General features: G+C 47.7%; 2 protein-coding genes and 1 long non-coding RNA gene across 3 annotated transcripts; 2 read left to right on the top strand and 1 right to left on the bottom strand.

Moving 5' to 3' along the window:
- The first annotated feature begins 13,787 nt into the window (after positions 1-13,787).
- RBP3 (retinol binding protein 3) lies at positions 13,788-22,763 on the top strand. Its single transcript, XM_507774.7, has 4 exons — positions 13,788-16,841; positions 18,647-18,837; positions 20,698-20,840; positions 22,408-22,763. The coding sequence occupies exons 1-4, from the start codon at positions 13,788-13,790 to the stop codon at positions 22,761-22,763; spliced, it is 3,744 nt and encodes a 1,247-aa protein (XP_507774.4).
- Positions 22,764-30,793: 8,030 nt separating this feature from the next.
- On the bottom strand, positions 30,794-49,656 carry ZNF488 (zinc finger protein 488). The gene is given in 3 exon segments (XM_016918195.4): positions 30,794-34,108; positions 34,110-34,244; positions 49,568-49,656. Coding segments are annotated over 2 exon segments (1,023 nt in total). The 5' UTR covers positions 34,137-34,244; positions 49,568-49,656; the 3' UTR covers positions 30,794-33,112.
- A 437-nt stretch (positions 49,657-50,093) lies between these two features.
- On the top strand, positions 50,094-65,570 carry LOC129136187 (uncharacterized). Its single transcript, XR_008537531.1, has 2 exons — positions 50,094-50,499; positions 64,528-65,570. It is a non-coding gene; the product is annotated as an uncharacterized LOC129136187 (long non-coding RNA).
- Positions 65,571-71,645: the final 6,075 nt, after the last annotated feature.

Here is a 71,645-nt window from a genome sequence, read left to right as displayed (position 1 = left end):
ATCCGAGAATGGCATAGGGGGCATGAAGGCTTGGCTCTGGCTTCAATTTGGGGTGACTTTGAAGAGACAACCCCACTCCCCTTGGAATTGGCTGAGGTCCATGGCAGCTGCATCACTCTCAACCTTTCCTTCTCTCTGTGCAGTCCAAGGCCCTCCCCTCCTGACAAGTGCAGCTCCCTAGGGTGCCACCTGCATGCTTCCTGCAGCCAGTCCCATCTCTGTCTGTTTCACTGGAAACCCGAACTGTGACAGACCAAATATCCATCAGTCAGTGAAGAACTGACTAAAGAGTGATACATGGCTATGGTGACATAATGTAGAGCCATTAAAAATCACCCTAGTTGATGCACACCCACATGGCTACATGTCAAAAATATAGTGCTGAGCAAAACGAGCATGTTGCGGAGTGGCATGTGATATCTGGCACATACATAAAAACCCACAGAGCATCTGTGTTCCAAGGATATGCTTATATATAAGGAAGTAGTTCATAAAAGGACCAGAAAGACACACAGCAAATGGCAGGAAGGAGAAGAATGTCAAAAAGACATGTCACTTAATTGATAATGGTCTTTTTTTCTTCTGTGATTTTGTAAAATCCATACATGGAAAAAAGAAAGGAAGTGAATGAGTTGGTGTTGAGAGTAGGTGGTTCTGGGTGACTTTGTCCCCCCATTGCACTGACGTCTTCATGCCTGATGTCTCTTACTGACCTGTTAGCTCTTAGGAGAGTGTGTAGGCAGAAAGCTAGGGAAGAGAGGTCTCAAAGTCCATCTGCATTCCCAGTCTCCTGGTGTTCTGAACTTGAGCATTGACATTTCTCCTCGGTTGGTGGGGGGTGACATCCCTAGTACTAAGGGCATTTGGAGGTCTCAGCATCAGTAAAATGAAGCTGACCCTGGAAATGACTCTTGGAAGCAACAGACTGTCCCCAGGCCAAACTGGACCGGGCACTCTGAGGCTCAGCAGTGGACACAAAATGAAGGGAGACCCAGCCCAAAAGGCATGAAGCTGCAAACATTTTTCAAATCCCCGACAATGCCCGAGGTGTGACCACCTCATGTGAGCCAGGTGGGGAGTGTGTGAGCACTCAGTACCCCCACATCACACTCAAATCCTGGAGGCCATGCTGCAGCCCAACCTCTGGCACCTTTTGTGGTCATCTATGTTAGTGCTGGACCATTCTTCTTCCCTTCTCTGGACAATGCTCCCACTAGGCAGTATTTGGGCCACCTCTTCCTCTGGCTCAGTGACCATCATCCTAGTTTGCCTGGCATGGTTCTGGTTAACGCCTGCTGTTCCTGTGTAACTAGTACTAGGGTACTGGATGATGTTATGCAGTATCCCCAGTCAGGGGCAGCTCAGGAGCCAATAGCAGAGGCCAACTGGAAACAGCAGGGTGGCTGTCAGGGCGCGGAGGGAGGGTTGGCCCCGCCTGTGTTCAAATCCTGACCAGGTCACGTACTGGCTGCATGGTCACAGCCAGGGGACATGGATCACTGGGTCCTTGCTCATCATCCACAAAGTGCCACATACACAAATGTTTCCCAGGTTCTCGGGAAGCCTGCACTTCTGTCCTTGCCTGCTTCTCTTTGTGTGTAATGCTCAGGAAAACATTTGAGCCACGGCGTTCTCTGTCACCTGAAACCTTCATTTGTTCCTCATTCTTTTTTTCCTTCCTCTCTTCATTGTCTTTCCCATGCTCTCCTAGTGCCATTGGCCTTTCTAGTCATACCTGAGTTGGAAGTTGCCGCGCGCACACCCCCAGGCCCTCCATCTGCCAGGCAGCCACAGCCTCCCAAAGACAAGCCAAGTGCCCGCGGCTCTCAGGGAAAAGATCCTAATGCCTGTTTATTGCTGGGGTTCAGACACACGCATACGTCTGATGGGCTTAGGGGAAACAGCAGGAAGAAACACAAAGAGAGAGGCCACGTCATGGAAGAACTTTCCTAAACGAGGATGGCACCCCACATTGCTGTGACTAAGAGTTCAGGCACAGTGAGAGGAGGAATGTATGCTTTAGAGAAACTCTAGCCATTCACACAATGTGTGTGTCTGCCATCAATGAGATGGTATTTTTTCCTGGAACCTACTTGGAGTTCTGAGAATTCAAGTGCTCCCTAAGCCTGGACTGTTCTCAGAACAGAGAAGCTTAATATGGGCATAAGAATGGAGTGCCTTGAGGAGCCAGTTTCCGGTCCAAGTGTCGTTTTTATCCTTGAGCTTCATGAGATGTCATTGACAAATAAAATTGCATATATTTACGGTATACGATGTGATGTTTGTGTATACACTGCAAAATGATTGAATCAAGCTAATTAACATATCCATCACCCTACATGTTTTGTGGTGAAAATGTTTAAGATCTACTCTGTTATGATTTTCAAGTATACAATACAGCATTATTAACCACACTCACTAGGCTACACAGAAGATTTCTGGAATTTATGTATCCTTTGTACCCTTTGACCAACATTTTCCCATTTCCCTTTCCTGACCCCTCACCCAGCACGTGATAATCCAGTTTATGTTTAGACTGACTGTGCTTCTGGAGAAATCTTTTAACCTCTCCGAGCCTCAGATTCTTCTCCTAAAAAACGGCAACCATACTACCTGTGATGACTGATTTTATGTCAACTTGACTATCCGATGGTGCCAAACTGTTTGGTGCAGCACTAGTTGAGATGCTGCTGGGAAAGTATTTAGTGGATGTGATACACGTATGCTACCAGTAGCCTGTACGTGAAGCAGATTATCCGCCATAATGTGGGTGGGTCTCATCTAATCAGTTGAAGGCCTGATGAGCAGTTTCCTGAGGAAGAAGCAATTCAGCCTCAAGACTACAACAGAGAAACCCTGTCTGAGTTACCAGCCAGCTGCCTGCCCTGTCAAATTTGGTCTCAAGACTACAGCATCGACTTTTGCCTGAATTTGCAGTCTGCTGGGGCTTGCACAACAGATTTCAGACTTTCCATCTCCCACAATCACATGAACCTATTCTTTAAAATAAACATCTCCGTTTTACATCTCCCCATAAGACTCCTTAAAGCGGGGATGTAAAAGGGAGATGTTTATTTTAAAGAATAGGCTCATGATATCTCTGGATTGTAATGATTAAATGAGAACATGGTGTACAACTGGATTTCCATATGCAAAAGAATAAATTTGCTTCCTTACCTCATAGCATAATCAAAACTTAACTCAAAATGGATCAAGGACCTAAAAATAAGAGCTAAAACTCTTAGAAGAAAACATAGGGGTAAGTCTTTATGAGCCTGGCTTTGGAAAAAGATTCCTAGATATGACATCAAGAGCAATGAAGGCAAAATTAGATAAACTGGACTTCATCAAAATGAAAACATTTTGTGCTTCAAAGGACATCTTCAAGAAAGTGAAAGATTAATCCACAGAGTGAGAGAGAATACTTGCTAATTACGTATATGATAGGGGACTTGAATCTAGCATATATAAAAAACTCTTACAACTCAATAATAAAATGATAAATAACCTAATTTTTAAAAATAAGCAAATCAACTAAATAGACATTTCTGCAAGGAAGATACACAAATGGCCAATAAGCACATGAAAAGATGCCCAACTTCATTAGTCATCAGGCAGTGCAGATCAATGCTGTAATGAGATACCCCTTCACACCCACTGGGATGGCTATGATCAAAAAGTTGGATAATAATTGTTTGCAAGGTTGTGGAGATATCAGAACTCACACATTGCTGGTGGGAGTGCAAAATTATACAGTCTCTTTGGAAAACTGGCAGTTCCTCAAAAAGTTAAACATAGAGTTACCATATGACCCAACAATCCCATGCCTAGGCATGTATCCAAGAGAAATGAAAATGTATGTTCACACAAAAACTTATACAGACATTTTTATAGCAGAATTATTCATAATAGCCAAAAGGTGGAAAAAAAACAAATTTGTATCAGTTAATGAATGAATAAACAAAATGTGGCATATGCATAGAATGGAATATTATTCAACCATAAAAAGGAGTGAACTTGAGTCCAGGAGGTGGAGACTGTAGTGAGCCATGGATGAATCTGCAACATTGATGAACCTTGAATACATTTTGCTAAATGAAATAAGCCAGTCACAAAAAGTCACATATTATATGATCCTATTCACATGAAAAATTCCAGAACAGGAAAATCTATAGAAATCGAAAGTAGATGAGTAGTTTCTTAGACCTGGGAGGCAGGGATGCGGGTGTGGATAGTGGGTAAGAGCTGAAGGTTACAGGGTTTTGTTTTGAGGTGATGAAAATGTTCTAATATTATTGATTTTGGTAATGGTCATAAATTTCTGTGAATACTAAAAATCATTGAATTATATACTTTAAATGGGTGAATTGTATCTCAAGAAAATCATTTAAAAAAAAAGATTAAACGAGACAATCTTCATGACAGGGTACAAACAGAAGTGGTAAGTATTTTCCAAAGCCATTCTGCCTTTGTCCCAGCTACTCCTTCCCTTTTATGAGTCAAAGCATCTCCTCCAATCCCTCATGGTTAGGCTGTCCTCAGATGACAGACTCCAGGCTTTTCTTCTCAGAGACAGATCCACCGGTGGGGAAACAGATGCCCCTGTAGACCAAGTCCTCTCTGCAGCAAGGCTCAGGACACACAAGCCCAGGTTTCCAAAGCACAGGACTGTCAGGGCAGCGCCCGGCACAGGGCTTCGTGGATGTGGTGCTCCGCTGAGATACCTACCTCAGCATCCCTGCTCAGCTTCTAGAAAGTGCCTAGGGTGCTGATGAAGGAGGACACTCAGAGAGGAAGATGACTCCTGTGAGTGCCTGCTAGGGACCTCCTTGCCTTAGACCATCCCGAGCCCCTGGACCAACATTCCCACTTCCTTGAATCAGTTCCACATCAGATACCTTAGGCAAGAGAGAGAGAAGGCTGCCTCCTGCTGCCTGGCCACACTTCGCACCCCCTGCTCCCTGCATACTCCACCTTGCCCAGAAGTCGGTCCTCATGTTGAGCCCACATCCTGATGAGTGGACCCAGCCTCGCTCCCTGGACTTTAAGCCAGCCCTGGGCCCTGAGCCCTCCCTGCTCTCAGGCCTCCCCGGTGAACCCTGCTTCCCAAACCCTGCAATGTCCTGCTCTCAGATTCCCAAGGCTGTGTTCCACTAACGACTCCCAACCCCCCTGTGTCATCCCACCTAATGGCCTGGATTCCTGAAGGGCGCCCGGGGTGCTCTGCCTGTTGGGTTCAGGCTTCACCCCTGCATCTGTCAGTGTGGGGTCCATCTCCTCCGTCTCCTCTAGACTAATGCCCTGCAGTTACTGGAGACACAGCCTTGCCACAGCCACAGGGGTCCTAGTCCCTGCTGGAGCCTCTCTCCCCACCCCACCTCCTGCCACAAGTCCGTGCCTGGGATTACGACACAAACAGGAACCAAAGCTCAGGGCAGTGTGTGTGGGATCCTCTCTCTCTTTAGCAGGTCCATGTCTCCTCAGCTCTGTGCTCTTGAGCAAGTTCTGTGCTCTCCCTGAGCCCCAGCTTCCTCATCCCCAAAGCAGAAGGAGCAGTGGCTTAGGAGAAATGGCCTGGGTGGGGAGTGATGAAGGCATCATCCATAAACACGGCACATGCCCTGCAGATTCAGACAGCAGGGACCCGACTTCGATCCTGGGTCGCTAGCCTTGTGGTCTTACCTTCCTGTTAAACAGTGTCATTCATGCATTCTCTCCAGATGCAAATTGCTTCCTCATTTCTTTGTGCAAATCAAGCCTTCCAAACAGCCTAAGGCCCCGCCCTCCTGTGTTCAGTCTCTAGGATATCTCTGGCTGAAATGTACTCTGTCTGAAAACTTGAATTTCTGTCCTCACTGCACAGAAAAGGTGTCGCGCAGGGAGGGGCAGGACAGCCATGTGCTTCCGAGGGGCTTCCATCCTGCAGAGAAGGGGCTTCTATCCTTCCACCCAACCACTGTGTGGGTGATGAGCCCCTGGCTGATGGGAACTTGGTCACTATTCTAAACCCATTACACACCTCAGAACTCATCCAGGTTCAAAGGCCCTAGGCTCTGCTGCCTGACACACAGCACCCCCTGGAGGTAGCAGTGGGTAATGCACCCTCATGATTCCAGCTCCTGCTGGAATCACTGACATCAGGCAAGTGATGTCATCTTTGAGGCTGTGAATACTTTCTAATATAGATCATTAACAGCTGGAATAATCTATGTTCTGATACTTCAGTTATCGTTTTCCTCTGATGACACAAAACTGTGAAATGCTCAGTCGAAAAGTAGGAATAAGGTATAAGCCCAACCAGCCCTCCTTTCATGCTTAGCGCAATACTTCTCAGCCCCTCGAGTACTTGAAATAATATCAATTCCATACAAACTTTTCCCAGCAAATAGAAAGAGGGAGGAATAGGAAGAGAAAAAATTACTTTCCAACACTTTTATGAGGTAGATGTTACCTAGATACCAAAACCAAAAGAAAAGAAAACTTGAGAGCGATATTCCTTATAACCATGCAAAAGCCCTCAACAGAATACCAGTACATTAAATCCAGGAACATATTCAAAGGCTAATACATCATGAACAAGTGAGATTTAACCCATAAATGAGTGGCTGGTTCGAGATTAGAAAACCAGTCAATATGATTAACTATGTTAACAAACTAAAGAAGAAAAAACATCATGTTAGTAGATGCATCTGACTATATTCAAAACTCATTCATGATTTTTAAAAAATTCTCAAATTACTAGGAATAGAAAAGAATTTTCAACTGATAAAGGGCATCTACCAAAAAAAAATCTACAGCTAACTTTATATTTAATGGTAAACTGGATGTTTTCCCCCTAAGATCACGAACAAGGCACTGGAGACCCTAGCAAGAGCAATAAGGCAAGATTAAAAAATAGCATCCTCGTGGCAGGCACCCGTGGTCCCAGCTACTCCGGAGGCTGAGGTAGGAGAATGGCATGAACCCGGGAGGCGGAGCTTGCAGTGAGCCGAGATCATGCCACTGCACTCGAGCCTGGGCAACAGAGCGAGACTCTGTCTCAAAAAAAGAAGAAAAAAAAATAGCATCCTTAAGTTGTCAATCAAGAAATGCAACATGAACACCCCTTTAGAAAATTCCAAGGAATCTTCCAAATGTATACTAGAATAAATGAAGGAGTTTAGCAAGTTGTAAAATATATGATCAAAACATAATGAATAACTGGACATTAAAATTTAAAGAAAAAAGTGCCATTTACAATAGCACCAAAAAAAAAAAAAAAACCCACAAAATACATGGGTATAAACCTAGCAAAATATTTGCATGATCTATATAGTGAAACCACACAACACTGATAAATAAATCAAAGAAGGCCTAAATAAGTAAAGAGATATAACGTATTCATGGGTTGGAAGACTCAGTATTGTTAAGAGGTAAATTGTCTGCAAACTCATCTATACATTCAATTCAATCCCAATCAACAATCTGATTGTAAAGTCAATGATTTGAATCAAAAATGTATATGGATAATCAAAGGAACTAGAATAGCCAAAATAATTTTGATAAACAATAACAAAGTTGGTAGACTCAGATTACATAATTTCAAGACATATTATAAACTGTAGTAAACAAGAGAGTGTGATGTGGGTAGAAAACAGACAAATAGATGAACGCAGTGGAATAGACTGTGTAGAAATAGGCCCACACAGATGCGATCAATTGCTTTTTTATCAAGATGCCAATGCAATTTGCTAGAACAAGGAAAGTCTTTTCAACAACTAGCGTGGGCTCAACTGGATATCTAATTAACTGAAAATACATCATAGACTCACGTGAAACCTAATACTGTGGAAATTCTAGAACAAAATACTAAAGGAAAAGTTTTGTGGCCTTGAGATCAGCAAAGATTTCTTAGCTGTGTCACTAAAAGCATCAATCGTAAAGGGAAAAAATGATAAATTTGGACTCATCAAAGAAAAACTTTCAATCTTCAAAAGACACAGTTGACAACATGAAAAGACAAGGCATGGACTCGAAGAAAATATTTGCAACACATATATCAGGCAAAAGTCTTACATCCAGAACATAAAAATAACTTTTACTTTATCAATAATAAGACAAACAACTGCCTCCCTTCCCCAACAAATGAGCAAAAGATTTGAACATCGATTTCACCATAGAAGACATACAAGTGGCCAATGAATACATAATAAGATGCTCAACGCCATTAATTGTTAAGCAAATACAAATTAAAATCACAATGAGATGCCACAACATACCTATTTGAATGGCTAAAATTTAAATGTCTCTCCTTACCAATTGTTGCCACTAATGTGGAGGAACTGGTAGTCTCTTGCTGCTGGTAGAAATTTAAATTTTGGAACACAGTTGAGTCATTTCTTAAAATGTTAAATATACATTCCTATCCTAGGTATTATATTACTCCAGCAAAAAGAAAGACACACATCCACACGAAGACTTGCACTCAAATATCCGTATCAGCTTTCTTTTTTTTTTTTTTTTTTTTTAACAGTCGCGCTCTGTAGTCCAGGCTGGAGTGCAGTAGCGCAATGTTGGCTCACTGCAACCTCTGCCTCCTGGGTTCAAGCAATTCTCCTGCCTCAGCCTCCCAAGTAGCTGGGATTACAGGCATCCGCCACCATGCCTAGCTAATTTTTGTATTTTTAGTAGAGACTGGGTTTCACCTTGTCGGTCAGGCTGGTCTCAAACTCCTGAACTCAGGTGATCTGCCCACCTCAGCCTCCCAAAGTGCTGGGATTACAGCCGAGAGCCACCACACCTGGCTCATGTCAGCTTTCTTTGTAATATTCATCACTGGAAGCAACCTGAAGGGCTATCGACAGGTGCATGGATAACAAATTGTGGTCCATCTGTGCAATGGAAGGCTACTCAGCAAACAAAATAAATGAACTATTGGTACACGCAACAATATGGGTGAATCCCACAATCATTATGCTGGCCAAAAGAAAACAGATAAAAAAAAGGTATCATTTCTTTTATAGCAAATTCTAGAAGCTACAAGCTAATCTATAGTGTTGGCAGCAAGTAAATCCATGTTTGTCTGGATATGGGAATGCAGAGGGGACTGGGGAGCAAAGGGGCACCAGGAAAACTTGAGGGCGACAGCAATATATGTTGCCCAGGTGGCAGTGAGAATTTCGGGAGGGTATGCATGTGTCAAAACTGACTAAATGATACACTTCAAATAGGTTCATTATATGTTAATTATACATCAATTAAGTAGTGAAAAAAGGGCGTACTTATTAGATAATTTAAAAGGTACTGAAAAAATACAATACAGGAAACAAACAAGTGTATATGCCCTTTGACTCAGCAAGCCCAAGTTTGGGAATTTATCCACAAACAAAAAAGCACCTTAGGCCCTTAAGAACGCGTTTTCAAAAACATTTATCGCAATATCGCTGAAACAATATTGAAGTAAAAACAGAAAAAGCTTAAAATATGCCTCACAAAGGGAACAGGTCAGTAAATCATCGAGAACTACTACAGGATGAGTATCCATTATCTGAAAGTTTTGGAGAAAGAAGTGTTTTAGATTTCAGATTCTTTTTGGATTTTGGAATATCTGTATGTACATAATGAGATATCTTGGGAGTGGGACCCTAGTCTAAACACAGTATTTATGCCTCATCTATGCCTTATACGCATAGCCTAAAGGTAACTATATCAATATTTTAAATAATTTTTTGCATGAAACAAAGTTGGTGTTAAGTACTTATGTGTGAAATTTTTCACTTGTGGTGTTGTGTCGGTGCTCAAAAAGTTTCAGGTTTTGGAGCATTTCAGATTTCAGATTTTTAGATTAGGGATCCCCAGACTACATGTAGCCATTAAAAGGATGAGTTTAATGAGTATACTTCAACTGGGAAGGATGTTTGTGTTGTATGTTTAAGTGAGTAAAACAAAATGCAAATTATCATCTATGCTAATAAATGGCTGACAATAGGATGGACAAATGGATGGGGTGCCCATAGATGTGTGGATGGATCTCTCCTATATGTGCACCTCCCTGCGTGTACACAGACACAGGTGACAATGGCTAGACATTCAATGCTGATTATTTGTTACTAAAGGAGGCTGGATTTTAAAAGCTTTGGAAAAGGTTTGTTTGCACATTTCTACAAAAATGAGTATGTTTTACTCCTCTGATTTAAGAAAAAAGTAAAATGAAAATACATAAAATGAATAAAAAGTCAAGGTTCAATTTGCTTTGAAGTGCATTTAAAAATGTGTTGGTTTGCAGGGGAGAGGAGGCTTGCAGGGTAGAAGAGGCTAGTGAGGCGGAGCTGAGATGAGAAAGGGGTAATAAAATGTCTGTGGTAGAATCTAGGGAGGCAGCCATTAAACTAAGGTGGCTCTAATGCCCTGATTTCCTACAAGAGCAAATTGAAATCTAACTCAGACTCATTTACTGTAAGCAGCTAATTTAAAAGAAACCGAAGCTTAAGTCCAGCCAACCACTGATGGCCAACTGGACATCAGTTGCATGGTCTCGAACTTTCCACTAGGATATCCCAAATCATGCAAGGGCCGAAACGCTAAGCAACCAAAGCATCTGTAATATTTATTCCACTTCTGCCTTCACCCTGTGGAAGCCTCCCCTTGTGCTCCCTTGCAGAGCCCCAAACCGCCTCTTGTGGGGAACTACCAGATTCATGAATCGCTATCTGCTCGGATAAGTTCTTTAAAATGTGAACATGTCAAAGCATTTCTTTAAATGATAGCATATAGATATTTGCTGTACCACTTGAACATTTCCATTATAAAACATCGAGGGGAAAACTAACATAAAACAATAGACAGACGAGGGCTCTGGCCACTGAAAAGACAACATCTGTGATGCAATAGGCAAGACGCTCCTTCCTGTACTGCCCAGCTCCGCTTGCTCCCTGACCATCCCTGTAGCAGCCCTGATGTGTCATTGTCCCCCTCTTAACCTGCGCTGCAGGTGCTGCAGGGCTAGGCTCTGGAGCCTGGGTCTGGTCATTTCTCCTTAGATATGTAGAGGCCCAGGAAAGGTTTGGAGCCTAAGAAGCCCTAGGACTCCAGGTCTCCAGGGCAGCCCCAGCCTCTTGGAATGACTTTCCCTAATACCACAGGGGTGTTCTAATCCCAGGCAGACCCAAGCTGCCCCTCACCAACTCCTATGTCCTCAACTTCCTTTCATAACTTCTAGGATGGAAACACCTAATCCTCCAGCAATACTGAGGCTTTTCTCCTTATTCTGTTTTCCCTTTTGAAGAAGCCAAGGCTCAGAGCAGTCGAGTCACCTAATCATGGTCTCACGTCACCTGATCAAGGTCTCATGTCACCTTATCAAGATCTCACCCACTCACCTATTCAGTTCTCACCAGTTCGGTTCAGGATGGCTTCTAAGCTACCCTGCACAGCTCTGCCCACAGGACATTTGTATAAGTGAGGGGGTGCAGGGCCTTCCAGCCCCCTCCAACTCCAAAACTCAGCCCCCAAGATCAAGTGGACTCTCTGAACCCACCCTGGCCCTACAGTTGTCAGGGACTGGATGGGAAGATGTAGAGCTCTCGGCTTTCACTCTGGGGACTTACCCAGAACATATTCTCCTCATGAGCTAAGGAGGCTGGCTGCCATCTTCCTACATCCCCCCACGGCCTGGGGGCAAGGACACCCTGGCCCCCTGGAGTCTGGAGAACTCTGAGGACAGAACTTGCTCTTCCACATGCTTGGGCCTTACCCACAGGAGAAGCACTGCTTCTCTACCCATGCCCCATCCAACTTAGGCACCCCAGGGACTTGCAACAGACTGATTTTTTCTCATGTCCTTCTTAAGGCTCTGGGCTAGCCACACAAATCAAATCCCAGTGATAGGTCCAGACAATCCTATCCTGAAACTACATCTTAGTAAGACTCCAGGGAATCCTTTCCCCAAAGACAGTCTTACTCCTCTTCTCCCCCAAGCCCTTTCTGGGCCAGAAGCTTTGCCTGGACTCAAGCAATGGCAGACAAGTGCCCTCTGAGGACACGGAAGTGCATGCTCAGAACTGTGATTCTCCAAGTGGAGGCAGAGGAGAAGGCCCAGGCTTCCCAGCAGGGCTAAGGATATGCAAGGAGTGCATTCATCCGGAGGTGTTGGCAGCATCCCAGCCCCACCCCATTCTCATCGTAAATCAGGCTCACTTCCATTGGCTGCATATGGTGGAGTGATGTGACCATATGTCACTTGAGCATTACACAAATCCTAATGAGCTAAAAATATGTTTGTTTTAGCTAATTGACCTCTTTGGCCTTCATAAAGCAGTTGGTAAACATCCTCAGATAATGATTTCCAAAGAGCAGATTGTGGGTCTCAGCTGTGCAGAGAAAGCCCACGTCCCTGAGACCACCTTCTCCAGCTGCCTACTGAGGCACACAGGGGCGCCTGCCTGCTGCCCGCTCAGCCAAGGCGGTGTTGCTGGAGCCAGCTTGGGACAGCTCTCCCAGCGCTCTGCCCTGGCCTTGCGACCACTCTCTGGGCGGTAGTTGTCTGTCTGTTAAGTGAGGAAAGTGCCCATCTCCAGAGGCATTCAGCGGCAAAGCAGGGCTTCCAGGTTCCGACCCCATAGCAGGAAATTCTTGGATTTCTACAGCCAGTCAGTTGCAAGCAGCACCCACATTATTTCTATAAGAAGTGGCAGGAGCTGGGATCTGAAGAGTTCAGCAGTCTACCTTTCCCTGTTTCTTGTGCTTTATGCAGTCAGGAGGAATGATCTGGATTCCATGTGAAGCCTGGGACCACGGAGACCCAAGACTTCCTGCTTGATTCTCCCTGCGAACTGCAGGCTGTGGGCTGAGCCTTCAAGAAGCAAGAGTCCCCTCTAGCCATTAACTCTCAGAGCTAACCTCATTTGAATGGGAACACTAGTCCTGTGATGTCTGGAAGGTGGGCGCCTCTACACTCCACATGTGGTGGTCCAGACACATCATTCCCAGCATTAGAAAGCTGTAGGGGGACCCGTTCTGTTCCCTGGAGGCATTAAAGGGACATAGAAATAAATCTCAAGCTCTGAGGCTGATGCCAGCCTCAGACTCAGCCTCTGCACTGTGTGGGCCAATTGTAGCCCCAAGGACTTCTTCTTGCTGCACCCCCTATCTGTCCACACCTAAAACGATGGGCTTCTATTAGTTACAGAACTCTCTGGCCTGTTTTGTTTTGTTTTTTTGTTTTTTAGCTATGAAACAGAGGTAATATCTAATACAGATAACTTACCAGTAATGAGTGCTTCCTACTTACTGGGTACTGGGAAGAAGTGCTTTACACATATTTTCTCATTTAATCTACACAATAAGTAATTAAGACATTTCCCTGAGGCCACGGGAGAGACAGTGGCAGAACCAGTTCTCCAAGGAGGACTTGCAAGTTAATAACTGGACTTTGCAAGGCTCTGGTGGAAACTGTCAGCTTGTAAAGGATGGAGCACAGTGTCTGGCATGTAGCAGGAACTAAAATAATGGCAGTGATTAATGTTATGATATGCAGACACAACACAGCAAGATAAGATGCAATGTACCTTCTGGGTCAAACCACCCTGGCCACTCCTCCCCGATACCCAGGGTTGATGTGCTTGAATTAGACAGGATTAAAGGCTTACTGGAGCTGGAAGCCTTGCCCCAACTCAGGAGTTTAGCCCCAGACCTTCTGTCCACCAGCTGAGAAGGACAAGGGTGGAAGGCAGCTGCACAGAGCAGGGCCACGGCCTTGCACACAGTCCAGGGAGCTTTTGTGCAGGAGCCAGGCCTCCCCCTGGGTCCCCATGATGAGAGAATGGGTTCTGCTCATGTCCGTGCTGCTCTGTGGCCTGGCTGGCCCCACACACCTGTTCCAGCCAAGCCTGGTGCTGGACATGGCCAAGGTCCTCTTGGATAACTACTGCTTCCCGGAGAACCTGCTGGGCATGCAGGAAGCCATCCAGCAGGCCATCAAGAGCCATGAGATTCTGAGCATCTCGGACCCGCAGACGCTGGCCAGTGTGCTGACAGCCGGGGTGCAGAGCTCCCTGAACGACCCTCGCCTGGTCATCTCCTATGAGCCCAGCACCCCCGAGCCTCCCCCACAAGTCCCAGCACTCACCAGCCTCTCAGAAGAGGAACTGCTTGCCTGGCTGCAAAGGGGCCTCCGCCATGAGGTTCTGGAGGGTAATGTGGGCTACCTGCGGGTGGACAGCGTCCCGGGCCAGGAGGTGCTGAGCATGATGGGGGAGTTCCTGGTGGCCCACGTGTGGGGGAATCTCATGGGCACCTCCGCCTTAGTGCTGGATCTCCGGCACTGCACAGGAGGCCAGGTCTCTGGCATTCCCTACATCATCTCCTACCTGCACCCAGGGAACACCATCCTGCACGTGGACACTATCTACAACCGCCCCTCCAACACCACCACGGAGATCTGGACCTTGCCCCAGGTCCTGGGAGAAAGGTACGGTGCCGACAAGGATGTGGTGGTCCTCACCAGCAGCCAGACCAGGGGCGTGGCCGAGGACATCGCGCACATCCTTAAGCAGATGCGCAGGGCCATCGTGGTGGGCGAGCGGACTGGGGGAGGGGCCCTGGACCTCCGGAAGCTGAGGATAGGCGAGTCTGACTTCTTCTTCACGGTGCCCGTGTCCAGATCCCTGGGGCCCCTTGGTGGAGGCAGCCAGACGTGGGAGGGCAGCGGGGTGCTGCCCTGTGTGGGGACTCCGGCCGAGCAGGCCCTGGAGAAAGCCCTGGCCATCCTCACTCTGCGCAGCGCCCTTCCAGGGGTAGTCCACTGCCTCCAGGAGGTCCTGAAGGACTACTACACGCTGGTGGACCGTGTGCCCACCCTGCTGCAGCACTTGGCCAGCATGGACTTCTCCACGGTGGTCTCCGAGGAAGATCTGGTCACCAAGCTCAATGCCGGCCTGCAGGCTGCGTCTGAGGATCCCAGGCTCCTGGTGCGAGCCATCGGGCCCACAGAAACTCCTTCTGGGCCCGCGCCCGACGCTGCAGCCGAAGACTCACCAGGGGTGGCCCCAGAGTTGCCTGAGGACGAGGCTATCCGGCAAGCACTGGTGGACTCTGTGTTCCAGGTGTCGGTGCTGCCGGGCAATGTGGGCTACCTGCGCTTCGATAGTTTTGCTGACGCCTCCGTCCTGGGTGTGTTGGCCCCATATGTCCTGCGCCAGGTGTGGGAGCCGCTACAGGACACGGAGCACCTCATCATGGACCTACGCCACAACCCTGGAGGGCCATCCTCTGCTGTGCCCCTGCTCCTGTCCTACTTCCAGGGCCCTGAGGCCGGCCCCGTGCACCTCTTCACCACCTATGATCGCCGCACCAACATCACGCAGGAGCACTTCAGCCACATGGAGCTCCCGGGCCCACGCTACAGCACCCAACGTGGGGTGTATCTGCTCACCAGCCACCGCACCGCCACGGCCGCGGAGGAGTTCGCCTTCCTTATGCAGTCGCTGGGCTGGGCCACGCTGGTAGGTGAGATCACCGCGGGCAACCTGCTGCACACCCGCACGGTGCCGCTGCTGGACACACCCGAAGGCAGCCTCGCGCTCACCGTGCCGGTCCTCACCTTCATCGACAATCACGGCGAGGCCTGGCTGGGTGGTGGAGTGGTGCCCGATGCCATCGTGCTGGCCGAGGAGGCCCTGGACAAAGCCCAGGAAGTGCTGGAGTTCCACCAAAGCCTGGGGGCCTTGGTGGAGGGCACAGGGCACCTGCTGGAGGCCCACTATGCTCGGCCAGAGGTCGTGGGGCAGACCAGTGCCCTCCTGCGGGCCAAGCTGGCCCAGGGCGCCTACCGCACAGCTGTGGACTTGGAGTCTCTGGCCTCTCAGCTCACAGCAGACCTCCAGGAGGTGTCTGGGGACCACCGCCTGCTAGTGTTCCACAGCCCTGGCGAGCTGGTGGTAGAGGAAGCACCCCCACCACCCCCTGCTGTCCCCTCTCCAGAGGAGCTCACCTACCTTATTGAGGCCCTGTTCAAGACAGAGGTGCTGCCCGGCCAGCTGGGCTACCTGCGTTTTGACGCCATGGCTGAACTGGAGACAGTGAAGGCCGTGGGGCCACAGCTGGTGCGGCTGGTATGGCAACAGCTGGTGGACACAGCTGCGCTGGTGATCGACCTGCGCTACAACCCTGGCAGCTACTCCACGGCCATCCCGCTGCTCTGCTCCTACTTCTTTGAGGCAGAGCCCCGCCAGCACCTGTATTCTATCTTTGACAGGGCAACCTCAAAAGTCACGGAGGTGTGGACCTTGCCCCAGGTCGCCGGCCAGCGCTACGGCTCACACAAGGACCTCTACATCCTGATGAGCCACACCAGTGGCTCTGCGGCCGAGGCCTTTGCACATACCATGCAGGACCTGCAGCGGGCCACAGTCATTGGGGAGCCCACGGCCGGAGGGGCACTCTCTGTGGGCATCTACCAGGTGGGCAGCAGCCCCTTATATGCATCCATGCCCACCCAGATGGCCCTGAGTGCCACCACAGGCAAGGCCTGGGACCTGGCTGGCGTGGAGCCCGACATCACTGTGCCCATGAGTGAAGCCCTTTCCACAGCCCAGGACATAGTGGCTCTGCGTGCCAAGGTGCCCACAGTGCTGCAGACGGCCGGGAAGCTGGTGGCTGATAACTATGCCTCTGCCGAGCTGGGGGCCAAGATGGCCACCAAACTGAGCGGTCTGCAGAGCCGCTACTCAAGGGTGACCTCAGAAGTGGCCCTGGCTGAGATCCTGGGGGCTGACCTGCAGATGCTCTCCGGAGACCCACACCTGAAGGCAGCCCATATCCCTGAGAATGCCAAGGACCGCATTCCTGGAATTGTGCCCATGCAGGTGAGACCCAAGAGAGACCTGGCTGAACCCAGTCCCGGGAGTGAGTTGACTCATTGTCCGCACATGCAGGGCTCTGTGCACAGTGCGTGACAATGGCTTTTAGATTTGTTCTCACGTTTAAGTTTTGACCGGTCAAATCCTTTCCTCTTTCTCAACCTGTTCCATGCACTCTCTGTGACCCTGGGGTTGCTGAACACCTCTGTAGAACATTCATATTAGGTTGGTGCAAAAGTACTTTCAATGGCAAAACCCGCAATTACTTTTGCACCCACCTCACAGGAAGCCAGTTTGAAAGCCAACCAATACTCACAGGAAGCCAGTTCGGAAGCTCCTGGGATAGAAGGCATTTCAGCCTTGGCTGGGTGGAAGGTGAGTGTTGGCAGGGCTTCTCATTGTCAGTGCTAGGGAAGAGGCCAACACCTGTCAGAGGTGGCCAATGGACTTCACCAAGTGCCCCACGCTGGCCGAGAGCTCCACCTAGGCAGCACTCACACCTCCACGTTGTTCTACCTGTGGTCTGCTGCATTGTCACAATTGGGCAGGGCAGCATTTGCCATGGGATCCCTTGCAAGGAGGGTCTGAGACCAGGGCTTGGGTGCAGGCGCTTTGTCTGGGAGGCGGTTACTGAAGCAGGCATGAAGGAGGGAGCAGGGAGAGTGGGTTGGGAAGCTGACAGGCAGGTGCCTCAAAGCTGTTCTGCTGAAGCCAGGACCCTGACGAGTGTAGGGATGCTCCCAGGCATAGCCCTCTGCAGGCAGGGCCCAGTGGTTCCTGTCCCGCATTGGCCAAGAGTTGCCCTGAGACATGCCTCAGGGTGGGGCAGGCTCCCCCTTCTTGGAGAAGGCCTGAGCTAAGGGTGGAAAGGCAGGGCTGTGCTATAGGAGAGCCTGTCAGTGGGGTCGGGTGCAGCTGAAAGCAGAGGGGGCTGAGAGTGCCAAAAGCATCTACTACAGAATTGTCACCCCCATTTTCTGCAACTGAGGCCCGGAGAGGAGCAGAGGGGAGTGGCCTGAGGCCAGAGAGCTGTGACTGAGGGCAGGGCAGGGCCTGGAGGGCAGTGTCTCTGTCAACGAAGTCTCCTTGCCTGTCAATCTCACCAAGACCTGCCTCCCTCCAGCAGCCTTAGAGAGGGAGGAGGAGGTGCATCCACGTGCGAGTAGCCTGTGCTAGGCTTGCAGAATCCCCAGTTTCCAAATCAACATCTCCTTCCTTTCCAGTATAGCCAAGGTTCACGATTTGGAGTCAGATGTGGATTCAGATTCTGGCTCCACCACTTACTGACTGTGTGACCTGAGACTAGTTACTTAATCTCTCTGTGCTTCAGTTTTTCCATGGAAAAGATGGGGATCGTGTTATCTCCTGTACAGGTGGCTGTGAGGATGATGATAAGCTCTACAAAGTGCTTAGTACAGGGCCAGGTGCCTGGTAAAGGTAACTAACATCTTCCAATCCTGCCCCAGTGGAGCAGCTTAGAGACATAGGAAGTATCTGGTAAGGTTGGAGAGGTCAGAGGGGAGACCATTCCTGGGCCTTCTAGCTCAGGACACCAGGGCATGTGGGTGGCAGACAGGAGCATCCTCTGCAAGGAGGCTGCCCATAGATCACACATGTCCCAGTGGCATGTCACATCCCAGACATGCCACTGGGAAAGTCCCTGTTATCTACTAATTCCTTCAGAAATGTTAGTTCCTGTCCCATGCCCTTAATATTTCCCATGACATAAAGGCGATCCATGGCGCCTGCTTTCCTGGGCTCTAAAACTGGCTGCTCCTCCTGACACTGAGTAGGACCTCCAACTCTTACAGATCCCTTCCCCTGAAGTCTTTGAAGAGCTGATCAAGTTTTCCTTCCACACTAACGTGCTTGAGGACAACATTGGCTACTTGAGGTTTGACATGTTTGGGGACGGTGAGCTGCTCACCCAGGTCTCCAGGCTGCTGGTGGAGCACATCTGGAAGAAGATCATGCACACGGATGCCATGATCATCGACATGAGGTCAGTGGCCAGGGGTCAGTGCTTCCTAGCCAGGACGCAGGGCTGCCAGGGGACAGTCAAAGCTATGGGCCACAGCAGGGAAGAAAAGGAACCCTGTGACACAGCAGAGGACCTGAGGGGGGCCAGGCCTCCTGCCTATCAGGGCTTCGGCCAGCTAGCCCAGCGGATCTGCTGTCATTGCAGGTGGGGACCAGCACTGGTAGTTTTTGCAAGCTTCTCCAGTGATTCCAATGTGCATTCCAGATTGAGAATTACCCTAGATTTGCCTGGTCATAGGATTCAGTGGGGAGGAGAGGAAGGAGATGTTAAAAACACTGATTCCTGGGCCCCACTCCCCTCTTACTGACTCAGAAGCTCCAGGGGACAGGCCCGATAATCTCTATTTGACAGGCATCCCAGGTGATTCTGATGGTCAGTGGTGTGTGAGACAGCCAGGCCCCCCACCTGGGAGTGTGCCTCACGTCATACAAAATCAACACATGACAACCCTGGTCATATGAATCGTACAGGCAGAATTTGGAAATCACACAGGGAAAATTTAGAAGTTAATCACTATTGTTAACAAAAGAATTCTTTGCATCACCAAATGATTGTCAGAAGGATGTCTTCAGCTAGCCACCTCCCCTCTGTTTCTGTAAAAATGTGCCTCATATGTCATGAGTTTACATCATGGACCAGGGGTAGGAGGTGGATGAGTACCCTCAGGCAGTGGCCAGACCTGGCATCCCATGACTCTGGGGTCCATTGGTGGACATGCCCCAGCACCCTCCCTGGGCAGGTTGCCTTCCTCAGACGGGACCCTTCCATGCTCCCGTGTTGTCTGAAAGAAGTGGCAGGGGGTGGCAGACCAGAAGCATTCACCCAGTTCCAGTTCTCTAGCCCTCAGCGCTCACTCACATGGTTCTCAGTGGTCACTAGGTGGCTCTCGGTCCTGCACCCACTGCTTCTCCTCCCTGGGAGATAAAACATTAGCCCTGGCTCCAGTTCTGTGTGTGTTCACAGCCTGAGCTTGAGGCTCCTGGGGTCTCTGTGATCATTTTATTCTTTAGAAGTTCTGTTGAGCACCCAAATGACACTCATGCTAAGTCTCTTTCTTCTGAATATGCCAGTTACACTTTTTAAAGAGGAGATGGCCCCAGCCTGCAAGTGCACTTTGCTTAAAGACCCTCCCACCCCTGAGGTTTGTTTGGAGGTTCAGACACTGACATCACAGGCCCCGAACCCAGCCAGGCCATCCCAGGCCATCAGTTGGACGAGGCTCCTTAACACATCGCTAGCCCCAGTGGGGAGACAGGGGCCCAACGAGGTCACACAGTGGGACAAATCTAAATGGCCTGGGAGAAATACAGGCTCCCCTGCTCCCAGTGCAGCTCCACAAGCCTGAATATTTCAATACACTAAGTGCCCTGTTAAGACACCTGAACTAAGACAGCTGGTAGGTGTCATAAGATTGTCACAGAATGCAACGGGAAAAACAATGTTTCCCAAAATGTGTTCCACTCATAGGAAGATATGGGTGCAGGGGAGCAGTCCATGGTCAATAAGTGGGGGAAATTTATCAACAAGTTTCTGACTGCAGGACTTGTCAGGGCCTTTAATATATTAACATGTATTAATTACATAGCAGAAGGAAAGGATAACATATTTGATCACTAAGTTTCTTGTTCTAAAGAGACTAGTACTCTTGGAAATACTCTGGAAAATGCCAACCCATGGAATTCTAAAGGAGGAAGAGGCACTAGACTGAGGCTGCCAAGAATTAGAACCCTCCATGGGACAAAGATCCTGGCCTCCCCGAGGGGCACAGAGGGCCTCACTGTGAGCTCAGCCCCTGAACAGGCTCTGCTTCCCATCCTTCAGGTTCAACATCGGTGGCCCCACATCCTCCATTCCCATCTTGTGCTCCTACTTCTTTGATGAAGGCCCTCCAGTTCTGCTGGACAAGATCTACAGCCGGCCTGATGACTCTGTCAGTGAACTCTGGACTCACGCCCAGGTTGTAGGTACGTGGAGAAGCTTTCTCCTTTCTGCTGTCATTCTAGAAGCTTCTGGGAAACCAGGGAAAGACAGCTTGGGTGTAGGTAAAAGTCATAGTAACCAGAATGTAAGGCCCTGTCCTAGTCCAGGCACTAGATGTGCATGATCTCGAATCCCTGAAAAGCATGTATCACTATGCCCGTTTTCTAGAGGAAAAAAAAGGGGGGGTTGACTAGGTCAAATATCTTTTCTAGGGTCATGCAGCTAATAAGTGAAACCCAAAATGTGAATATTAGTTTGTCTAATACCAAAATTTCCCCCAGGCTTAGCACCATAATCACCAGCCTGCAGGACAAATGCAGACTTTGAAGGATTCTCCCTGCCCCTCACCAACCCCAGTGGGCATTGCCAGTGCTCACCGTACTTGAGCTCTCAAGCCACAGTGCCACAAACTTGCCTGGAAAGGTCATGATGCTGATCGGGCTTCTGTTCCCTGCCCTGGGCCCAGAGCAGTGGCTATAGGAGCAAAGGCAGGCCCTGAGCTTTACAGAACCATAACTCTCAAAGCCCCATTCCAGGGTGGATGGCCTCCATCTATCTTCCCTGCCCAGTGTGTAAGACCAAGGAACTTGTGCTCCTACCCAACAAGAAAGGACTGGAGAGACCGATGGGGGTGTGCCTGTGACCAGAGAAACACCCCACCATTTTCATGTCCATGCTTCTGTAATACACAGGCATTTTGCTGTAGCTCCTAGGACATACTTTCAATAATATTACAAGTGTAAATGCAAATCAGAACCAGGTGAATTCTAAATTCAAATAGATGTTCAAGACTGGAAGTTAAAGATAGACTCAATTCTGCAGATAATGAGGCCCCAAAACCGCAAGGTCCAATACGGGAGCCACAAGCCACCTGCGGCCACCGAGCATTTGAAATGTGGCTCTCCCAAGTTGAGATGTGCTGGAAGTGTAATGTGCATACCAGATCTTGAAGACATTATGAAAAGAAAACCTCATTAATAATTTTATTTGATTACATTTTGAAAAGAATGTATTTTGGATACATTGGCTTAAACAAAACATGATTAAAATTAACACCATGGGTTTCTTTTTGCTTGCTTAACATGGCTACTAGGGAACCTAAAATGACATCTATGGCCAGCATTCTGGCTCACGTTGCATTCCTGTTGGACAGTGCTGTCCTGGAGAGTTGTTCTTATACATCACAAATTGGGCTTTTCTGAGTCCAAAGTGAAAAGGAAGTCAGGTCGGTTTAGGTGTTCTCATTATTCATGAAGAGAGAGGATGCTCCTTTCTCAGGAGAGTCAAGCCTTTCCTATCACTTGGCATAAAAAGGCCTCGTTGGGGGTTGTCAAGCACTGAAATCCTCGTGATTGGGCATGCATTCTTGTCCCCATTTTACGGATGCAGAAATCAAGGCTCAGAGAAGTCAAGTGGCTCACAAGTGGACACAAGGACACAGACCTAAACCCCCGGGCCTCCTCCATCACTGCAGGCCCAGGCAGGATAGAGAAGACAGGTGCTCCAGGGTCCTGACATGACCCCCATCCTGAAGGGCCTTCTGTCTTCCAGGTGAACGCTATGGCTCCAAGAAGAGCATGGTCATTCTGACCAGCAGTGTGACGGCCGGCACCGCGGAGGAGTTCACCTATATCATGAAGAGGCTGGGCCGGGCCCTGGTCATTGGGGAGGTGACCAGTGGGGGCTGCCAGCCACCACAGACCTACCACGTGGATGACACCAACCTCTACCTCACTATCCCCACGGCCCGTTCTGTGGGGGCCTCGGATGGCAGCTCCTGGGAAGGGGTGGGGGTGACACCCCATGTGGTTGTCCCTGCAGAAGAGGCTCTCGCCAGGGCCAAGGAGATGCTCCAGCACAACCAGCTGAGGGTGAAGCGGAGCCCAGGCCTGCAGGACCACCTGTAGGGAAGGGCCCCATAGGCAGAGCCCCAGGGCAGACAGAACCTCTGGGACACACACCAAGGGCACTCCTGCAGGTGGCCCGGCCTGAGGTTCCCAGGAGCAGCAAAGGGGCCTGCTGAGCTCTGGTTAGGTTACAGCTGGAGGTGTGTATATATACACACACACACATGTATATACACATATATATGTGTATGTGTATATATGTATATATATATGGCTTTCCAATAACCACCTAAATTTTAACAAAGGTTCCTTCTAAGTGGTAGAACTTGGGGTGGTATTTTTACCTTCCTTCTTCATACTTTGCTCTTTTTCTTAAATACTCATTAATGTGCATATATTATTATTTTCAGATGCAGCTATCATTATTCCAAAATACAAAATAAAGAAGATAAAATAAATTATATAACCGAGCCATTAACCACAATTTAGTTATCACTAGTGGTTGTTAAATCTCTTTTTTTCATGAGTTCTCCATTCACATTATTTAGATCTTCTGGATCTGCCCTGCTGGCCTCTATGGACAGCTGATTTTATTTAAGATGTGGTGCAAGATGCTGTGGGGTCAGCAGGTGGCAAAGATCTTGTGGATCTTAAATAGGGAAAGGGCTGGTGCGGCCCTTCTGCTGGTGATGTACATACACTGGCTGTGTCTCTTCTGAGCCTCATGCCGGCTGCATAGCTGGCCACTCTCATCTTCTACCCAGGAGCCAGCTGAGACACAGACAAACTCCGCAGCTCACCCAAGGTCACACATCCAGCATGGTGGACCTGTGTCCTCCTTTGGGCCACCCAGCATTTGCAGCACCTTTGGATGACCAGAGAATCACTGCCCATAGGAATCAGTAGGAAACAGTGATGTCAGCCTTGCCTGGGTGGGAAACCAGCCCAGCCGCTTCCCCAGCTGAGTGGTTCTGGGCAATTTGTTTCACTTCTTTGGGCCTCAGTTTGTTCATCTGTTCAATGGGAGAAATAATACTACACTTGGAGTTGTGAGAATGAAGTGAGTTAATCTAGTGTCCAGCCAATGTTAGCTGTCATAATTTCTCCACCACAAAGCTGAACACCCTGGAAGCCCCACTTTTCCAGCCCTTCTGGCAGTAGGGCATGGGCATGTGATCCTGCCTTGGTCAACCAGAAGCTCCTGTGCAAGATGTTTAATCTGGAGCAAGTGGCCAGGGAGCCTGGGCAGCGGCCATCTGCCAGAAGCCTAGTGTACAGGGACAGCACAGCCATGCCCTGTGCTTAGCAGGGACAGCAGCAGCACCCTCAACAGGTGCTTCCTGGACTTCCTGGTGTGACTTTGGCTGTGGTCCTGGTGGAGTGACCCATTGTCCCAACCCACTACTCAGCCAGGTCCCCCAGCCTGCCCATCTAGGACTGGGCACCATCCGGGCTCCCTCCTGAAATCCCTGTCTGCTTCCATCCACCAAAGACTTCATTTTTCTATAATGAACAGCACAGTCTGGTGCAGCTGGTTAAAGGGTAGGTGAGATCTGAACCCATAGCTGTACAGTTCCAAAGATCCTTCTGTTTCCACCACATCATGAAGACACCCTGGGCCTGATCTGGAAAGGGTGTTTGAGATAGAGAGGAGCGAAAGTCCTCTGAGTAGCAAAGAACAGGCTCAGCCTTCCTAAATGCAAGCTTTCTTGCATTGTTACCTGCTTGCAGGCACAAGACTGGAGAAAAAGGAAAAGGAAAACAAAATCCCATCAGGTCTCTTTTCTGGTGGGACAGCCAGATGGCCGATAGCTGCCTAGAAGTTCAGATGAGCCCTGGGCCCCTTCAACTCTCTATGCCCTGGTCTGAGCTCATGGCCTGCACCCTGCCCAACCCTACTTACCTCCAGCTCACATCTTGCACACAGCCACACCTCCTTCCAGACACTCAGACTCCCTCAACTCTGTCCCCCCACTGCTCACCCAGTGTCCACCAATGATCAGGACCCAAGATAAGTTAATACCTGAGTTAATGTCACTCTGCTCTGCACCCAGCCTGCCGTCGTCTTTCCCTTCCTTGTCTTGGGGTCCCAGCTTTGTGCTTAAATCCCTGACACAGCTTCCTGCCCCATCTCTGTGGCCTGACCTGCAGCTAGGGGTTCATCTTCACTGGAAGGGCATTGTTAGGTGATGCAGACACTTCTGGAAGGTCATATTTATCTGTCCCTCTTGCAGATGTGGTGAAGAGGTAAGTCACCCAGTACCAAGCAGGGGTTCATTTGACTGGCATCCAGGGGTGCTGGAGTGCCCCCAGGAGTCAGCAGCCCTGTTGTGACAGCATGTATAATAAATGGATTATAAAGGCCTTGGCAGGGACTCAAAGCTGGCTCTCTGGGGCAAGACAGGCCTAGAAGCTTCCCTATTGTTCACTATCAAAGCCCAGGCCACACTCTGGGCAGCCAAGCCAGAGTCATTGGGTAGAGAAAAGAACTCAGGGTATACTGGACCCATCTCTCCCTGCCTTTCTTTCCCCTCCAGGGCAGATCCTGAGGATGCCAGGCCAGCCACAGGGCAAGTGGTGGAAACAGAGCTGTCTCAGACCTGGTCCCTGGCGCCAGAGAAGACTTGGGGGACTGGATGTTAGCAGCAGGGGCAGGGCATGGGCACAGTCCACTCATGGGCATCTTTGCAGTCTGACCAGGAACTGACAGCACAGAGCTGGGGGGCATGGTGAGGGTGGTGACTCTGAGTGCTGGGGGCTCATTTCCAGATGCTCTCAGTCAGCAACAAGCCATGCCTCTGCCAGGCTCTGTAAGGAGAGGAAGGAAAAGGTGATCTTCACCTCCAAGTTCTTGCTGGAGACGTGGTGACCCCCACCCAGGGAAGAAGGGGCCAGGGACTATTGCAGTGATATGCTTCATCCATAGGGAATGCAAAAGGGCCACATGGGGACCCTCGCGGGCCTCCTGCTTTCAGGCTGGGCTGAAGCAATGAGGAAGGAGCTTCCTCTTCCTGTGTCCCTGTGTCTGCCCCGCACAGGCCTACACAGTAGAGGGCCCTGACTGTGCACCAGAGGGCCCTGGTTACCCACACAGCTGTGATGCGGTGAAACGATGTGACTCAGAAAGAAAAGCAACGCAGCCGGTTCACACTCCAGGCCAGGAAACCCACCTCCAAGGTCCCTGCCTGGGGGCACCCACCTCCCATCCCCTGGTTCCTATGGGATTTAGCTGCCACCTGGCCTAGGTACCCTCTCTGCTTTGCTGACCAGGGCTGCCAGCACTAAAAATAGCCTCCTGATCCAAGCAGCTTAGAATAGCAATGGGATCAGACGATAGTGGCTTCCTCCATCTTGCCCCAGGAAAACACGAGATGGCAAGATGAATGGAAAGAAAACGTTAGAGAACCCCTCCCATTCTCCCTGCAGGCACTGCCTCCCCAACCCCCTTTCAAAACCGGTTTCTGGGCCGGGCGCAGTGGCTCAGGCCTGTAATCCCAGTACTTTGGTAGGCTGAGGCGAGCAGATCACCTGAGGTCAGGAGTTCAAGACCAGCCTGGCCAACATGGTGAAATCCCATCTCTACAAAAATACAAAAATTAACTGGGCATAGTGGCGGGTGCCTGTAATTCCAGCTACTCGGAAGGCTGAGGCGAGAGAATCACTTGAACCTGGGAGGCTGAGGTTGCAGTGAGCTGAGATCGAGCACTCAGGCTTGGGCAACAGAGCAAGACTCCATCTCCAAAACCAGAACAAAACAAACAAACAAAACGGTTTCTGAAACTTCTTCTCTCCTAGGAAGTGTCACAACCCAACCCATGTTGGAGAATGGCTTATTTTTCAAATAAAAGGTTTATCCTATGAGGTTCTGATCTTGCTATGCCATCTGTAGACCTACCACATGACTTCTAAAAACACAACAAAATTAGGCAAATGACAAGGGTGCGTGATTCCCTCTCTGAAGGGAAGTGGCCTGCAGGAAGGCCTGCTGCCTCCAGATGGCGCCATCACTTCCCAAGGGAATGAGGAGTGCAAGCCCGGCCTGGGGGCTACTCTGGCCGACTTTCACCCCTGATAAGGGCTCTCTCTCCGTGCTCACAGGAACAGGGTAGTACGGCTGAGGTTAGAAGCGCCAGGCCCAGCACCGGCCTGTTCCAAAGCTGGGAGCATAACAGAGTAAGGGGTCACCGGCTGGTGGCGACCCTGCACCATCACCACCACTGACATGCTTCCATGAATCCATGTCACTTTGGCCATCAGTGTTTGCAAAACTATTGTGTCGGTTGACAACAAATTTCATATAAAGACCTGAACTCTGGCCTTTCTCGAGGCCTGCATCCAGCCTGGCTGTGCAGTCTTCACCCAGGCATTGAGCTCCCCACCATTGCCACTTACAGGCATCTCCATCCACTCATTAGCCTACTTCAATAGACATTTGAGCTTAGGATCCCTAGCCTAGAGATGCAGGAATTGGCAAGAAGTTGAATTCTAGGAGCCCACCATTGTAGTGGTTTTACTCCTTTCCCAGGTAAAAACAGAAAGAAAACTTGACCTTTGTTAAAATCGAGAACCAAAATGAATATGAATTGAGAATGTCTTAGTTTAGCCTCATTAGCATATTTTGAGGACTTTTATAAATCTGAATTGAATGGCTGCCGCTGGGAGATAATTTATTAAGATAGAATTTGCCATGTTTCCAGCTACTGTGGATATTTTTCCTCCTCTGTTCCATAAGGTCAGCCAAGACTTTCTGCTCATCGACTCAGTGTCTTCGTGTCACATGCCTACCAACAGCTTTGCCAGAAAGCCACCAAGGCCCTAGATCCTAGGAGAGTGGAGAACAGAAGCAAAGCTGGCCAGAACAGCAAGGGGACACCCTGGGGCACTAAGCGACAGGGTACAATCTTGAGGTGGGGCATTGAGGAGCTTTTGTGAGCTTGAGAGATAGGTTAGGAATTCAATAGTGACAGGGTGAGTATCTTACCAGGCCCACAGGATGGGGTGCTGAGCTGATTCAATTAGACATAGAGAATTTAAGGAATGTGGTAATTCTTGCCCAGGATTGTAAAATTAATACCTGCTGATGTGATACATTGTGGCAACATCTCATGCCAACTCTTAACTGGCATATAGAAGGTGACTGCCTAGTCCATTTGGGCTGCTATAACAAAATACCATAAACCGGATGACTTATTAACAACAGAAATTTATCGCTGACAGTTCTAGAGGCTCGGAAGTCCCAGATCAAGGTGCCAGCAGCTTTGGTGTTTGGTGCCATCTTCCTAGTTGGGAGATGGCAACTTTCAGCTGCATTCTCACATGGTGGAAGCAGGGAACTAGGTCTCTGCGGTTTATTTTAATTTTTTAGAAACTGCGTCTCACTGTGTTGCCCAGGCTGGAATGCAGTAGCACAATCATAGCTCACTGCAGCCTTAAACTCCTGAGTTGAAGTAACTCCCCCGCCCACCCCACCCACCTCAGCCTCCTGAGTAGCTGGGACTATAGGCACACACACCACCATATACAGCTAATTCTTGTATTTTTTGTAGAGGGGGTGTCTCACTATGTTGCCCAGGCTGGTCTCAAATGCCTGTCCTTGAGCAATCTTCCCACCTCAGCCCCGCAAAGTGCTGGGATTACAGGCATGAGCCACTGCAGCCAGCCACTGGGGTTTCTTTCTTTTTTTTTTTCCCGAGACGGAGTCTTCCTCTGTCACCCAGGCTGGAGTGCAGTGGTGCAATCTTGGCTCACTGCAAACTCCGCTTCCTGGGTTCAAGCAATTCTCCTGCCTCAGCCTCCCAAGTAGCTAGGATTACAGGTACCCACCACCACACCCAGCTAATTTTGTGTGTGTGTGTATTTTTACTAAAGATGGGGTTTCACCATATTGGCCAGCCTGGTCTCAAACTCCTGACCTCATAATCTGCCCGCCTCGGCCTCCCAAAGTGCTGGGATTACAGGCATGAGCCGCTGCGCCCAGCCTCTTTTGTAAGGGCACGAATTCCAACCTCCCAAAAGCCCCGCCTCCTAATACCATTACCTCAGGGGTTAGGATTTTACATAAGTTTTGGGAGACACAAACATTCAGACCATAGAAGTGGTAGAGAGAGCTTGAGCAAAACCATGATTTAACATGTCTACTCTCCAGGAGATACAGGAGGGCAGAAATGGAGAAGGGCTAAGAGAGGATTTGACTCCCAAAGAGACTCTGGGAACCCAGCCTGGTGATAATTGGGACTGCAATATTAACAAGCTGTAAACCCATCACTTCCACAAATCACTTTTGAGTTTGTCCATTTAAATGGCTGGCTGTGAGCAATTTGGATCTACATCCATTTTTACCAAAATTAACTCCAACTTAAAAATCAGAGTTGGGGAAAGATAGTGTGCTGTTTTTCATAACTTCAAATTTTCCTAAATGCCTATCCTGTTTGGGAATGGTGTAACTGGTCAAGGTTACTAATAATTACATGTGAGGCCGTTCTAATCACATGCAGTGTAAACTGTCGTTTGGCCTAGCTGAGGTTCCTCATGGATTGTGGATGGGGCAAGGTCCAGACCTCTCAGTGGTTCTAAACTTGACCTCACCACCACTTGCCCTGCAACGCTGAGCACATCAGCTCATGTCTGTGGACCTCAAAGTCCAATGTTGTACAGGGAGGGTGTGGTCTAGAAATCTAAAGTCCCTTCAGTTCTAAGTGTCTATCATGTCTTGGCACATTTCTGCCTTTCAAAGAGATTTCACAGAAATTACAAACCAATCAATTAAGCCAGAGAAGGACAATTGTGCACAGCATTTGATAGATCCTAAAACCCTCCCGAGAAGCTGATTTGAGATGTGGCAATTGCCAGGCCAGAACCAGGCATCTCACTCATTCATTCATTTGACAAATGTCTGTTGAACACCTACTATGTGGCTACATTTCTCTAGATGCCAGCAATGCTGCAGGTAAAAAAAAAAACCACCAAAAATCCCTCACAGAGCTTACATTCTAGTGATAGGAGACACAGTAAGCAAGACAAATCAGTGAAAGACTTAGTATGCAAGATAGTGAAAGTACTGGAGAGAAGGACGATAGGAAAGTGCGTGTGTTTACGAGTAGCAGGTGTGAGTTGAAATTTGAGACAGGGAGCCTACACCTGCTGCTGTCCCAGTTCCTGAACCATCCAACCACACTGGGCTGGGCAGACAAGTGGCAGGCTAAAAAGGACATGAGCTCAATCTGGGGTCCTGGAGTCTTATTCTTGCACTGATGCTCTTGAGCCCATGGTCTTAGGAAAGTTCTTGACCTCTTGGAGTTTAATGTCATCTGCAGTAGAGGGGGAATTATTAATAACAATCTGCCTCCTGGCTGCTGCGTGTCAAGTGCATAGTGTGGGGCCTCATGCCGAGACCTTGAGTTGCCCTTTCCTGCCTCCTGAGACAGCACACGGTGAGGCTCCCATAGCTTCAGCTGCCTTCTGTGCTAAGCCTCTCCATGTGTAAAGGACACCCCCACACAGCACCTAAAGGGGCCAGCAAGGCTGAGCTTTCCTTGTCTTGTCTTAGTGAGCAAGGGACCTCCCAGTGTCCCTATGGGAATGATCATGTTTTATTGGCACCTGCAGGGAGCACCCTTCCCTCTTCTAGATGTGGAAGACAATGAGCTCAGGGGGTCCAGGCCCCCTCCTCCAGGCCACGCTCCCCACTGCAGCTGGAGAGCACCCCCAAAGTGCCTCTCCGAGCCAAGCCCTCAGTCCCCTCGGTCCAAACCACTCTCCCGTGAGGCCCTCCTACCTCTGCCCCTCCATCTCCTCCTCACACCCTGACACAATTGCAGACTCTGGACTGATCTTTCTCCTCAGCCACTGCTCTCCTGCCTGCATCACCAAATCACCGGCACATACTTGCCTTTGAGGCTCAGCTCAAAGTGCCCAGGGATGCTGAATAAATGAATGGAAATGGACCCACTCACTCAATCCCTTGCCCGGCCAGGGAGACAGCGTAGGTTAAGGAAGCTCAGTACACATGGAGACTTACAGCTGCATGGCAGCCTCCTGCAACCCTCCACAGCCAAAGGAAGATTGCACACATATTCAGACCCAGCTTCTCACACAGAAATTATTTCCACAATATTTATTATGCACCAACAATATGCCATGCCCTGTTCTGGGCACCAGGGATGCACAGTAAACAAACGTATCTCTATTCCCAAGTTGCTGACAGTGTGGATGCAGCAAATCAACAAGACGACAAACAGAAAGATGGTTGCAGATGGTGAGACATGCTGTGAAGGAAGCAACAGGGTGATGCGGCTGAGAGAGACAGAGGCTGCAGGGCTGCTTTATGGGGAATCTGGGAGACCTCTCTAAGGAGCTGACCTGCGAGAAGAAGCCCTGTGGAACCATAGCAGGAGCAGCACCATGAAGAGCTAGATAGAAAATGTTGAATGAAGCCCAGGCTTGAGAAACGGCACCAGAGCTGTGGTCAGAACACAGGAGCAGACAGTGGAACAGCAGCGAGGTGGTATAGCGGGGTCCCCTCTGCCCACTGCCACCTGTGGGCCTCAAAAGGGCAAGCTCAGCCCATGAAGGTAGCAGGTATAGCTTCAGGGAAGTGTCAGAAACACTGGAAGTGTTATAGCATCATCTGCAATTGACTCATTGTAGAAATGGAAAGGAAACAGCTCTTGCCTTCCAGGGCTATTGTAGGACTCACTATAACATCTGTATTCTTCCAGTGCTTATGCTATTGCCTGGCACACAGGGAGAGTGAAATGAGTGCTTGCAATTAACATGAGGCAGGGACTTGTTCATGAAGCAGCTGGCAGGTCCTGCTGGGGTTAGGCCTGTAAGTGTGAAGGGCAGCCACAGGGTTGGAGGCATCATCTGAGTTACACTTTCAGAAGATTATCTGGTTGTGTGTGTGTGGACAATGGATGCATGCATGGTGAGAGGCAGGAATGGAGGGAGCGAGGACATCAGAGCAGCCAGGTGGGAGTGCTGCTGCCTGGAACGGTGGACAGAGGAGAGCAAGAGAAGAGGTGCAGTCTGGGAGGCTGGCTGAGATCCCCACCTGCTCAGCCGGGCTTATTCCCAGCCACAAGCCTGAGATCTGTGCTGGGGACTCATTGGAGGGCTGGAAACTGCATAACAAAAGAACAATATCTGACAGTGAGGTGGAAACCAGTGCAAAAACGACACTGGCTTGGAAACTCCCCACAAAGGGCTTTCACGCAGACTGACCTGTGGAATGTCAAAGAGTATGGCCTGGGCTCCACACATCCTTAGGAACAAGGGCTGATGCGGGTACCTACAACAGCTACTGACCGAAACGCAGTAGATAGTAAATGGTACCTAGAATGCTCCCCAGCCTCACGATCTGGAAGCCTAGTTTTTGGACATGTCCTATTCTTGGAACGTAAAACAGCATGTGTGTAGGTGGTGGGGAGGGGGTTCTATTTCCATGTATTCATATACTCACAATGTGAAGAACTATGGACCAGGTATTGGCTGGAATTACCTGTCCCAATTCCTCACCCTCCTGTGGAGGGGATAGATGGTCACTCCCTTGTCACAGCTTCACCAAGGGCAGCCTACACTTTTCCACTCCTTAATATTGGGCCTGGTCCTGCCACTTGTATGGGCTGAGAGGACGTTGGCAATGTGACCCAAGCAGAGGCTTGAGGTGTGCTTGTTAGACTCACCCTCCTGTGTTCTTGGCATGACCACGAGAGAAGCGTGCTCGCTCTGGGTAGCCCACCAGCCGAAGAAGAAAACGAATATGACTTGATCAAATCTGAGACTTGCTGCCAAGCCCAGCCAAGCTCAGCTTAACCTGAGCCAACCCACAGACTCACGACTTAGGCAGAGGCTTTAGCTTGTCTGCCATGGAGATCTTGTTAATAACAATAGCTAACTAGTACAGATATCATCACAAACCTTGTTGACTCAGTGCTCAGGGTCTGCAGGCAGAATGCTGGCCACTTTCCACACACCTTTCATGTGACCTGAATGCCAACCTAACACACGGTGTTATCATCTCCATTTCACAGATGAGAAAATGGGGACTCAGCAGGTTAAAGCTCTTTGTCCAGGGTCACAGCTAGTATGTGAAAGAGCCCAGATTCGAATCCAGGCTTGTGTGCCTCCAAAGCCCATGATGTGTGCCAGGAGTTGCCCCTGCTCTCTGTGCCTGTTAGGGCCTCTACCCTGGATTTGCAAAGCCCATCACTTTATTTCACGACTTCATTTCCTTCAAAACACATCATGCAGGTGTGGCTTTTTCAAATTATGCCTGAGCTGTTTATCTATGAATGCCAAAAGTGGCAGCTCTGCAAAGGACCATGACAGCCCCCTCAACGCAGGCCCAGGGAGCCCCCCTCTGCCAAAAACTGGCTGCCGCACCCAGCAGGTCATTCTGCGGCCACCTGCTAGCTGTGAGAAGTCATGTGCCGGGAGAGGTGGTGGCGCTCCCGGAAGTGCTCCTGGCACACAGGGCAGGCAAGGGCCTCTTCTCTCCGCTTCTGAGAATGTGGGTCAGGCCCCGCATGCTCCTTTTTGTGGTGGGATCGCATGTGAAAGACCAGGTCGGACGTTAGGCGAAAGGACAGGTTGCACTTTGCACACCAGTTCTGGGTGGACAAGCCCAGGGAGGTGAGGGTGGGTGGCAGGAGGGCCCACGAAGTGGTGGAGGATGATGAGGGTGGGGGCACCTGGGCCTGGGTGTGCTCCAGCCACAGTGTAGGGGCACCCAGGAAAGTGCTACAGAGTGGAGCATTCTGTGGCAATGCTTGCAAGTTCCACAAATCACCAACCAAAAGCTTGGGAGTTGAAAGTCGACCCCAACAAGCGAGGTCTGTAGTGTTGAGGAGTCCAGACAGCTCCCCCAGGGCATCTGCAGATTCCCCTGCAGGGAAGACTGAGGTTAGCTCAGGCCTCTCTGCTGGTCGCTTGGTTGGTTTGCTAAAGGCGCTTCTTTGCTCACCTCGTGCTCCGCTGGGCCACACAGAGAAGACTTTGCTGCCAGCTGGGTCTCTGGGGATGTTCTGGGTCGGCTGTGGGGCACCAGGCTGGCCTGTGGGGTCATCGTGCTCCCTCTCTTGGGCCTGAGCATCCACCTGCCGGTCCTTCATCCTCGGCAGCTCCGTGAAGGCGCTCTGCCTCTGCTCTCCACGTGTCTTCGGGGGCAGCGGCTTGCCAGGTCGGGGCTTGCCTGGGGCTGCCAACAGTGCCAGCTCCGCACTGCCCACATCCCGGCCCACCCTGCCCACAGCAGCCTCAGGGCCCAGGCGGTTCGTCTTCTCGAGCAGCACTGGCTTGCAGCCCCGGCCCAGCTCAGGTTCGCTAAGTCGCCATCTGTTTTCAGCTGATGGGCTCAACGGGGCTCCCTTCCCAGCTGCCATGGTGATCACCAGGGCCGGGGCCACAGGATAAGCAAGGTGGCCACTCTGGCATTCATCAGTCTTTGGGGGTTTGGGGTTCTGGAGGGCTTGGCCCAGCAATGAGCCATGAGATATGGAAGCTCCCCATGACACTGGGCTGGACACACTCGGCCACAGGGCCCTGCAGAGAGAGGAAGCGACAGGCAGTGAGATGGGCATTCATCACTCAGGCACAGTGCATCATGAGCTGGCATCAGACAGGACCCTGATGCTCAGGCCTCCTCCGCTGTCTGTGGGATGGGTGTGCTGACTGCACCACCTCTCAGGAGACAAGGAGCATGGATGGCACCATCCTCCAGGGCCCACCTCCCTGAGGCAGAGTAGGGACTGAGGTCTCTGCTGAAAATGCCCATGGGCAGCAGCCTCTACAGCTCAGTAGAGAGAAACGTAGGATTCCCCTGTCAGAAGTGGTTCCTGGGGATTAACCAGGCATGAAATGGAGAGTCTGCAGGGGAAGGGAAAGAGCCTGCTCTGGGGGCTGCATCAGGGCCTTGGGGGCCCTTCAGAAGTTTCTGGGTCATCTGTCAACAAGTAGACTCCATCATGAGGAAGCCATGCACCTTCAGCCCCTGCTCCATGCTCGAGCTACCTCTGGCCCTGGCTGAGTGCTGAGGGCACAGGGAGGCCGCAGCATGAGGGTCGCAGTGTTGGAGGACCATGGACTTCATGGTCTTTGCTCCTCACGCAGCCCTCTCTGTCCCGGCCCTAATTTCAACCCATTGCTCCTCGGTCTACCAGACCTGCCTCCCAGCCTGGTGGCCCCTTTGTCCACATCACATGCCCTGTCAGCTTCTGCACGGTCTCTGATTTTCTCAGAGCCATGCTTCTTGTGAGAGTCATGTGTCCCCACTCTTCCCCCAACTCCCAAGTACATGTGGGCAGCTTCATTCCCATCGTACCTGTGAACTCATTCCAAAATGCACCTCAGGCACAGCCTCCCCTTGAGGCTTGCCCAGTGCTCTCAGACACAGACAACACTCCCTCCTCCATGCCCTCACTGTCCTGGGCACCAAAGGCCTGCATGCACCACCTGCAACATTATATTTACTTGTTTGTGGTCTGCTAGAAGGCAAACTCTAAGAACCCAAATATGTCAATTCACCTTCACATCTGCAGTACTTAATCAAGCCTGCAACAGGACAGGAGCTCAGGAAGCCTTTGCTGAATGAATGAATGAATGAATGACAGGACAGCGACTGTTAGAAAGAAGTCAACTCTTTCTCCTCCCAAAGAGTGTGGCCTATGACCTGCTCCTGCACAGAGAGGAGAATGTGAGCCCTCCATATTCCCATAGGGCCAAGGGAGGAGACATCCGCATGGTGAGAAGGGCGAGGAGCCTACTGCAGCCTGCCTCTGAGCTTCTCCACCTCCTGCTCCTTCCCTGTGCTCCTTGCTGGGCACTTGGCCCCTGCCCAGTCCATAGCTCAGGCGCAGGTGGGGAAACCACTAGCTGTGGCAGAAGGGTATGCTTTGCTTTCCAACTCTGATGTAAGATCAAACTATGAAGCTCCACCAAGGGCGTCCAACCTATTCCCATTTCCTCATCTCCCCTTGGTTCCAACCCCAGTGAGAACCCACCCAGCTTTTCCTTCGGGAAATAGCCCACCAGCCTGTATTCTCAGAGCTCTCTGAGAATACAGCTGATTGGCCTGTGAGTGCCAAGAGTCACCTTAAGGGTGGAGGTCACACAAGGGCCTGGAACTCTGAAAGTACTCTCCCTCAGGCGCTGGACTAACAACAGTCTGACCATGGCTGGAAGAGGCAGGCTGAGGGGTCAGATCTGCCTAACAGGAGAGGGAAATGAGGCATGGTTTATAGTGGTGAAAGCAACAAGCAAGTAAATGCGTAACTCCAGAGACATGGTGAACAAAGCAGGATGCATACGCAAGACGAAGCACTGTGCAGCCTCGGACAGTGATGCTCGCTATGCTTATGAACGAATGCTGAGGAGGCAAAAGGACAAAAAGATTATAGATTTGGTGTAACCTATTCTATGCACACACACACACAAAATGCATACACCAAAGGAAAAACCCCAGGAGGAAACACAGAAAATGACCACCAGGTCATTTGTTCATTGATTCCCTCTTCCGTTCATTCCGCAAGCATTCACTGAGAGCATGCAGCATGCGGGCCCTGTGCGAGGCGCGGTAGTGACAGTGGTGATGAGGCAGTCCTGAGTTCAGCTGTACAGAACACAGGGACCTGCACATGTGCCAGTGTTGCAAACAGGCAATGGTGGCATCTAAACTGAGCTCTGAGGACCCAGAAGGGGCTGCCCAGGGTTCACAAGAAGCTTGCATGGGGCCTGTGGTGTGGAAAACCTGAGGGCTCTCTGGGGAACTGAGCCTAACATAGTTCTGCAGCGGGAGAGTGCCCGGGGAGGGGCAGGATCCAGAAGCCAAAATAAAATGGACCTGACTGTTTTTAGAAATAAATGATTCATTTTTTAAGTGTGGCTATAAAGACTATGTAATAGTATGGGAAAAAAAGCTTATAATACAATGTTAGTGTCAGATATAAACATGTTGTAAAACAAAACAGGAAAAAAGCCTATCTACCAAATACACAAAAACATGAAAGAGAACATACCAAAGCAATAGATATGTGAAAAATAATTTTTACTATGTACATACACCATATAACATATAGTATACATAGTATGTATACATAATATACCATATAATACACTATATATGTAATGTGCTATATACTATGATGATGCTAGTATCATGGAATTTGGGGGAGTTTTTTCTCAACTTTCCAATATTTTCAAACTACTCTAGTCTTATTTTAGCATTTTGTTTTGTTCTGCAGTCAACTGTTTTAAAGGCGGCAGTACCCTTTTCTGCTTGGTCGGGGTCAGAATTCTGTAAGGGATTCTCACGGCCCAGTGGAGCTGAAGCCTCTGTGACTTCAGAGATGCTACTTTCCTAACTGCTCCAGGAAATCATTCTGAGGTGAATTCCTCCCACCGTCTACTCTCCTTTGGAAAAGAGGAGTCCTAGCCCCCACGCTGGAGTGCTCTGGCTGGAGTTTCCTGGGAGCGGAGGGGCCTTCCCAGTGGGTGGACTATTTCTCATGGGGGCTTCACAGTCTGTTTCACACTGCCTAGAGAGACCCCTCCTCTGCCAAGCCTGGAACTGAGCATTCCCTGGGCCACAGGAACAAAAGGAGAGCTTTGGAAGAAGGGTGAAATGCCTGGGCACTCAGATCAGATCAGATCAGCTTTTAGGCAAAGTGCATTTCGTTTTCTGTTCATTCATTCACTCAGTAAATATGCAAAAAGCACCTACTATGTGCCAGGCTCCAGTCTACATAAGACTGGTGACTCTCAACACTGACTGAATTCTAAGTAGTTGGAAATGACTGGAGAGTAGGGTGAGTGTGCAGTGTGGCCTGGAGAATGCATGTGGAGTTCAGAGCAGGAAGGTCCCCTGTGGAGGCCTAGAGAAAACTTCAGGGCTAGATGCAGTCCTGAAACAGCAGCCCTGGCCCTGCCCATGCTTGAATGCAGGAAGAGAACCTGAAATATGGGGACAAAGAGCAACTGGCCAAGAACAGAGCCGGTGATGCTCAGGGGAGGGACACCCTCCTGTCAGCCCTCCCCACCCACCCCTTCCATGCACCAGCCTGTATCCAGTAACATGTCGCAAGGTCTTTGCTGGAAGCTCAAGCCTCCTCTGCTTTCTAAGCATGGAGAAGACAGAGACCAGTGTGAAGCACAGGTCAAGAAAAAAAATAAAGAGAAGGAGAAAACAGAGAAAATTCATAAAGATTCCTAGCTTTAAACCTTCTTCCACCTCCATCATTGCCCCAAATTCCTCCAGGGCTCTCTGTCATGAAAATTTCAGAAAGTGCATGAGAAAACTTTGCAAATGAAGTCAGGGGTCACAGGCAGGGGAAAGTACTGGTCTCAGACTAGGCCAGATAAAGAAAAATATCAAAGACATCAGGAGAGCACCGACCTCGCCCATGGGATGCCTGCCGCAGTGAGCTGCCACGCACCTGGCCTAAGTGAGAGGTGGACACACTCCCCTGGCAGCCACCATCTGGGGGTTCAACCTCATGTGTGTCCAGGGCTCTTGATGGGTGATGGAGGGATGGGCAGAGGCTGCTTCATCCCCACTGGAATCAGGCACCTCCTGCCGGGTGTTGACACAGATGTGAGGAAGGAAGGAGGCCACACCTATGGCAGACTGAGCTCTGTGGCTTACTCTGCCTTGGCGTGTCATGGGGCCACTGACCCCCATCACACTAGATTTTTCCAACCCCAGCAAGCACGCAGAACTCAGCCACCCTCACAGAGTCTCAAAAATAAAGGCTCTAGTGCTTGGCAAGTAAGAAATTAGGTCCATGCATGTGGCAAAAGTTAGACACAGTGAGCTTTGCTGGTTTTTCCCTGTTTTCCTTCCTCGGCAACATTCTTAAAAGAAAAATCAAAATAGTAATTACAACAAAAATGTCCTTGTTATCCTTCAGAGAGCACGACACTGTATTTTCTTCACTCTAATGACTATTGCATCTATTTCCAAGCTTCAGACTATTAATAATACACAGGAATACCAAGAAGCAAATTAAAACAGAAAGGCACAAAAAGTAGAATGGGAAAGACGTGGGTTCAAATCTCACCTCCACGCATTTATTATGGAGCTTCAGTTGTGTAATGCAACTTCTCTGAATACTGGGCAATCGTGAAATGAGTGGGAACATAATGCATTTAAATAGGATAATAATATCTAGAAGGAGGCTCCCACCTCGCCCGGCCCATGTCAGTGCCTCAGGAACGTTCATTTATTTCTTTGTGATCAAGGGACAGGAACAAAATGTATGGCATGGAGAAGTAAACAAAAGAATCAATGACTGTACACAGCCATGCTGCTGGGACACGGGACACCTTCTCCAAGCCCAAGATGGAGAGAGGCAAAGTCTTCCATAGACGGAACATCACTCTCCTAACTAAAATACTTGCATTCTCAAAGATACAAAATGTGCCACTTTCTTAACTGAATAAACGCAGGCAGCGTGGCGAGGAAGGACGGCCCAGCAGGCCTTGCCCAGTGTACCCTGAGAGAACACCAAACATTCCGCTCTTAGGTGCTCCACCCACCTACACTGTTTTATTCCCATGCCTTCACCAGATGTTGAAATGTGCTGCCAGATCAAACCTAGACGTAAGACAAACCAAAATAACAAGGAAAGCTTGCTGGTTAAGACTGAGAAACAGCGTGGGGTGGGCAAAAGTTAAGATGCTCGGGTATGAGTCTCCACTTCAGTGTTTCTAGATGGCCTTGGGCAGGTCCTTGTCCTTCAAAGATCTTGCTCAGCTGCAAAATGAGGAGGCTGGACCAGGTGTCCTCTATGGTCCTAAATACTATAAGGCGCCGAGTGACATCTTTATGTGGCATTATGATGCATCTTTTGTGATCAATCTGGTTTTTTAGACATTATTTTGACAAGCTAAAGGGCAAAAAATGCAGATCTAATAATCAGCTGTGACACAGCATGATACTTCTGTCAGCCATAGCCATACCCAGACTAAGTTGCTCTTCTAACGTTCATGAATATTCAAATACAAACAGGACTGTGGACTCCTTCTAAAAGGTGGATTAATAGGTCCCAGGAGCAGATCCCTGGTTACCTTGACACTCCACAGTGATTTCTCACATCCCTTAGGTTCCAGCAATCAGGGCTTCCTACCTGCAGACAGCAGCCTCTACCTGGGTAGTTTAAACAGAAAGGAACTTATTAAAGGCTATCATGCAGCTCATTAAATCCCTGTGAGAGCCAGAGACCAAGCTTGGGAGCTCTCCAAGGGTCAGGGTAGCCAGAAAAAAAAGCCTAACCATGCCCTGGCACTGTCTAGTAGAAACTGCTGGTACCAGCACCCATCGCAAGGGACCAAACTCCTACAAAGTCCACCACAGCCACCCCACAAGTCCAGATGTCCCTGCCACTGTGAGTGACAGATATCACCTGCATGCCAAAGACTTCAGCTCATGGGACTCGACTGCACATCCAGGGCTGGGTGATGTATCTGGCTGCTTGTGAGGATCTGTGTCGAAGGCCTGCACCCTGGCTGCAAAGGAGTCTGGGAAACATGGGTTTAGCTTCCCAACCTCTGCAGTGCAGGAAAGCCAAGTGAGATGGGGTTAGAAACAGTTGTTGACTGAACCAATGACAGTATCTGTTACTGTGGCACTTAATAAAGCTCACCCCCTGAGGAAACTGAGTGGACACAGCCATGCAATTCTGTCTGAAGGTTTTCTTCTCTGCCTGCAACTTGATTTTCTTGGTATGCAGCCAGTGGTGTGCGGGAGCCAGCTCACAGCGGCTTGTGAGATGATCAGGAATGTTTCAAGTTAGCTGTTTTAACTCAGACATTATTCAAAACTAAACTATACGAACTTACAGTCAAAGAAGTTATATTAAAAACACAGGCAATACATACTCAGAACCAATCATTTCCTAGTCGTTCTACTACACATTCCCATTGCCTACGCTGTGGACGCTGCTCCACCTGCCGGTGCGGGGGCTTGCCATGGTCCACTCCTCCTCATGCCACATCCAGGGATATCGTGAGTGGCCAGAAATCAGGGAATCAGCCAGAATGGGATTATTTATGGAAATGCTATAAATCAAGGCTTGATTTCTTGTTTTGTTCGTTGTCTGGACTTAAGAAAGTAATGGGAAAAAATTGTCAATAATGCAGATTAAACTGAAATTTTTGTCTTGTCGATAGCTGTTATATTGTGAATAGCTCACAAAAAGCTGAGGGACTATTCTTCTAGTATTCCGAAACTATTATGTGATTTAGGAAAGAAGTTATTTAGATCACTGACAAACAAGTGAAGTTCTGACATATGTTCATTGTTCCACTTTCATCTTACACTTTATTGTAAATGAAAATATCACCCAAAATCCATGTTGGAGCTACATGCTGAGAACCAGCTGTTAAACACTTACCACACACCACAGCATGTACCCCATATACTTTCTAATTCTGGGCACCAGAATAATCAGAGAGACCCTCCTGGAAGAGGCAGGAGGCCTCCAAAGGGCAGACAGATACAAAGAAAAGAGAGGGCAGAGAGAACGGCACACGCGAATGCCAGGCAGTGACAAGAGTGGGTTAGAAGTAAATCGAGAGTGTTTGTGAGGACTGTTTATGGGTAAGATCACATGGTCTAGCCACAGGGACCCACACCATATCTCTTAGGGGAGACAGTCGTTCTTTTATTCTGTGATAACAGGATGAATAGCATGGAAGTATTGCTCCACATGCAATGAGAGAGAAAAACACCTCTTCGTAACAGGACCTGGGATGGAGACAAGCCCACTTGAGTGGTTTGGGAGAAATGCTTCAAGATCAGGGATGGACCATGGACTGCCTGGGGTGCCTGAGGAATGTCCCATTGAGGAGGTGATATTATCTCTGGGTGTTGATGGATGAATACGAGTTCACCAATCAGGGATGGTAAGATGGCACAGGCAAAGTCCTAGTGGAAAAGAAGGGCTGGGTATATTTCAGTCGTGAGGAAAAGACTGAGGGGCAGGAATTCAGCGAGACAGAGAGGATTCCTGTAAACGACCACTTTTCATTCACACTAAGCCAGGTCAGACCCAATTGTGAAATTCAACCCTGCCGAGGGAGGTATGGGAGAATAAGGAGAGAGAGTTAGAGTGGGAGCCAGGAATTTGCCCAGCTCTTTGCTCCGAAGAGCTCTGGGCTCCTTGACATCCATTTGCACTCATATCCTCCAAGAAGGGTGTACTCCCACTGTGCAAAGTCAGAGAACTCCCCACCCCATCCTCCTTCTCCCCCAGCCCTAGCACAAATGGAGGGGCTGAGGCAGTCACACTATGCCCAGCCTTCCAGACCACCAGATCCAGCAGAATGGGGGCTCAAGCCTTAGGGTCCTCACTGGTTCCCGTGCAGACACCTACAGAGGAGCCTGTGGCCAAACTCACACTCAGAGACATGAAATTATAGATGTCCTCCAGTGGAAATTATAACCCAGTGCTATTTCCCTCCAGAGCTTGCAGCTCTACCCTTGTGTGCAGACTTGAGGTGACCCTCAAGAAGCGGCCCAGAAAGCAAAACAACTGGGCTGCATCTGCGAGCTGCTCACACCAAAACACCGTCAGGGCTGCCGTGCTGACTCAGGTTGCAGAGACCACCTTCAGCAGCCTGCCTGGCCATAGTCAGTGTTGCCGCTACCACCTACTGGACTGTTGGTCCCTGGGGAGAGACAGCCTGTGTTTGATCTATCTCTGCAACCCCCGCAGGGCATCTCAGGAAGAGTGGGGTGGACTGCAGGGTCCCCCTTTGCCCCAGGTTTTTAAACCAGCTGACAGGAAAGGAGGAATACGCAATCTCTACAACAAGAGCAGTCAGATGGCTTGGTTCTGTTTTGTGCTACTCAGCATCCTTCCTAACCAAACCCAGTTTCAGTTTGAGAAGCTGCTTATGTGTGCCTGGTACTGGAACTCTCTGAATAGCTCAATCCTGGTCTTTTTTGAGCTTATTTCTCCAGTTCTTCCTCTGACACTGTGATCTACCTGCCACCATAACCTTCTAATTAATTCCTTCTTGACAAAGTTGGCCAGAGTCCGTCGCTGTGGTTTGCATCCAAAGAATCCTGATTGCTATGGATGTGACAACTCACCTCAGCTCGGAGCACTATGCCTCCAGGACTCTCTCACAGAACAATAACAATCACACACAGACACTCACACACACACACGGCTGCCACCCAGAGATGCCGGCAATAACAATCTCTCTCTCTCACACACACACACACACACACACACGGCTGCCACCCAGAGGCGCCAGCAATAACACACACACACACACACACACACACACGGCTGCCACCCAGAGGAGCCAGCAATAACAATCACACACACACACACACACACACACACACACGGCTGCCACCCGGAGGCGCCGGCTCAGCCCTGCCCCTGCACCTGTCAGCATCTAGCAGCAGCTGCCACATTCACAGAGCACACAGGGCTTCCGCCTGCCAGCTCTGACTTAATTCGACTGCGTTTGCACCCTGGTTGAGGGCAGTTTTCCTTCCTTGCTGGTTGCCATACTCATTTTTTCTCCTGACCCTCAGGAGTGCCAGGCCACTTCAGGCACCTGGGGACAGGGGATCTGTAGGCATAGGTGCACAGAAGGACAAAAGTTGGAGCAATGCACATGCAGGCTTGGCAGGATGGGTCTGGCTGTGCCTGGCCCCCACCCCCACACTAAGGGGCTGCCACCTCACCACCTGGCCCTGCCCCTAGAGAGAGCATGTGTAACCTCATCTCCACTCGCCAGAAGTGCTCACTCTTGGTTCTCCCCACACATGGATCCACTCGCTTCTCTGCTCCCCTGGCAGAGCTTCACGAACTGTCTGCCTGTGCCAAACTGGACCTCCACGGATGGACCAGCTTTCGGCCTCACCCTGGAAGTGCCCATGGTGTGGAAGGGAAGACATGCACTGACCACATGTAAAGGTGGCACCCATGGGGAGGTGGTATCAGCCCTGCTGGGATGCCTTCATCCCTACCCGCTCTCACCAGCCCCACCCTCAAGTTCTGGAAACTAGAACTCAAGCTCTTCAAGTGCCCCCTCCACTGGTGAGAGGTACTGGCAGAACCAGACTCCACTCAGTATTCCAGAATTCTCATCCTTAGAAAATATTTATCCCAGGGCTCAGGGAGAATCTAGGAGTGGATGAGAGCCTCCATGGCTTGCTATGCATAAATATAGCCTGGGCCAAATCAGCTTCTTCCTCTCCCTGCTTCCCGCCCAGCCGTGAAAGGATGTACCTGCGTCCAGCCACTTCCTGCAGGAGCTCTCAAGGAGATGAGACAGAGAGCCCAACACTCTCATGGAGTGAAAGCATGGGATAAATCAGAGAGAAAGCAAGAAAAGTGAACATAAAACCTCACGTTCCCTTTTGTCACAAGCTTTTGACTAGCTCCTGTGGAACATCGCCACCCCGCCTTGCCCTGCAGACCACCCCGTGTGACTTCACGAAGAGGACGCAAACCACGTGATGCAGCAGGCTCCACACCACTCCTGATGCCCTTGTTGAGTGGATTCCTCAGAGGGGGTGTCTGACATCAGAGACGAATGTCGGCCAGTGTCCCCCAAAGACGCAGAGGCAGAAACATCACTCCTCTCTATGATCCCGAGCAAAGCACTCAACCTCTCTGAGCCTCAGGTTTCCATCTGTAAAATGCGCTCCGGCTAAGCTGTCTCTCCAGGCCATCCCAGACCTACTCATGTATGACTAATTGGAAGAAGCCAGTTCTCCTTTACAGCAGGATGGAACATTTGCTATCAGGATGCTTCAGGGTATCAGAATAGAAGTCACCATTTATCGGCTACGTAAGTGTCTACATGACAAACAATAGTATTAACAAATGAAATAAGGCACCTTGTTCATTTCATTTTCATAAAAACCATATGAGGGAAGCTATGTGTCTCAATTCAGATGCACTTATCTCCAATCTGCCAAATGCCATCCCGATAAACTCAGGGCAGCATCTCAGCTTTCAGAGACCACTGTGGATCCTGACACCGCCAACTGCTGAATTAAATATCCCACCCAGCTTCACACTCCATCAATGTTAACATCCAGATCTTAATAAGAAGGAGCAGGAGGATGGAGAAAATGAGGAGATGAAACTAGGAACTAGCTGGGGACCTTTCATCCCACCTGGGACCCCGGAGGGTCACCGCTGTCGCATGCGTCAGCACTGCATGGAGTAAGGTCAGTGAGGCCAGGGCACAGGACGTCCTCCAGAACCCCAACAGAACAAGGGCCAGATCGAAGACCTGCAAGGTGGAAAATGACGTGAGGCTGGCATGACTTGTCCCCAGGGAGCCCCCGCCAGCTCCTCATGCACGTCTCTCCTTTGCCCACAGACTCACAGCCTTCTTCTTAGTCTAGGATCTTTCCCAGGGCCAACATCAGATTTGAGTCTCTTCCACCTCTGGGCTTCATTTCCAACACCTCTCAGACAGCACCTCAGATGGCGGAATCTCATTCCAGGTCATGTTATACCCTGGCTAGGGCATTCTCTTGGTCAGAGCCCTGAGCACACACACTGCAGCCCAGTGCTACCTGGCTCCTGCTTTCCTCCGGGAACCTGCCTGCGCCCTTTGCACCTGCAGATCCTCCTCTGTCCAGACCGCTGTGGGCACAGTGGAGCTGTGCCTTCCTCCCCTTCACAGACACCAGCTGCCCTAGACGGCGATGGATCTATGAAGCCCTTGTTCTCCTTGCTCCGAACATGATATGAAAAGATGCTTTGTGGTCGTCAGCTCTCCTCAGTAGGTTCAGTTCACACCCGGGCTCTCACCCCCTGACACTCTTTACTGGCCCTCGTCACTCTGTCATTGTGAGTGTCCTGGGAAGGGCTCCTCTTGTTCTCCTTGGCTCTTGTCCCTCTGACCTCAGCAAGACATCTTTCTGAGCCACACAGATGTCTCTCATTGCCACCCCATGTCTTTCCTACTTGAAAAAAACAGATTTAATTCCAGGACTCACCCACCACTTTCAGAGCCCTCAGATCACGTGAATCACAGAAATCAAGTGATGATCTTTGAAACTTTCTGAAACTGAGCTCCCCAAGTCTACAGGGGATCTAACCATGCCTGGCCTTCCCCACCAACACAGAGCACATCTCCCGAAGGCTTCCAACCAACCTGGGCCATCAACCAGGGTCCCCTATTGCCCAACTCAGCAAGTGCTGCATCCTGGGAGATGAAGCCTCGCCCACCCCACAGTGTTAAGAGTTTGTGGTTCTCGGTTTATCACCCATCCTCTGGGCCCTGACTGCACACTGATCATTCACTCATTTGGGAACCACTGGCCACATTCTCCCACATTATCACCTTGACCAGGTTGTCTCAGGTAACCTTCGAGCCTTCCATCCACATAGATGTTAAGTGCACGGGCTCCATGGTTGGAGGCCAGCTCTGCTGTATCCAACCTGTGACCTTGGGCAAGGCGTGGGTCCTCTCCAGGCCTATTTTCTGATCTATAAAGAGGGTCACCTTGGTGTTTTCTTCACTGGGTTGTGGGAAAGATTAGAAGGATTAATATAGAGAAAGTGCTAAGGAACCTGGCTCAGTAAACATTAGGGGTATCACTTCTTATCGCACTGAGTGCAAAGGGACAGAATCCACTCCATGGCAGCCTTCCCATTACTCCTGAGCTCTCAGGGACCAGTGCACAACAGTGTTTAATAAATGACCAAACAGCCTGGGCATTTTTCTCCTTCCTGCTCCACCTACAGAAGAAAGAACTCTTGGCAAACAGCTGGATAACCTCTTTTTCCTGGGATGTCTGAAGTCACTCCCTAACCCAAGCCAACTGGCCAGCCTCAAGCTGTTCTGAGCTGCAGTTCAGGCACCAGATCTTATTCAGAGACACCATGTACCCCCACCCGCTCCCCCCAAGCAGTGCTTTGCTGCATCTGCTTTTCTCTTCAGTTAAAACACACAAGAGCAGAAAATACCGCCTGTCTTCTAATCCTTTGGTATCCCTAGTCTCTGCAGAAGCTTCCCAGACCCTTTTGGAAGATTCCAGAGGACAATCATCTATGGGCCTTTTCTGCATTTGGATTGTGAGGTCCTGGGGTTTCCTAAGAAAGGGAATACACCTGTTTCCAGGAATCCTCCTGGCTCTGGCACACTGAGGAAATTAAACACTGAAGGTGATCCAGGCTTTCCCAGAGGCTGGCTGGTGGCACTGGGGAGATGAGCAATTCCTGGTCAGCCTCTACAGGCTCTGTGGCCAGCTACGCCTGGACCCCTCTAGCAGCAATGCCTGCTGCATTCGAGGAAAGCCAAGTGCAGGAGACTGCGGACACAGCCAGTACCCATGGAAGCAGGGAGAGTGGCCCTAGTGCAACATAACTTGGCCACGTCGACCCTCATAGGGGTGGATGCGATCTCATCACCCACTCAGATGCCTGAGACTGTGCAGAAGCAGGGCCAGTGAAAGCAGAGGGCAGATCCAATGCTTCAATGGGGCCCTGCTGTGCAGATTGAGAGTCTGCCATGAATATGACTGAGGATGGCCAGGACATAGAACAGGGAGCAGTGTTCTGCCAAACAATGCCAATAGGCAGTGGCTGGTGCTGTGTGGAGTGATATTTTAGACGTTATATTTGCCAGGGCTGCAGCAACATGGAAGTCACATAAAGGGACTGAATTAGCCCTGGTCACTCAGGCTCCAGGGCACTACTTGTGTTCCAAATCAACCCTGCCACTACCTGCCTGAGCTCAGACAAACACTCTGGGCCTCCATCTCTTCATAAGTAAAACAAGAATGGTGATCTTCACTTCAGGCACTCACGGACAGGACTCAACAGGGCTCTGTGCATGCCAGATAGCAAGAGCACAAGGAACAGCAGCTCTTTTCCTGATACAACTAGAGAATAAAGGTGGAGCCTGAGACAGTGGTCCCAATTCCACTGGCAGCCTTCAGGCAAAAAGTTCATGATTTTACCTCAGCTATTCCTTCTGACCTTCCCAGGTTCCAACAATAGCATCATCTAAGGATAAAAAGACAATGATGTTCTTATAGAGGCACAGACCACTAATGAGGAAAAATAAGTTTAAAAATATTTAAGTTTGTCTTTTTTTTAAAAAAATAATTGGTGTGATTATATGTTTCAAACAAAAGTTGCCACCTCTTGGATGTCTGAAAAGAAATCTGCCAAGCAAAGCAGACACGATGATTCTAAATCATTTGCAAAGTCTTTTATCCCTCCCCCCAGAATCCGCATATGTTGGGGATCAGGGATTAGATATAAAGGCAATTTAACTTTTTAAACCAGAAAAAAGCCTCACAAATCACAGTTCCATGCACATACCTATGAATTTGTCCAAAATATCTAGCATATGAAAATTCTTTCACTGAACACACTGCAATGCACCTTCATCATACTTAATTTCTGTTTAATTCTGTGTGATTTATCTATGGCCAAATTTCCATTTCTGTATCAATCAAAAGTAAATTAGTTGAATTTTCATTAAAGGTCATAATAAACTACAATATCATGTTAACTTATTTCCAAGAAGTGAAAGCTTCAACATTTATTGGTAATTAAGATCTTTACAAACAAACAACGGCTCTTTTATAACTTAGTGCATATATATTATGTATTTGTGTGTGTTTGAACATATAAATATGTATGTGTCATAAAATATCATTAAAAACTAAGTCACATATCTCTGATAAGATTACATTGTAACCAAGAAACAAAAAATTGCCTCGATATAGTTCTATTTTATCCCTCAAAAAGAATGAGACTTGATTTTCTAGAGTTCGTCCCTTATGCATCTACGACAATCTTTGATACTATCAGGAAATATTTTCCCCTTGGCCCTCCTATCTAATGTACCTAAAATCATTACTTTCAAATGCCATAATTACTGCCATAAAATGTCTAATGTCTCCCTCAGGAGTAATTAATTTCATTTCTGTACATCAGTGGCATTGGCAACTACATATTTTAGAAATTTACTGTTAATTTCTTATTTCCAGGCTCCCTCAAATGTTTCAAAGCCCTGGCCTCCCACTGTCTTCCTACAACCCTGCTCTGAATCCTGTCCCCTCCCTCCCCTGCACCTGGCATTGCATAGCCTGCCCAGAAGGCAGGTGTGGGTGGGAACGCCCCCTAAATGCTTCTGCAAGGCTTAGCTTCCTGCTGTGCTGTCTGTGTCTATTAGTAAAGGCAAAATGTCAAGGAAACGTTTCAATCAACCCCTTGTCTCTAAAACCAGGTATGTTCTTTTAGCTCATTCTAAAAACTCATTATAATGTGATCATTTGGTATTGTTTTGTTTCCCAGGAAAGGCAGTGAACAGGATACATGTCCAGATCTTTGGATATAATCTGTTGGAGAAAGGATCTGGGGCTGATGCATGGTTCTTACCCTACTGCCCAGCGCAAGCCCGGGCTGAGAATAACAGAGCAACACAGGATAAACCCCGGGAGAGACAGTGGGAGGGAGGAAAACAACTGCAGCCTGAAAGTCACCCTAGGAGAAAAAAAAATCATAGGCAGAATTCTTGAGTGCTGAAAAAACAGGGGGGAGAGGGAGAAGGTAGGGGAGAAGAATAAACAGAGGAAAAGAGAGGGAGAGAGAGAGACTGACACAGAAGAAAATGAAAACAGGAAGACAATAAAGAAGAGATAGAGGAGAAAAAGTGAGAGAAGAGAAAGGGAACAGAAACGGGGATGGGACTCGGAGACGACGTGGGAGAGAGAGGAAGCTGGCGACATTGGGAAGGAAAGGACCCCACAGTCAAAGGCAGGACTCAACAACCCTGTCCTGGGGAAAGGCTGATGTGGAAGTGAGATGGACCCCGCCGCCCGCGCCCGCTCGCGGCTCTGTCCCTGCAGACAGGAGGGTGCGCCTCACCTGGGCTCTCTGGAGATGTGGAGCAAGAGGTGCTGGTGCAGCACAGCCTCCTCCCGGCCAAGAGCACTGCGCGTGGCTCTGAACTTGGCGCCGGAGCCCTGAGGGCGGCCAGATCCCGCCCCCAAGCCGCTCCCGCCTTCGGGGCGTGGTCTCGGCGTCGCCCACCCCCAGGGAAGCTCCAGCCTTCGGGGCGGGGCTTGCGGGTGGGCGGCCCCGGCAGGGCAGGGTGCCGCTGGCCAAAGAACTCACAACCCCGGGAGAAAACCCCCTTCTGACCCTCTGGGCTGCCCGGCCCTTCCCCGGCTCAGCTCCGCGGAGATGCCCCCAGCTGGCTTGGTCAGGGCCGGGCGCCATCGCCTGCGGGAGGGCGAGGGCGTTCTTTGGAGGCGGTGCCTGCTCTCGCCTACGCCCTCTGGTCCTGGGCGCCCGACCTCTCGCTCCTGGGCCCGCGGGGCCTCGGCGATGCGGGCGAGGGCTGCGCGCGGTGCCTGCGGCTCCAGTCTGCGCCGAGGACCCCCACGGCCTCCTGGCCCTCCTTCCCCCCGCAGCCTGGCGGCCGCTCGATCGGCACCTCCCCCCGCCGGAATCGCCCAGCTCCCCCCGGGAGCGCCCGCCGCCTCTGCTCCCCAGACCTCAGCTGTGACCACGCAACGCTCTGCCAGGAAGGCGGACTCCGCGACTCGGGCCATGGTGGAAAATGACAGTTAAAGTGCGTTAAAATTAAGAACTTATACTTTGATTAAAAAACAACAAACGGAGTGAAAAAGCAAGCCACACACTGAAAGAAGATACTTGCAGCAATTGATAAAGGATTAGTATCCAGGATATATACTTTTAATGAATTAGTGTGAAAGAGAGGAACACCCAAAGCAAAGAATGGACACAGACATGAATAGGCACTTCAAAGAGGAACCACTAACGACCAAAATCATGTGAGTAATTAGAGTAATTAGAGTAATTAGAAAATGCAAATTAAGACCACAAGGAGATGTTTAATCATTAGGCATAAATGTTAAAATATAATAATACCAACTGTCATGGAAGGCATGAAGCAAGGGAACCCTAATATGCTGGGGAGAAGTACACCCAATTTCATTGATTATAAAAGACCACTAATTTAAGATATTCTATTATACTAAATACAGCTCCAAAAGAGGGGGAAAAAACTGACAACCAACCAACTCAAATGCTTTTCATCACTTGTAATTTTTAAGTTATATAAAGAAAGATCTATTTTAGACTGTATTAATCCATTCTCACACTGCTATAAAGAATTGCCTGAGACTGGGTAATTTATAAAGGAAAGAGGTTTAATTGACTCAGTTCAGCGTGGCTGCAGAGGCCTCGGGAAACTTACAATCATGGTGGAAGTGGAAGCAAAACAGGTCCTTCTTCACAGGGTGGCAGGAAGGAGAAGAATGAGAGAAGTGCAGAGTGAAGGGGGTAAAAGCCCCTCACAAACCCATTAGATTGCCTGAGAACTCACTCACTATCATGAGAACAGCACCGGGCAACCACCGCCATGATTCAATCACCTCCCAGTAAGTCCCTCCCCCTACATATGGGCATTACAATAAGGACTATAATTCAAGATGAGATTTGGGTGGGGAAACAGAGGCAGGCCATATTATTCCACCCCTGGTCCCTCTCAAATCTCATGTCCTCATATTTCAAAACACAATCATGCCTTTCGAACAGTCTGCCAACGTCTTAACTAATTCCATCATTAACCCAAAAGTCCAAGTTCAAAGTCTCATCTGAGACAAGGCAAGTCCTTTCCACCCATGAACCTGTAAAATCAAAAGAATGTTATTTCCTAGATATAATGCAAGTACAGGCATTGGGTAAATACACCCATTCCAAATGGGAGAAATTGGCCAAAACAAAGGGACTACAGGCCCCATGCAAGTTTGAAACCCAATAGGGCAGTCATTAAACCTTAAAGTTCCAAAATGACCTCCTTTGACTCCATGTCTCACACCCAGGTCATGCTGGTGCAAGATGTGGACTCCCACGGCCTTGGGCAGCTCTGGCCCTGTGACTTTACAGGGTACAGACCCCCTCCCAGCTGCTTTCTTGGGCTGCCTTTGAGTGCCTGTGGCTTTTCCAGGCACAAGGTGCAAGTTGTCGGTGGATCTACCATTCTTGGATTTGAAGGGCAGTTGTCCTCTTCTCACAGCTCCACTAGGCAGTGCCCAAGTGGGGACTCTGTGTGGGAGCTCCAGCCCCACATTTCCCTTCTGCACTGCCCTAACAGAGGTTCTCCATCAGGGCCCTGCCCTTGCAGCAACTTCTGCCTGGTCATCCAGGTGTTTCCACACATCCTCGGAAATCTAGGCAGAGATTTCGCAACCTCAATTCTTTTTTTTTTTTTTTCTTTCCTGACATGGAGTCCCACTCTGTTGCCCAGGCTGGAGTGCAGTGGCATGATCTCGGCTCACTGTGACCTCCACCTCCTGGGTTTAAGTGATTCTCCACTTCAGCCTCCCAGGTAGCTGGGATTACAGGCACCTGCCACCATGCCAGGCTAATTTTTGTATTTTTAGTACAGACAGAGTTTCACCATGTTGGCCAGGCTGGTCTTGAACTCCTGGCCTCAGGAGATCCGCTGGCCTTGGCCTCCCAAAGTGCTGGGATTACTGGCGTGAGCCACCACACCTGGCCCCAAACCTCAATTCTTGACTTCTGTGCACCTACAGGCCCAACACCATGTGCAAGCTTCCAAGGCTTGGGGCTTGAACCCTCTGAAACAATGGCCCAAGTTGTACCTTGGCCCCTTTTAGCCACGGCAGGAGCTGAAGCAACTGAGATGCAGGGCACTATGTTCCAAGGCTGCATAGAGGAGATGAGGGCCAATGAGCCTGGCCCACGAAACCATTGTTACCTCCTAGGTCTCTGGGCCTGTGATGGGAGGAGCTGCTATAGGTCTCTGAGATGACCTGGAGACATTTTCCCCATTGTCATGATGATTAACATTCATCTCTTCATTATTTATGCAAATTTCTGCAGCAGGCTTGAATTTCCCCCAGAAAATGGGTTTTGCATTTCTATCACATCTTCAGGCTGCAAATTTTCTAAACTTTTATGCTCTGCTTCCTCTTGAACCCTTTGTTGCTTAGAAATTTCTTCCACCAGATACCCTAAATCATCTCTCTCAAGTTCAAAGTTCCACAGACTTCTAGGGCAGGGGCAAAATGCCATCAGCCTCTTTGTTAAAACATAGCAAGAAGCACCTTTATCCTAATTCCCAACAAGTTACTTATCTCCATCTGAGACCACCTCAGCCTGGACTTCATTGTACATATCACTATCAGCATTTTGGTCAAAGCCATTCAACAAGTCTCTAGGAAGTTCCAAACTTTCCCACATCATCCTGCCTGTCTTCTTGTTAGCCCTCCAAACTGTTCCAACCTCTGCCTGTTACCCAGTTCCAAAGTCACTTCCACATTTTTTGATATCTTTACAGCAGCACCCCACTACCTGATACCAATTTATTGCATTAGTCCATTCTCATGCCGCTGTAAAGAACTGCTCAAGACTGGGCAATTTATAAAGGAAAGAGAGATTTAATTGACTCACAGTTCAGCATGGCTGGGGAGGCCTCAGGAAACTTACAGTCATGGCAAAAGGGGAGGCAAACACATCCTTCTTCACATGATGGCAGGAAGGAGAAGAATGAGAGAAATGCAGAACGAAGGGGGGAAAGCCCCTCACAAAACCATCAGATCTCATGAGAATTCACTCACTATCATGAGAACAGCATATCACCCCCATGATTCAACCACCTCCTATGAGGTCCCTCCCCCAACACATGGGGGTTACAATTTGAATTATAATTCAAGATGAGATTTGGGTAGCAACACATAGCCAGAACATATACACTTGGTAGAGATTTTCTAAAATTGTATGCCACTCTTGTGCATACAAAAATGGAGAAAATAAAATTGATTAAGGTATTTCTACAAATGTTTTACAGTAACACTCTGACTTCTGAATCACGCTTGAATCCCACTTGATTGTGCCCATGTTTTTCCACACACTATACCCTCTCTGCCATTCAAAGCCTTGGTCATACAGCAGTTTTGACACTGGGATGTGAACTCATTCACACTCCTGCCCTAGAGCTGGGGCCTGTGTTCCCTCCCACTGACTCTTGGTATCCCATTGACTGCTTGGATTAATAGAGTACAGTGGAAGTGACACTGTGTGATTCCCAAGGTGATGCCATAAAAGGCTCTACAATTTCTGATTTGCTCACTGAAAATACTTACTCTTGGAACTCTAAGCCACCTGTTAAAGCCCAAGCACCTTTAAGCCACCATGCTGAGAGGAAGCCCAGGTCATACAGGGAGGCCACATGCAGAGTCTCCATTCACAGTTCCAGCTGAGCCCAGCTTTTGAGTCCTCCTGCCAGAACCCACACTTATGAATGGAGGATCCTCCAGAAATCCCAGTATCCAATCCTTCAAGTCATGTCCGGCTGCTCAAGCCTTCCCATCAGGGTCTCCAGACATGTGGAGCCCTCCCCACTCTGCCCTGAGTGCCCGATCCTCAGAACCTGTGAGTGTAATAAAATGGGCCTTCATCATAGAATAAATAGGCTTCATTGTCCTCTTATTAATGCAGGAAGTTTCCTTTTTGTTTCATTTTGTTTTCCTGCTTAATACTGTTGTGTTCCCCAGGAACGTTCCCTGCTCCAGGCTGACAAGTCCTCAGTCTCCACGCCTTCCTCACCTACTGGCTTCCTTGCTCACTTCCTTCAGCCTGGCCTCTGATTTCAGGCTGACCTAGTGACCGTGCACTGGGGGCCTGTGCTGTGGGGTCCCCTGCGCCAGCCCACATTTCCAGCTTATCTTTACCACCAGCCATGAAGTAGGGGTGGAGATGATGTTTAGCCCTGGGGAGAGGAGGAAACTGGCTCAGAGAGGTTAAGTAGCATGCCCTAGACATTCAGCAGATTCAAACTTGGGTCTTATAACTTGTGTCTACCTGATCCACAATCCATGCTATTAGGTTTTTTAAGTTATTAATTGTGATAAAATATATACAACATTAAATTGACCATTTTAAGTAGTTTTAAGTGTACAATTCCTTGACATTAAGTACATTCACAGTTTTGCACCCATCACGATCACCATGCATCTCCAGAATTTTCTTATCCTCGCATACTGAAAGTCTCTATTCACTGAACAATTACTACCCATTTCTCCCTCTTCCAAACCCTGGTAATCTCTATTCTCTTTCCTGTATGTATGAAATGTCCACCACAGGTATCTCACGTAAGTGGAATTATACAATATATTCACACAAACATGCAATATTTGACTTTTTCTATCTGACCTATTTCACTTAGCAAAAGATTTTAAAGGTATATCCATGTTATGCCATCTATGAAATTTCATCCGTTTCTATGGCTGAATAATATTTCTCCGCATGTATATGTACCACTTTTTGTTTGCCCATTCATGTGTTGATGAACACTTGGGTTACTTCTACCATCAGGCTATTGTGAATAATGCTGCTATGAATACTGGCAAACACATATCTGTTTGAGTTTCTGCTGTCACTTCTTTTGGGTATATACATATTTACAAGTGGAATTCATGGAACATATGGTAATTCTATGTTTAACTTTCTGAGGAACTGCCAAGCTGTCTACCACAGTGGATGCACCATTTTACACTCCTAGCAACAATGCACAATAGGTCCAATATTTCTACAGTCTCTCCAACACTTGCTATTTTCTCTTTTTAGATAATAGCCATCCCAATGGATGTGAAGTTGTATCTCATTGTGGTTTTCATTGGCATTTCCCTAATGACTAGTGATGTTGAGCCTCTTTTCACATGCTTATTGGACATTTGTGTATCTTCTTTGGAGAAATGTCTACTTAAGTGTTTTGCTTAATTTTTGTTGGACTTGTTTGATTTTTGTTGTTGATATGTAGGAGTTCTTTATATATTATGGATATTAATCTCTTATCAGATACTTAATTTGCAAATGTTCTTTTCCATTCTGTGGACTGTCTTTTCACTTTCTTGATACTCTCCTTTGGTGCATAAAAATGTAATTGGCATGGACAAAGTTCAGTTTTTGACTTTTTTCTTTCGTTATCTGTGCTTTTGGTGTCACATCCAAAAAATTATTATCAAATCCAATGTCATAAAGGTGTTTTCCTATGTTCTTTATTAAGATTTTTGTAGTTTTATCTCATATATTTAGATTTTGATTAATTTTGGGTTAATTTCTGTAATGGCGTATAGTAAGGGCCCAATTTCATTCTTTTGCATGTGGACATGCAGTTTTTACAGCACCATTTGTTGAAACTACTGTCCTTTTCCAGATTAGATAGTCTTGGCAACGTTTTTTAAAAATCAATCAACCATATACATAAAGGTTTATTTCTATGCTTTCTATATTGTTCATTGGTCTATATACCTGTCTTTAAACCGGTACCACATTGTTTTGATTGCTGTAGCTTTGTAATAGATATTGAAATCAGAAAACACAATTACTCTACTTTCTCCTTTTGAAGATTTTTTGAGGGGCTAAGGGGTAGTATTTGTCATCTCTTGAGATTCCATGTGAATTTTACCTGGATTTTTCTATTTCTGCAACAAAAATGCTGTTGAGATTTTGGTAAAGATTACACTAAATCTGTAGATGTCTTTGGCTAGTATTGTCAGTCTAACAATATTAAGCCTTCTAATCTTTAAACATAAAATGTCTTTCAATTTAATTCTATCTTTAAACTCTTTTAACAATGTTTCGTGGTTCTCAGTAAACCTGTTTTTGCCTCCTTCACTTAATTTATTCCTAAGCATTTTATTTGTGAGGTACTATTGTAAATAGAAGTGTTATCTTAATTTCACTTTATTTTTTATTGTTAGTCTATAGAAATGCAGCTAATTTTTGCAGGCCAATTTTGTATCTTGCTACTTTACTAAATTTATTTATTAGCTATAACAGTTTTTTGTGGAATCTTTAGGGTTTTTACAAGTAAGATCATATCATTCATAAACAGGGACAGTTTTGCCTCTTCTTTGCAATTTGGATGCCTTTTATTTTTATTTCCTGCCTAATTGCTCTGGCTTGAATTTCCATACTATGTTGAATGGACACAATGAAAATGGACATCCTTGTATTGCTCTTGATCTTAGGGGAAACATTTTTTATCTTTCAGCATTGAGTATTTTAGCTGTGTGTTTTCGTATATGGCCTTTTTCATGTTGAAGAACTTTATTTTTAATTTGAGTGTCTTAATCAAAACAGGTATTGAATTTTATCAAATACTTTTCTTTATCAATGGAGATCATGTAGTTGTCTTAGTTCTACTAATGAAGTGTATAATACTGATTTTTTAATGTTGAATCATTTTTAAATTATGGAAATAAATCTCATTCTTTGGGGATATACAAATCTTTTAATAAACTGTGGAATTCAGTTTGCAGTATTTTGTTGAGGATTTTTGCACTAATATTGATAAGGGATTTTGGTGTATAGTTTTCTTACAGTGTCTTTGTCTGGCTTTTGTATCAGTGCAGTGCTGGCCTTTATAGATTTCGTTTAGAAGTGTTCCATCACCTACAGATTTTTGGAAGAGTTTGCAAAGGATTTTTCCTTACATATTTGGCAGAATTTACCAATGAAGCCATCTGGTCCTGGACTTTTCTTTGTTGAGAGGATTTTATAACCAATTCAATCTCCTTACTATTATAGGTCTGTTCTGATTTTCTATTTCTTCACAATTTTTTAAAATTTTTTATTTTTAATCAACTTTTATTTTAAGTTCCAGGGTACACGTGCAGGATGTGCAGGTTTGTTACATAGGTAAATGTATGCCGTGGTAGTTTGCTGCACAGATCATCCCAACACCTAGGTAGTAACCCCAGCATCCATGAGCTATTCTTCCTGATGCTCTCCCTCCAACATGCCCCAGTGTGTGTTGTTCACCCTCATGTGTCCATGTGTTCTTATCATTCAGCTCCCACTTATGAGTGAGAACATGTGGTGTTTAGTTTTCTGTTCCTGCATTAGTTTGCTAAGGATAATAGCTTCCAATTCCATCCATGTCCCTGCAAAGGACATGATCTCATTCGTTTTTATGGCAACATATTATTCCATGGTGTATATGTACCACATTTTCTTTTTCCAGTCTATCGTTGATAAGCATTTAGGTTGATTTCATGCCTTTGTTATTGTGAATAGTGCTGCAATGAACATACACATGCATGTATCTTTAAAGTAGAATGATTTATATACCTTTGGGCATACAGTCAGTAATGGTATTGCTGGGTCAAATGGTATTTCTGCCTTTAGGTCTCTGAGGTATCACCACACTGCCTTCCACAATGGTTGAACTAATTTACACTCCCGTCAACAGTGTAAAAACATTTCTTTTTCTCTGCAACATCGCCAGCATCTGTTGTTTTTTGACTTTTAAATAATTGCCATTCTGACTGGCATGAGATAGTATCTCACTGTGGTTTCGATTTGCCTTTCTCTAATGATCAGTGATGTTGAGCTTTTTTTCATATGTTTGTTGGCTGCATGAATGTCTTCTCTTGAGAAGTGTCTGTTCATGTCCTTTGCCCACTTTTTAATGGGGTTGTTTTTTTCTTGTAAATTTGTTTAAGTTCCTTGTGGACTCTGGATATTTAACCTTTGTCAGATGGATAGATTGCAAAAATTTTCTCCCATTCTGCAGGTTGTCTGTTCACTCTGATGATAGCTTCTTTTGTTAAGTTTTTCTTCTGTTGCAATTATTTTTGATGTTTTCATCATGACATCTTTGCCCGTGCCTATGTCCAAGTGGTATTGCCTAGATTTTCTTCTAGAGTTTTGGGTTTTACATTTAAGTATTTAATCCATCTTGATTAATTTTTGTATAAGGTGTAAGAAAGGGGTCCAGTTTCAATTTTCTGCATATGGTTAGCCAGCTATCCCAGCAATGTTTATTAAATAGGGAATTTATTCCCCTTTGCTTGTTTTTGACAGTTTTGTTGACGATCAGATGGTTGTAGGTGTGCAGTCTTATTTCTGAAAATGAGAGTGGGAAAATGAGAGTGGGAAAATGACTACCAGTTTAACAGTAATGAAAAATTTTATAATGACATACTAGGAACATCTGAACACCAACAAATAGAATTAAATAGATGAAATGGGATAATGCCTAGAAACACAGTCTATCAAAATCGAATCATGTTCTTTATGAGCACCCAGATTCATAAAGAGCAAAATATTCTTCATGAGCACCCAGATTCATAAGAACACCCAAATTCATAAAAAACATTTTATCTATTTAATTCCACTTGTTGGTGTACAGATGTTCATTTTATGTGCTTATAATCTTTTTTATTTCTGTTAAATTCGTAGTCATAGTCCCGCTCTCGTTTTCTGATTTTAGTAATTTGAGTAATCCTTCTTTTATTCTAAGTCATCCAAGAAAGAAGTTTGTCAATTTTGTTGATTTTTCAAAAAAAAAAAAAAAACACAAACTTTTGGTTTCATTGATATTCTCTATTTTTCTGTTCTCTTTTTCATTTATCTCTGCTGTAATCTTTTTTTTTTTCCTTTGCTATCTTTGGGTATAATTTTCTTTTGGTTTTCTAGTTACATAAGATGTAAAGTCAGTTTATTGATTGAAGAGCTTTTCTAACTTATTCATTTAGAGTTATAAATTACCCTCTTAGCACTGCTTTCCTTGCATCTCATAAGTTTTAGTATGTTGTGTTTTCATAGTCATTAATCTCAAGGTACAGACTGTCCCTAACTTATGATTGTTCCATTAATGACTTTTCGAATTAGCAGTGGGTTTAATGGGATATACCCCAATTGTATGCCAAGAAACATTTGTATTTTCTAATATTCTTTGTGATTTCTTCTTTGTCCTATTGTTTATTTGAGAGTATTTTGTTTAATTTCCACATATTGGTGAATTTTTTAGTTTTCCCTCTGGTATTGATTTCTAGTTTGTTACATTGTGATTGGAAAAAGTGTTCTGTATGATTTAAAACTTTCTAGATTTTTTAAGACTTGTTTTGTGGCCTAACATGTGATCTATCCTGGAGAATATCCCATGTGCACTTGAGAAAAACATGTATTCTGCTATCTTTGAGCAGAGGGTTTTGTATATGTGTGTTATGTACACTCAGTTAAAAGAGATGTTCAAGTCCTCTATTTTCTTGTTTCTATCTTTTCTTACATTCTGTCTGATTCTATACCTGATTAAAGTAGGGTACTGAAGTCTCCAGCTATTAACGTAAGTCTTTCTATTTCTCCCTTTAATTCTGTCAATGTTTGTTTAATAAATTTCGTAGCTCTGATTTTTGGTACATATCTGTTTATAGTTGTTTTATCTTCTTAGTGAATTGACCCTTTTATTAATATCAGTCTTTCTTTGTCTCTTATGCCAGTATCTTTTAACTTAAATTCCATTTTGTCTAATATTACTGTGAGCATCCTCACTCCCTTTTGGTCTTCATTTGCATGTAATGTCTTTTTCCATCCTTTAATTTTCAACATATTTGTGCTTTTAGATCTGAAATGAGTCTCTTGACAGCATGTAGATGGAGCATGAATTACAGATAGGGAAGAACTTACTTATGTCATTTTATATTCGTTCTCTGTATATCTTCTAGATTTTTTGTTCCTCATTTTCTCCATTTCTGTCTTCAGTTGTGTTTAGGTAATTTTTTGCAATGACACATTTTGATACCTTGCTTATTTCCTTTTGTGTATATTGTATTATATCATATTATAGATATTTCCTTTTTTATTATGTGTGATTACATGTAACATCCTAAAGTTTTAACTATCTAATTTGAGTTGCTACCAACTTTAACTTAACTTTAATTGTAAACAGCAGAGTTGAGTATAGCTTTGTGCCCCTGTACAGCTTTGTGCCCCTCTTTATCAATGTTTTATGTGCCCAATAACAGATTTATAATGATTTTTGTGCATTTGCCTTTTAAATTCTATAGAAAAATAATAGAGATACAAGCCGAGATTACAATATTACTGACTTTTATATTTTCTCATGTATTTATTTTTACCAGAAACCTATGTTCATATGGCTTCAAGCTATTGTCTAGTGCCCTTGAATTTTCACCTGAAAGATTCCCTTTAGCATTTCTTATAAGACAAGTGGTAATGAAGTCCCTCGGCTTTTATTTGTTAATGCCTCAAATATATTCCTTATTTTTAGAAGACAGTATTGCAGAACATGGAATTCTTTGTTAATAGCTTTTTTATTTCAGTTCTTTAAACAAATCAGTAATTCCTGATTTCCTTTATTTCTCTTTTCTTTCTTTTTTGTTTGTTTGCTTGTTCAGAGAAAGTCTCATTCTGTCTCCCAGGCTGAAATGCAGTGGCATGATCATGGTTCACTGCAGCCTCAACCTCCCAGGCTCAAGCAATCCTCCCACCTCAGCCTCCCAAGTAGCTGGAGCTAGAGGGATGCACCACCAAACCCAGTTATTTATTTATTTTAATTAGAGATGGACCTCACTATGTTGCCCAGGGTGATCTCAAACTCCTGCAATTAATGATTCTCCCATCTTGATTGATTATAGGTGTGAGCCACCATGCCAAGCCTCTTTATTTCTTTCTTCTTGTTTTTCCTCACCTCTTTGAGCATATCTAAGATAGATATTTTAAGTCTTTGTCCAGTATGTCTAAAATATTGGCTTCTTTGGGGGCAGTTTTTGTCCATTTATTTAGTTCCTTTGAATGAGCTATGTTTTTCTGTTTCTTTTTAAGTCTTGTGTTTTTTATTTTGTTTTTGTTGTTGTTGAAAGTTGGGTGTTTGATTATTATAATGTAGTAACTCTATAAATTATATCCCCCCCACTTCCCCATAAGTTAATGGATTATTTTTGTTTTTGTTTTTTGTTTTTTAATTGTAAAATCCTGTAGTAGTTTGTTCATTTTGAAAATTTTTCAGACTACTTTTACAAAGGCCATTCCTGGTTGTGTAGGATCACTGAAATTTTTCCTTCTGTAGTTCATGTTCAGGTGATGTTTTGACAGATTTCTTTGAATGCCAGGAGCTAAGACAAAAGGAAAACCACTAAAAAATTTAACAGAAAGAACAGCCACATTCCTGTCTTTGCAGATTGGTTTTGTTCTGGGCACTCCTTCACAACTTAACTAGACTTGCTCTAAGTCTATGGAAAGCTTAAAGTGTGGACTTCTCTGAGCACATATCTTGCCTGGGCATGTCCATGACTTTCTAAATTCCCCTGTGTACACAGCTTATCCTAAACATCCTAGTTCCCAAAGAGTCACACCTAGCTTCTCCTGGGGGCCTTTGATGGTCTATTGTGTATTCACCCAAACTCTCTTGCCTCAGGCATCTATGGGGCTTTTTGTCCCCTGTAGATTTGTCATCACTTTTACAAGAAGTGCTTACCACATTTTCTAGATGTGTTCTGACTGAGCTATATGAGATAGAGTAGAGGGAGCTAGTCTTTTGGGTGTCCTCCAGCCAGGTTAGAACAGATATATACAGAAATGTGCAAGTAAGAGCTACACTGCTCCCTCTAGTTCATAGACAATCACTTGGAACTGGGTCACTGCTCAAGACCAAAACTGCCAATATGCTGTGAAAGTGTTGCAGAAAGGATATGTGAAAACTGAAGGGGGCCTGCCCCTCCACACCTGAGGGTATTTCTCACAAGGAGGAGACGAGAGACTGAGAAAAGAAATAAGGCACAGAGACAAAGTATAGAGGAAGAAAAGTGGGCCCAGGGGACAAGTGCTCAGCAAGTGAGGACCTGCACCAGCACCGGTCTCTGAATTTCCTCAGTATTTATTGATCACTATCTTTACTATCTCGGTGAGGGGGATGTGGCAGGACTATAGGGTAATGGTGGGGAGAGGGTCAGCAGGAAAACATATGAGCAAAGGAATCTGTGTCATAAATAAGTTTAAGGAAAGTTACTGTGCCTGGATATGCATGTAGGCCAGATTTATGTTTAACTTTACACAAACATCTCAGTGCAGTAAAGAGTAGCAGGGCAGTATTGCTGCCAGCATGTCTCACCTCCAGCCATAGGGCAGTTTTCTCCTACCTCAGTAAATAGAATATATGGTCGGGCTTTACACCGAGACATTTCATTCCCAGGGACAAACAGGAGAGTTTTTATCTCAACTGCAAAGAGGCCTTCCTCTTTCACTAATTCTCCTCAGCACAGACCCTTTACGAGTGTCGGGCTAGGGGACTGTAAGGTCTTTCCCTTCCCACGAGGCCGTATCTTGGGCTGTCTCAGTCGGGGGGAAACCTGGACAATACCCAGGCTTTCTTGGGCAGAGGTCCCTGCAGATTTCCGCAGTGCATTGTGTCCCTGGTTAATTGAGAATGGAGAATGGCAATGACTTTTACCAAGCATACTGCCTGCAAACAGATTGTTAACAAGGCACATCCTGCACAGCCCTAACTCCATTAAATCTTGATTCAATACAGCACATGTTTCTGTGAGCACAGGGTTGGGGCTAAGGTTGCAGATTAACAGCATCTCAAAGCAGAACAATTTTTCTTAGTACAGATCAAAATGGAGTTGCTTATGTCTTCCTTTTTCTACATAGACACAATAACAGTCTGATCTGTCTTCCTTTCCCCCACAAAAACATCACAAAACTTTCCTGTGATTTTGAAGGTAGCTTTTTCTCAGTTGGGCACCTGGTATATTGCAGTAAATCTTTGATTACTGTTTGCCTGAGTCCCTGAAAAGTTGGCACACACAGATTCTGTTTTTTTCTTTCAATGTTTCTATGGGGGAGCAAGGGCTTGGAGTGTTTAAGCCACCATTTTGCTGACATCATTCCATGCTGCTAGTTTTTGCTTGTAATTTCATTTTTACATTAATTAATGAAAAGCTTGAAGATAAATGTAAATATCAAATACTCTATGAAGGCTCACACACACACACACACACACAAAAAACCCAAGGCTCCTGCTCGACTCTTTCCCACTTCTGATCTCACTCCCCAGAAGCAGCCACTTGCAAGTGTTTTAGCTTTTTCTTCTGGTTTTATGTCCTTGTTTTTAAAAATATGCTTGTACTGACTGCTCTTTCTTGCTGTTGGCAGCTTACATATTCTCTGTTGACTTCTTCCTATGGGGGAAGAATATTTAGCTTTCTCATAGCTGAGTTTTCCTACAGGATTCAATCCTACCCACTTCCATTTCTGCAATGTGGTTATATCACTATGATGTTTTGGTCTCAAATTGTAATGGTAGAGGTGTTCTCAAATGTTTGGTGATCCTGGTCTCTCTGTTCTCATGTAAGACTGGGGCACTAAATCATAAGTAGAGCTCTGTGTGCCAGAAGCCCACATAGTTTGCACTGTTCCATGTTGCCTCCTTCTGGGGACCTGTCAGTTCATGTGGCCCTTCACCACCCAAGAGCACTGGCTTCCTCTGTGGTCTAAAATGTAGACCCTTCTTCAAAATCATCTCAAACTGGAAATTTTACCAGAGTAGGTGAATGGAATGAAGATTCTTGCTCCCCATAACCCTTCATTGGAAGATCCTTTTTGCTGAAGGAAAAAGAGAGGAGAGTGTAAAGAGAAGGAAATTGGAAACTGTTATCATTAGTTAGGAAAGGGGTTGTCTTGCATGTTAGTGTGGGAGCTGCCAAGGGCAAAGTCTGTGTTGTGGATGAGTTTTGAGAGTCCAGTGCTTTGTTTTCCAGTATCGTTTGATACCACAGTGTCACCTAGACACCCTAAGTGCAATGGGTAAAGTATGGTTTTGCAGCTAGACCTGGGTTCAGATCCATGCTATTAGGTTGGTGCAAAAGAAATTCTGATTTTTGCATTTTAAAATTTGCTGTTTGATATTGGAATACATTCTTAAATAAATATGGTTATGTTATATATCATTTTAATGTGCATTTCTCACTTTATGTTTTTTGCTAATGACTTATTACTTGCTGTTTATTTTATATTTATTTTAGACTGTGGAACTGATGTTAGACAAAAAGTGAATTCCGGTGATTTTCTTATTTGAGTTCAAATTGGGTCATAAAGCGGCCAAGACAACTTGCAACATCAGCAATGCATTTGGCCCTGGAACTTCTAAGGAATGTACAGTGTAGTGGTGGTTCAAGAAATTTTGCAAAGGAGACAAGAGCCTTGAAGATGAGGAACATAGAGACTGGCCATTGGAAGTTGACAACAACCAACTGAGAGCAGTTATCAAAGCTGATCTTCTTACAATGACACGATAAGTTGCCAAAGAATTCAGCGTCAACTGTTCTGCAGTCATTTGGCATTTGAAGCAAATTGGAATGGTGAAAAAGTTCGATAAGTGGGTGCCTCATGAGCTAAGCAAAAATTTAAAAAATTGTCATTTTGAAGTGTCGTCTTATCTTATTCTACACAATAATGAATCATTTCTCAAACCGCTTGTGACGTGTGACAAAAAGTGGAATTCATATGACAACCAGTGATGACTACCTCAGTGGCTGGACCAAGAAGAAGCTCCAAAGCACTTTCCAAAGGCAAACTTGCACCAGAAAAAGGTCATGGTCATGGTTTGGTGGTCTGCTGCTGGTCTGATACACTATAGCTTTCTGAATTCTGGCAAAACCGCTACATCTAAGAAGTATGCTCAGCACATGGTTGAGATGCACCAAAAACTGCAATGCCTGCAGCTGGCATTGATCAACAGAAAGGGCCCAATTCTCCATGACAATGCTGGACTGCACATCACAACTCTTCCAAAGTTGAAGGAATTGGACTACAGAGTTTTGCCTCATCTGCCATATTCACCTGACTTCTTGCCAACCAACTACCACTTATTCGAACATCTCGACAACTTTTTGCAGGGAAAATCATTTCACAACCAGCAGGATGCAGAAAATGCTTTCCAAGAGTTCGTCCAATCCCAAAGCATGGATTTTTACACTGCAGGAATAAACAAATTTGTTTCTCATTGGCAAAAATGTGTTGATTGTAATGGTTTCCGTTTTGATTAATAAAGATGTCTTTGAGCCTAGTTATAATGATTTAAAATTCACAGTCTGAAACTGTAGTTACTTTTGCCCCAATGGAGGCAGGCAGTGACATTCCCTGTGGAGCTTGATCCTCAGGCAAGGGAGGACCAGGCTCCCACAAGGGAATGTCACTACCTGCCTCTGTTGGTGCATCTGCCTCTGGGTGTGGGCCTCAGCAAGCTGTGAGTGCAGATCCCACATTTGGTGAGCACAGTGGGAAGGAGGATGTGGGGCTAGGGGCTGCTTAGCTGGTACCCTGGGTATGGCCAGGCTTTCTCTGACCTCATGCTTGTCTCAGGGCACTCAGGCTTTGGAGAGCTTATGAAGGGCCCTGCCTGGATCCTCCATGGTGGGGTCAGTAGCCCCCCTGACCCCAGTCCCAGTGGAGTAGGTGAGGAAGAACAGACATCTGCCTACCAGACAGACGCGCCTCACAGCTATGGAAATTGTGACAAATTGCTTGACTGTTCAGAGCCTCAAGTTTTTCATCTGTAAAATGAAAATAATACAGTATGCGGATTTAGATGCAGGCTAGAGGAGGCAGTAGAACAGTGGAGGGGAGAAGGCTGCTCTTGGATGCATGAGAACTACCACATACAAGCATGATGTTCAGGAGGTAAACATTTATAGACATGGTCATTGCTGGAGGGGAGAAGAGCCTCCTGGTAGGCTCCCCTGAGTACATAATACACAAAAGACCATAAAGCAACACAGATACAGAGAAAGGACTCAGATGAGGGCACCAGCCTTAGTTTTAACTGATACCATCTCCAGGACCTTGGACAAAACACTTAATTCACAGGCCTCACATTTTCCCTGCAAAACTTGAAATATTTCCCATTTCTGCCAAGCTGTACATACCGACGGAGCTGTGGGATTGCAAAGACCTTTGCATCTTGGGCGGGTAGGGCAGATGTGATTGATCCCCACCTAGATGGAAGTCTCACAAGGCTCCAACCCCCTTCAAGCTCCTTACTCTGTGTCTGGGGACTAAGTGGGAGAATATTAGCAGTAAGATCTGGAAGTCAGGACAATAAGGGCATGTGGCTCTCCCTGATGCTGGGGAAATGATGACGCCAGGACAGCAGTGGCCAGGTGTGCTTCTTCCCTCCCCAGTGGTGTCTGCTGGAGAAGGCTCTCCATGCCCAGAGCGGCTTGGCTTTGCACGCTGATAAGAAATATGGGAGGCAAAATGGCCCAAAGTGCACATCCTCCCTTGCCTGAGGCCCAGGCTCCCACAGGGAACGTCACTACCTCCCTCTGTGGGTGCTGGGAAATGTGGGACAGTGAGCAGGATCTGGAGGTGTCATGAATAGGGTTAGCAGGTCACACACAGGCTGCCAGAAGGATCCCCAACCGAAGGGTCAGGTCTGATGTCCAAGAATCCAAGAGTCCAACAGAGGAATGATGGACCAGGTCTGGGTCTGTTGTTCTCAAGGGGCGTCTGATGGACCGTGATTCCAAAGAGCTCTGCCCTATCCAATCACAGACGGTTGGGGATGGATAAACCCCCGGGTAAGTGGGAGCAAGGAGAGCCAGCATATCAGAATTGCTCAGGGCTTTTCAGCTGGGACATCCTCCCACAGTTCTTATCTACACAGCCCCCAGCTAAGGTAACCAGTCAGCTATCCTCCTAGTCAGCTGACTACGGTAATAGTCAACTATTAGCCAAAAAATGTACCTCATCCCTGAAAGCCTGTTGGTCCCAGACAGACAGGTCTGGGTGGTCACCCTAATGAAAGTCACCACCCAGATGATCCACTGTGGTTGCTGGGGGTGTACCCCAGCCAAAGCTCTGCTGGGGTCGGGGGAGCTTGTTAAGAGACTGCTAGGAGGCTGGAGTGGACAGACACCTGCCCACCGGACAGATGTGCCTCAACTCCTTAACACAGGTCTCCTTTGTTTTCAGGCCCAGCAGCCTGGATTCCTGCCTTGACCTTTATGGCTCTGCAATACAGAAGAGATTGCAGAGAAATAAGTAAAGTGAGGCTGCAGCCTTCCCTGCACTGCAGGAAGCTTTTCCTCTGGCAGGTAGAAAGCACAACCCATCAGATTGGGTGGGCATGGGAGTTCCTCGGTGGGGGACACAGAGCACAAGGTGGCATTCTGAAACAGGAATGAGGCCAGCGCTCACTGGTTCCATTGGATCTCGGCAGCCTTGGCTGGCTCCTGCCTGTGAGCCCTGGGAATACTTGAGCCCCAAGTTTGCCCTTGGGGACATCGCAGGCTGGGAAGGGACATTAGGTAGGTAAATCAGTGACTCAGTCCCGGAACCCCGGGTTATGCAGTGCCGAGGGTTCAAGGAAAGGGACAAAGAACTCACATGGAAGGTTAAAGGAAAAAGCAGGAACTCCTAACGACAAAGTCAAGAGTGGCTTCCAGGGATGTGGGTCTTTGAACTGGGTCTTGCAGGATGGAAAAGACAAAACACTTAATTCACAAGCCTCACATTTTCCCTGCAAAACTTGAAATATTTCCCACCACAGGGGACCTGTGGTGGAGTGAGTGGTCTTGCTTGGCTTAGCTTGCTGAGCTAATGAGGTTAGCTCAGGCAGGGCTGGGAGAGGGCTGGGAAGGTCAGTTTGAGGCCAAAGCCACAGGGGCTCATTATGCCAGGCCAAGGAGCTGAGATTTCCTGCTGTGAGCCATAGACAGCCAGAGAAGGCTCTTGAGCAGAGGAGTGGGATGATCAAGGTGGCACTTAAGGAAGAAAAGTCTGATGACTGTGGGTAAAATGAATGGGCAACAAGGGCAGGATCCATGGGGAGCTCCGCTGGGGACGTATGGCAGCACTGTTGCTGAGGGCCACTGAGGGCCAGCCGGCAGGAAGGAGGGTCAGGGAGAGGAAGGGGAGGCTGTGTGCATGGCTGCCAATAGGATGAGTCACTCCTCTGAGATGAAGGAGGAATGAGGGAGAGGAGGGGGAGGAGGGAATGGGGTGAAGAGGCAAAGAATTTTCCAGTAGAAGGGAGGCCAGCTGGGAGGGCTGTGTGTGCATCTCCCTACTTGTTCAGCATGGGGTGTGTGTGTGTGTGTCCATGTGTGACTGTGTGTGTGTGGTATGCATGCATGTTTGCGCATGTGTGTGCGTGCATGTGTGTGTATGCGTACGTGGTGTGTGTGAGTTCAAGTTTCTTTGGGGGGTGTTGGGATTGTGGGGATGCAGCAAGTTGCCATCCTGACTTTCTTTTGTGGATCCCTCGTCTTCACAGGCCTCAGAGTCCACTGCATTTATCTCACCTCCCTGTGTCCAGCAAGGGGCCCCAAGATGGAAGAGTTGGGGTGGGAGGTGGGGAGTGGGCCTCACCGCCCTGGCTGTGCTTGGGTCCAGTGCAGCCAGTGCCTCTGGCTTCTCAGGGCCACGTGCTTCCTCCCCAGCCTGAGAATGTAGCTGTCTTTCATCACCTACTCCACGGAGGGCAGCATCGTCCCACAGCTCACATTCACCCCAGGCAGGGGAGTGCTGCTTTGAGCCCCCAACGGAGGCCTGAGAGGCTGGGCCAGAGGGAGCTCCAGAGAGCTGTGGGGCTCCCTGAGACCTTGGTTGGGAGCCTGACAGCACACAGGGCAGGCTGCTCAGGGCATCTCACAGTACCCACCCTGACCCCAATGCCTGTTCCCCTGAACCCTCTGACCCCTGGTTGCACTGTTACCTGTAGCCCCTGTGCTCCCGAATTTTTTGGCCTCCCTGACCTTCTCTGTCCCCTGTCCTCCCTCTTCCCTACCTCCTTCCCCAGAGTGCGGGGGCTGGTGGGCAGGTGTGTGTGTCCTGTGAACACCTGCCTGTGCTGGCCGCTGCTCTCTGTGTGCCCCTCTCTGCTCTGGCCTTCTCTATGGGAGGGAGACAGGGTCAGGGTCAGGGGGAGTGCTGGAGAGTTTAGTGCAGAAGAGCTTGGTCCCCTTGTGGGTCTCAGACAGGAGAGACCATGGGTGGGGTCCTGAGCCCCAGGCCAGGCTGGGGAGCTGGAGGAAGGCAGGAGGAGCAAGCTCAGGCAGCTGGAGTTGGCCTAGAGGGGTGCCCAGGCCCAGCAGGAGGCACTGCAGAGCTCCTGATTGGCGGGAGGTAAGAACACTTCTGATGCAAATGCCTGGAACTGGGCACTAAGAGGGTGAAGCGCAGAAGAGAGCCGAGGATCCTGAGGACTGGATGGGGGCCTGGGCCCCACTTACAGCTTTGAGGAAGAGCTGGGATGGGGCTTCTGCTCCCTGAGCTGGGGGAAGGCTTGAGTTTGTGCATAATGTGCTGTGGGTTTGGGAGAGGGAGACCTAGGTGGGCATGAGGGCGAAGAAAGCAAGTTCACGGGGAAGGACTCTGGGTGGTGGCCCAGAGGGGCAGCAGGGGCTGGGCAGGGCCTGGCCACCTTCCCTCCTGGGCTGAGGCTCTCAGAGCTCCCCCACATGGCAGGGACTCTCTTCCTGCAGTGCGAAGCCAGCCTTCAGGGTCCATGCTTGGCCCAGCCTTGCTGTGCTGGCTCAGCCCATCACATTGGATTAGCCTGTCTCAGTCCTGCCACCGGAGCCAGCTCTGCCTGGCCCAACCAGTCCTGTCTGCTTTAACAGAGGCTGACAGGCCACATCCCCGAGACAGCCTGCCGTGCTCAGCTGCCTGCACACCCTTTGGGGCCGCTTCTTTCAGCCTTTGGTCTTTTGGTTTCAGGAGCACAGGAAGTCAAGGAGCCATAGCACTCTTATTAAGCAGATTTGCTACTTTGGTAGGATAAAGAGAGTGGAGGAGATTGAGTCAGGCTCAGGGGTCTGGAGCTGTGGGTGCTGGGTGCAGGGCTGGGGGCTTAGCAGGATGCCTTTTCCAAACTCAGCCCTGCCTGTTGAAGGATACGTTGCCCAACACAAGGGAAGCCCTTAGGGTTAGGTTTAGGATTAGGGTTAGAGTTAAGATTAGGAATGCCAGTCCCATTGCCTGTCCCTGAATCTCAGTTGCATGCCCTTGGGTTAGGGTTAGGGTTAGGGGTTAGGGGTTAGGGGTTAGGGGTTAGGGTTAAGAAAGCTGGTCCCATTGGAAGGGACTGATTTGTAGTCACACACCTATAGGATGCTCCCACTTCACCATGGAGGGTTCATGCTGGGCCTTTATGAGCTCTCCAAAGTCTAAGTGCCCTGAGACGGGCATGAGCTCAGGGAAAGCGAGGCCATACCCAGGGTACCAGCTAAGCAGCCCCTAACCCCACACCCTCCCTCCCACTATGCTTACCAGATCAGAGACAGAGAAAACAAAAATATCTCTAGTCAAAGTCACAGCAATGAATGAGCATGATAAGGTATGTGCCTGGCACCCTCCTCCATTCAGGGAGGTCTTCACAGTAGACAATGGCTCCAGGAGAGCTCGGGAGCTGTTTTGTAACATTCCATCCCTCTCCACCTCAATCTTTTTTTTTTTAATTTTTCTCAGAAAAACAATCCATGAACATCTTACTTTAACAGAGGATCTTGAGTCTCATGGACACACATTCATGCAGGAAGGAGGTAAAATGGTACAGACCACTAGAGCTCACAGAATGTGTTCTAGTTCCTCATACTCTTAGGGTATTACTGGGGTCGCCTCACTGTGCATTCTTAGAACATCTTCATTTCCTTACAAGCAAATTAGCAGATTCAATGTGTCAACTCCAGAGGTAAGCCCTCCTGCTATCCCCATGGTGGTCCCATAGGGTGAACAGAGCTGGGAATGGGCCTCAGAGAGTTCTGTGTGCAGATTCCTGCCCTGCTTCTTGGAGCAAGTTGCTCACCTGCTCCGAGCTCCAGGTGCCCCCCCGGTGCCATGAGCATAGTAATCCCCCGTTCCATGGAGTTCTGAGAACTGTGTGGGATCCTGCGTGTGCAGTTCTGGTGCTCATAACCCTTTGGTGCTTGCCCTCCAGCTGGGCTGTGTGAAAAGGAAGAGAAGAGCCAAGGGGTTTGCCCCCTTGCACACACCTTAGTCTTCCTCCTCCCTTCCTCGTGTCCCCTTCAAGCGACTTTCATCACCTGATCGTGTCTCAGATGGTACAGAAGGCTGTCCACAGCCCCCGACTCCCCTCCCCACTGTGGGGCTGCAGGTCTTGTCAGGAAGAGGCGGGGCT

This window comes from Pan troglodytes, chromosome 8 (assembly GCF_028858775.2).
Source record: "Pan troglodytes isolate AG18354 chromosome 8, NHGRI_mPanTro3-v2.0_pri, whole genome shotgun sequence".
In the NCBI taxonomy this organism is placed as follows: Eukaryota; Metazoa; Chordata; class Mammalia; order Primates; family Hominidae; genus Pan; species Pan troglodytes.
The sequence above is the reverse complement of the archived record's forward strand: the minus strand, read 5'-3'. Positions and strand labels throughout refer to the sequence as shown.

Excerpts from the sequence above, each read along its gene's own strand:
- RBP3 (XM_507774.7), top strand. The coding sequence starts at position 13,788 with ATGATGAGAGAATGGGTTCTGCTCATGTCCGTGCTGCTCTGTGGCCTG. Across the intron at positions 16,842-18,646 it reads CTGGAATTGTGCCCATGCAG|ATCCCTTCCCCTGAAGTCTT; the intron begins GTGAGACCCAAG and ends CAACTCTTACAG. Across the intron at positions 18,838-20,697 it reads GCCATGATCATCGACATGAG|GTTCAACATCGGTGGCCCCA; the intron begins GTCAGTGGCCAG and ends CCCATCCTTCAG.